The following is a 70,892-nucleotide window of genomic DNA, read 5'->3' on the forward strand; positions in this document are numbered from 1 at the left end:
ATTACCGCACTCATGGGAATAATTCCTATAGTCACGTAAGAATAAATTCTATTGAAACGGTTCTTACGTACATAAGAAGATAAATCCTTTACATCATAGAAACCGCTTCTACAATATACACTGAAAAAAAAGTATAAGTCCCACGCTTATAAATTTAAGTGACATCGCAATACTTGGTATTGCGAATATACTTATACCAAATATAAGTCTCAACGCAATATTTTTAAGCGTATGACTTAAACTCGTTTAAGTCATACGCTTAAACCGAGTTTAAGCGCCACCGCAAAACTCATATAAGCACTACACTCAAATCCTTACACTCATAAATTGACAGAATTAGAAATGAAAGGTTATGGAAATAAATATTGCTATATTTATTTAAAAATGAAATTTATTTAAAAATTAATAAATAATTAATAATAATTATAATTGTAATGTAAGTCACAGAGTATAAACCCTAGATGTGACAAGGTATATTAATACTCATAAAATTATTTTTTAAAATATTTAAAGATGAAATAATAATTTTAATAATGGTTAGATCGTACAATTATAAATGATTTATCAGAATCAGAATCAGAAAGGAATCCATAAATGATTATTTTGAATTCCAATTATGTAATTAATCTTTTGAATGCTCTTAAGAACGATGTATAGGTTAAAGAAGGTTAAAGGTATAATATAAACACGGGGAAAAAAGATGCGACATACGCGCTGAGTCTTACTTTTCTTACTATACTCTCTGGACTTGCTATAGTATCGTACGGAAAATATAAGCCACTCACTTAAACAGAGTATTGCGATAATACTTAAACTTTTTATATTATATCCGCAATACCGATTCATTAAAAAAGAGTATACCAATAGGACTTAAACTTTTTTTTCAGTGTATGTGAAATTTTATCATAATATTGGTAAACCTTACCATAGTTTATGGTAAATGTTACCATACACGATGGTAAACGTATCCATACATTATGGTAATAGTTATCATAATTTTATAGGAACGAAACCCATATAGATTAGGAATGGTTACCATAATTCGTAATGTCACTCCTGTATTCGATATTAAAAAAAATTTTTTACTAGTAACTATACGATATGGAAATCAATCTCATAATATGTTGTAATTATTACCGTAAATAACACCGTGTATAATATTTATTTTGCACTCATGAATATATCGATTAAAATTTTCTCTCCAGATAACGCAACATGTCGGCAATTATTTTTCGATAAAACTAATAATCTTGGTGGATACATTATAAAGAGTTCTTTTGTTAACGGTCCACCATATATTTCATATAAAATTATTAACGGATTAAAAACTTTCGAAGGCTATGATTATGAAGTAATTAAATTACTTACTAAGAACTTGAACGCAGTGTTAGTAATAAATGATGACATTCCCAAAGCTTTTGGTAATTTCGACAGCCTCGGGGATAAAAGTCTGTCATCGGAAATTGTATCTAAAAAAATAGATTTAGCAGCGGTATCATTTTTCTTAAGAAATACAATTATGAAAGTCGAGATGACTTATCCATCACTACAACCAGGGCTTTCTGTAATGACTCAATACCGCGAATCGAAACTGCTTGCCGGGCAATTTTTTTCGTTCCTTCCTCCATATCTTGCATTTCTATTTTTCGCCTCAAATATTTTGATATTCTTTATTCTACAGTACATATTCAAAGACCCATACTCAAAAAGTTTAATGGATATTGTACGTGTTTACTTAAATTTACCATTGCCCTCATTGGCAGTTACCAATCCTGGAAGAATTATATTTGGCACCACGGTTGTTACTTTCACGGTTTACAATATAGTTGTGCAGTCATACATGAATACAGCTCTGGTATCAAGAAATGCTATTAAAAACGTTGAAAATATAGAAGATTTAAATGAATCAAAGTACAATGTCTATGCTCTCGCGTATGCTGGAACTGCAATGAAACTTGCTGGTGTTAAAAATGTTAAATCGACACTGGAAATTTTGAATTGTTCTCAGATTGGTAAATATGACGCATTTGTTGAGACTGACATTGCTCTTCGAACGTTAATAACCGAAAAATGTCACATGCCGAGAAAACCTCTCATCTCAGGAATTTACGTTGTTTACTCGAGCCGACGTAATTGGCCGATATTTCCCAAAATAAATAAAAATTTGCAAATGATTTCTGAGAGTGGGTTGATCAAGAATGAAATTTCGAAAATTTTAATGAAGTATCGTCAACGAAAACGTGATAAACCTGATCATTATCAAGTAATATCAATGGATCACGTTAAATATGTATTTTATATTTATATAGTTTTAAATTTTATTTCATGTATTGTTTTATTTATAGAATTGTCATTCGCGCGAATCTTACGAACAATTGATCGAGTTTATAATCTTATTCATTAATATCATTTTATTGTATCTAATCATTATCAATTACTAACGGAAGATTTAAAATTACTAGAGTTAAAAATACTAAAATCTAAAATTATTACACTGTAAAAAATTACCGGGGTAAGTCCAAACGGTGTAGGTGTTGAAATTTTCGGTGTTAAATTTACCCCCGAAAGCGGTGTAAAAATAACGCCGCCGCCGGTGTAAATATTCTTCACCGGTGTTAAATGAAATTTTCCGGTGTTAAAATATTTCACTTTGGGAATGTGTGCACATATGTATGCGTTTGTGTGATTGTGTGTGCATGTGTGCGCTCGTGTGTGTGCATGTATGTGCGCTCGTGTGTGTGAGCTCATGTGTGTGCGTGAGTGATCTCATTTGTGTGAGCTCACGTGCGTGTGCGTGTGCGCACTCGTATGTAAATGCGTGAGCTGTGCGTGAACTCGCGCGTGTACACGTGTGAGCTCGTGTAGTGAGCTCGCAGGTGTGAGTTCATGCACGCGAGCTCGCATGTGTGAGCTCATGTGTGTAAGCTCACATGTGTGCGTATGCATGTGTGAGCTCACGTGTGTGTGTGTGTGTGCGCTTGCATGTTTGAGTGTGTGTGCGTGCAAGCGTGTGTGCGCTCGTGAGTTTGTGTGTGTGTGTGTGTCAAGATATTTTTTGCGTTTTGTAAGCTTTCCAACGTTAATTCTCTGAGCAGCGGACGCAGTTTACCCCGCTTCAACACCGGTGAATTACTCCTGCTACACCGGTGTAATTTTATTTTAACACCGGCCAGAGTTAAAATGAGTCTATTTTTAACACCGCTCTTTTTACAGTGTAGTCATAACCGAAATTATAAAATCTTAAATGAATGCAGTATACTCATGTTAAAATTTTTATTTGAATAAACCCAGACCTTTTTCTCGTCAGTAGAAGAGACCAGGGAACGTCGGATACCTTCAAAAATTTTTTTATCGGTTTTTAAAAACGGTCCGTCAAGCCCCGAAATTTTTTTTTTTCTTAAGTTACGACAAAACTATGATGGATTTGTTCGAGATAGATTAAAACACCTTGTGCCCAATAGCCACAAAAAATAATTAGCAGCTTGAGGGGTCGTCTTCCCCCGCACTCCCCTTTATGTTTCTATAAAAAAAAGTAGATATTGGAGTATTTATTTTCACTTAATCGGTGTACGTTTGCATTTATAAAATTAGTAGTGATTACCCTGTTTTCTTTTCGATTGCATGTCAAATAAGAAGCAACTAGTCATTACAATAAATGTAAGTTACGATAAGCTAATAATTGTAAAAAAATTATTTCCACCCTTTAGTCAGGGCTTTAATCAATATAAACGTGTCAACGTTATAACAAGAATTTTATCTGCTCGTAAAATGTTCCATCGTATTCTCTTTGTTTTATTATTTTTTACTCATTATCTCGATGCATTTCATATAAAAATACCTTCAGAAGAGATGAATAAACGAATTGATGTGATGGTAAGTAACATGTAATAGTTATTATAAAACGTCGTATTAATGTTTTTTAATTATAAATAAAATAATTTTTAGACCAATTTGATTAATAATTGTTCTCCTGATGTGAGGGCAAGTATTTTGATAACTGACCCGTCAAAAAATTCAATGTATAAAAATTTTTACAAAAGTATAACTGAATCAATGATTCTACTTGACAATTCTAAAAACTTTGGCATCCCGGTGAATCAAAAAACGCCGATATTTTGGGTTACTATGATCTTAACATCACCAATGAAAGTGAACGAAGTTCTAGTCAATGAAACATGGCGAGATTTCAATCAATTTTTCATAATCTCAGATGGCGGGAACATCAGCAATGGATGCGTCAATGCTCAGTCATTCTTAATGGAGGCTTGGAAAAATGATATACTCAATGTTATCTTTATTTGCTGGGACCATCAGTCACGAATACCTAAATTATATTCTTTCAATCCGTTCACTGATTTCGCTCCAAGGTCCTGGAATAAAGTTTCAATGATAACGGCATTCAACAATCATTCTTGGACCTTATTCAGCCAAATTTATAATTCTGGTAAGTAATTTTATAATACATGGAGAGAAATTTATGGCAACAGTTCCTAGTACGTTTATGAAATTTCGACATAGCATTATGGTAATAGTTACTATAAACAATTATGGGATATACGCTCATAATTTCCGGGAAAAGTTTCCATAACTATAGGAAACACTCCTATAAAAATGATAAAAGTTTTAGTATCGTATGGTAAATGAATTACAGTAATGATTACCGCACTCATAGGTATACTTCCTAGAGTCACGTGAAAATATATTCTATTACATCGGAACGGTTCTTCGGTGCGTTTGGGAATAAGCCTTATACATCATGGTAACCGTTACCATTATATATAGTAACGTTTCCCATGACTCTGGTAAACTTTACCATTTAATATGGTCATAGTTGCCACAGTGAGGAATTTATGAATGTTATGGTTATCATTACACGGAAAAATTGAAACCCGACGGGTTCGTGTGCAAGAAAAAATGAGGGCAAGCACACGACGCACCCGAACCAGTCGTGTCTAGCACCGTACTCAGTGTGGTGCAGCACCCGAATTGCAGCACCGTAATCAGTCGTGTGCAGAACAATACTGATTCGTGTGTGCACATGATCCAGCCGTGTCTAGCACCGTACTCAGTCTGGTGCTGCCGTTGTTGCCATTCGGGTGGCGCACCAGACTGAGTACGGTGCTAGGCACGACTGGTTCTGGTGCAACACCGTAACCACTCGTGTGCTACACTCGAACAGTTACTGTTCGAAATTATAGTAATCTACACAGTTACATGATTGACAGTATGATTTTTGCAATTTTCACCAGCAAAATTTAACACTGCCTTTTAGTAGCGTTCACGATTATTATATAAAAGAGGTTTTTATGATAGGAATTAGATGAAAAAAATTATTCACATATGAATAAATTTCAATGACAAACAATCTAAATTACAATTAGTTAGTTTAAGTCAATTTTTTTCATCTAATTCCTATCATAAAAACCTTTTTTATATAATAATCGTGAACGCTACTAAAAGGCAGTGTTAAATTTTGCTGGTGAAAATTGCAAAAATCATACTGTCAATCATGTAACTGTGTAGATTACTATAATTTCGAACAGTAACTGTTCGAGTGTAGCACACGAGTGGTTACGGTGCTAGACACGGCTGGTTCGGGTGCGCACCTGAACCAGTCGTGTGCGCACCAGAACCAGTCGTGTGCTTGCCCTCATTTTTTCTTGCACACGATTCAGTCGTGTGCTGCACACGAACCAGTCGGGTTTTAATTTTTCCGTGTACTATAAAATTATAATAATGGTAACCATAATATTGGGATATCTTTTACTATAAAATATGGGAATCATTATTATAATATATGGCATCATTAACCATAGTAATATAGTAGCGTTGACCTACCATAATAGTATGATATTGATTATACACGGAGAGAAAAATATCGCCAAAATGACTATCCAATGTATCCTCAAATGACGTATCGTCAGAATAACGATTCGTATACCTAATTTAGGAATACTCTCATATTAATTTAATAATCTATAGTATCTTTAAAATAAAGATACGTATTTGGGTTAGGTTAAGTATTCGTTTATTTAATTTAACAATACGATGAATAGCCTTTGTAACGATATGTAGTTTCGTTGATATAGGTATCTGTATCGCCAGCGTGAGGATCCGTATAGCTAAATTGGCTATACGTATCGTCGTTCTCAGTTGCCGGATGCCTAAATACAGAGTTTGCGCAATAGTCATGTCAGCGATTCATAAAATGCCTAAAATAAGGATAAGGATCGTCATTTTGACGATCCACTGTGAGGATACTCTGTATAGCTGAATTGGCTATACGGCGTATCGTTAAATAAGATGACTATACAGCGTATAGCCAGAATAGCGATACGTATACTTAATCTGGCGATATTTTTCTCTCCGTGTAACAGTAGTATGGAAATGATTACCATAACTTTACACGAACTATGCCGACATCGTATGGAAATAGTTACCATAATTTGTATAAGTGCCATCTTCCTATAAACGATTTCCAAAAAAACTAGTCACCACATATAATATGGAAACCATTTCCGTCATGCATGGTAATTGTTACCGTACATTTCTCTCCGTGTATAAAATTTATTTTACACTAATAAATATAACGATAGAAGTTTCTCCAGATGAAGCAACATGTCGGGATTTATTTTTTGATAAAACTAATAATCTTGGTGGATACATTATAAGAAGTTCTTTCGTTAACAAACCACCATATATTTCATATAAAATTATTAACGGATTAAGAACTTTGGAAGGTACCGAATATGAAATAATTAAATTACTTACCAAGAAACTGAACGCAGTGTTAATAATAAATGATGAAATTCCAAAATCTTTTGGTACTTTCGACAGCGTCGACGACAAAAGTCTGTCATCGGAAATTGCAACTAAAAAGATAGATTTATCAGCGATATCATTTTTCTTGAGAAGTACAATGAAAAAATCCGAGATGACTTATCCATCACTACAAGCAGGTCTTTCTGTAATGACTCAATACCGCGAATCGAAACAGCTTGCCGGGCAATTTTTTTCGTTCCTTCCTCCATATCTTGCATTTCTATTTTTCGCCACAAATATATTAATATTCGTTATTCTACAATACATATTCAAAGACCCATACTCAAAAAGTGTAATGGATATTGTACGTGTTTATTTAAATTTACCATTACCCTCATTGGCAGTTACCAATCCTGGGAAAATTATTTTCGGCACCACCCTCGTTACTTTCACGGTTTGCAATATAGTTGTGCAGTCATACATGAATACAGCTCTGGTATCAAAAAATACCTTTAGAAATGTTGAAAATATAGAAGATTTGAATGAATTGAAGTACAACGTCTATGCTCACCCGTTTGAAGGCAGGGCGATGAAACGTGCTGGTGTTAAGAATGTTAAATCGACACTAGAAATTTTGAATTGTTCTCAGCTTGGTATATATGACGCATTTGCTGAGACTGAAATAACTCTTCGAACGTTGATAACCGAAAAATGTCACATGCCGAAAAAACCACTCATCTCAGGACTTTACCTTGTTTTCTTAAGCCGTCGTAATTGGCCGATATTTCCAAAACTAAATAGAAATTCACAAGTATTTGCTGAAAGTGGGTTGATCAGGAATGAAATTTCGAAAGTTTTAATGAAGTATCGTCAACGAAAACGTGATGAACCCGATCAATATCAAGTACTAACGATGGATCACGTTAAATATGTATTTTATATTTATATAGTTTTGAATTTTATTTCATGTATTGTTTTTTTTTTAGAATTGTTATTCGCGCGACTCTTACGTACAATTGATCGTAATTGATTATAATCCTATTGATTAATATCATTTTATTGTATCTAATTATTATCAATTACTTAAGGAAGATCTAAACTTACGATTTTTTCGCTAGTAGCTAGCACGGTGTAGGTACTTTCAACTCGGCGTAAGTGTTATCTTCCACGTCGTTATAATATATATGTATATTTTAGTAATCAAAACGGTAGTAGAGTATTGCACGACTCATAATGCGAAGCATTAGAGAGTGCTTTACGATCGAAAATTTTTTTTCGCCTCCTTTTTTTCAACTTATATACAGATCTTATGATCGGACGATGTATGAGCTTTGAGTGAATAACACTGAATTATGTGGAAGATAAAACTCAGACCGAGTTAAAATTACCTACATCGTACTAGCTACTAGCGAAAAAATCACTTTCGGCTAGTAATTTTTAACCGCTGCCTGCTAACAAAAAAAAAATACGAGCGGCTAGCGGAAACATCGCTTACATCTAACGATTTTTTATCGCTAGCAGCTAGTGATTATTTTTTTTCGTGTAGAATCTAAAATTCTTAGTCATAACGGAAGTTATAAAATGATAAATGAACGCAGTGTACTCATGTTGATATTTTTATTTGAATAAACCTAGATCTTTTTCCCGTCCGTAGACAAGACCAGGGGATCCCTTAAAAAATTTATCATTTTTTAAAAACAGTTCGTCAAGCCCCAAAACATTTTTTTTTCTTAAGTCACGACAAAACTATAATGGATTTGCTCGAGATAGATCGAAACAACTTGTGCCTAATAGCCGGGAGAAATAATTAGCAACTTGAGGGGTCGTCTTCCCCCGCACTCCCTTGTATGTTTCTATAAAAAAAAGTAGATAGTGGAATATTTATTTTCACTTAATCTGCATACGTTTGCATTTGTAAAATTAGTAGTATTTACCCTTTTTTTTTATTGCATGTCAAATAAGGAGCAACTAGTCATTAAAATAAATGTAAGTTACGATAAGCTAATAATTGTAAAAAAATTATTTCTACCCTTTAGTCATGACTTTAGTCAATATAAACGTGTTAACGTTATGACAAGAATTTTATCTGCTCGTAAAATGTTCCATCGTATTCTTTTTGTTGTATTATGTTTTACTTATTATCTCGATGCATTTCATATAAAAATACCTTCAGAAGAGATGAATAAACGAATTGATTTGACGGTAAGTAACATGTAATAGTTATTATAAGATGTCGTAATAATGTTTTTTAATGATAAATAAAATAATTTTTAGACCAATTTCATCAATAATTGTTCTCCTGACGTAAAAGCAAGTATTTTGATAACTGACCCGTCAAGAAATTCAATGTATAAAAATTTTTACAAAAGTATAACTGAATCAATGATTCTACTTGACAATTCTGAAAACTTTGGCATCCCGGTGAATCAAAAAACGCCGATATTATGGGTTACTATGATTTTAACATCACCAATGAAAGTGCACGAAGTTCTAGTCAATGAAACATGGCGAGATTTCAATCAATTTTTCATAATATCAGATGGTGGTGACATCAGCAATGGATGCGTCAATGCTCAGTCATTCTTAATGGAGGCTTGGAAAAACGATATACTCAATGTTATCTTCATTTGCTGGGACCATCAGACACAAACACCTAAATTATATTCTTTCAATCCGTTCACTGATTTCGCTCCAAGGTCCTGGAATAAAGTTTCAATGATAATGGCATTCAACAATCATTCTTGGACCTTATTCAGCCAAATTTATAATTCTGGTAAGTAATTTTATAATACATGGAGAGAAATTTATGGCAACAGTTCCTAGTACGTTTATGAAATTTCGACATAGCATTATGGTAATAGTTACTATAAACAATTATGGGATATACGCTCATAATTTCCGGGAAAAGTTTCCATAACTATAGGAACCACTCCTATGAAAATTATAAAAGTTCCTATATCGTATAGTCATTAATTTACGATAATGATTACCGCACTCATGAGAATGATTCTTATTGTCACGTAAGAATAAATTCTATTACATCGAAACGGTTCTTCGGTGTGTTTGGGAATAAACCTCATACATCATGGTAACCGCTACCATTATATATAGTAACGTTTACCATGACTCTGGTCTGGTTTACCATTTGATATCGTAGTAATTACCACAGTGAGGAGTTAATGAATTTGATAGTTATCATTACTATGATATTGTGGTAATGGTTAGCATTATATTGGAGTAACTTTTACTATACAATATGGAAATTATTATTGTCATATATGGTATCATTGACCATAGTAATATGGTAGCGTTTACTATAATAGTATGATAGCGATTACAGCAGTAGTATGGAAACGATTACCATAACTTTACAGGAACTATGCCGACATCGTATGGAAATAGTTACCATAATTTGTATACATGCCATCTTCCTGTAAACTAGTCTCCATATGATATGGAAACCATTTCCGTAATGCATGGTAATTGTTATCGTAAATTTCTCTTCGTGTATAAATTTTATTTTACACGAATAAATATAACGAAAAAATTTTTTCTCCAGATAACGCGACATGTCGGGATTTATTTTTTGATAAAACTAATAATCTTGGTGGATATATTATAAAAAGTTCTTTTGTTACCAAACCACCATATATTTCATATAAAATTATTAACGGATTAAAAACTGTCGAAGGTACCGAATATGAAATAATTAAATTACTTATAAAGAAACTGAACGCAGTGTTAGTAATAAATGATGACATTCCCAAATCTTTTGGTAATTTCGACAGCGTCGACGACAAAAGTCTGTCATCGAAAATCGCAACTAAAAAGATAGATTTATCAGCGATATCATTTTTCTTGAGTAATACAATGAGAAAAGCCGAGATGACTTATCCGTCACTACAAGCAGGTCTTTCTGTAATGACTCAATACCGCGAATCGAAACTGCTTGCCGGGCAATTTTTTTCGTTTTTTCCTCCATATCTTGCATTACTATTTTTCGCCACAAATATATTTATATTCGTTATTCTACAGTACATATTCAAAGACCCATACTCAAAAAGTGTAATGGATATTGTACGTGTTTACTTGAATTTACCATCGCCCTCATTGGTAGCTACTAATCCTGGAAGAATTATTTTCGGCACCACCCTCGTTACTTTCGCGGTTTGCAATATAGTTGTGCAGTCATACATGAATACAGCTCTGGTATCAAAAAATACCTTTAGAAATGTGGAAAATATAGAAGATTTGAATGAATTGAAGTACACCGTCTATGCCGACCCGTTTGTAGTCAGGACGATGAAACGTGCTGGTGTTAAAAATGTTAAATCGACACTGGAAATTTTGAATTGTTCTCAGCTTGGTATATATGACGCAATTGCTGAGGCTGAAATAACTCTTCGAACGTTAGTAACCGAAAAATGTCACATGCCGAAAAAACCACTCATCTCAGGACTTTACCTTGTTTTCTTAAGCCGTCGTAATTGGCCGATATTTCCAAAACTAAATAGAAATTCACAAGTATTTGCTGAAAGTGGGTTGATCAGGAATGAAATTTCGAAAGTTTTAATGAAGTATCGTCAACGAAAACGTGATGAACCCAATCAATATCAAGTAATAACGATGGATCACGTTAAATATGTATTTTATATTTATATAATTTTGAATTTTATTTCATGTATTGTTTTTTTTTTAGAATTGTCATTCGCGCGACTTTTACGTACAATTGATCGGGTTTATAATCCTATCGATTAATATTATTTTATTGTATCTAATCATTATCAATTACTTACCCTAACGGACCCAAATTACGGTAAATTACGGTAAACCCATCGTAAATTACGGTAATCCACCGTAAAATACCGATTTACTGTAATTTACGGTGGATTTTCCGTAATTTACGGTGGATTTACCGTAAAATACGGAAATACGGTAATCCACCATAAATTACGGTAATTCGGTAATCCACCCGAATTTTTTTACGGTAGATTTATCGTATTGGACGGTAAATTTACGATATGCCCGCTGTCATTTACGGTAATCCACCGTAAAGTACCGATTTACCGTAATTTACGGTAAATCTACTCGAATTTTACGGTATTCTACGGTAGATTTACGGTAAAAATACCGTAAATTTACGGTAACTCTGGTCTGCTAGGGTAAGGAAGATCTAAACTTACGATTTTTTCGCTAGTAGCTAGCACGGTGTAGGTACTTTCAACTCGGCGTAAGTATTATCTTCCACGTCGTTATAACATATAAGTATATTTCAGTAATCAAAACGGTAGTAGAGTAATTTTCAACTTATATACAGATCTTATGATCGGACGATGTATGAGCTTTGAGTGAATAACACTGAACCATGTGGAAGATAAGACTCACACCGAGTTAAAATTACCTACACCGTACTAGCTATAGCTATAGTATACTAGCGAAAAAATCACTTTCGGCTAGCAATTTTTAATCGCTGCCTGCTAACAAAAAAAATCCGAGCGGCTAGCAGAAACATCGCTTACATCTAACGATTTTTTATCGCTAGCAGCTAGTGATTATTTTTTTTTCGTGTAGAATCTAAAATTCTTAGTCATAACGGAAATTATAAAATGATGAATGAACGCAGGGTACTCATGTTGATATTTTTATTTGAATAAACCAAGATCTTTTTCCCGTCGACACTGAGAAAAGAATTCATCAGATATTAATAAAATTTATCAATATTTGATAAACCGCTCACTTAGATTGTTCTCAAGTCGGTCATTATCAAATATTAATACAGTTTATTAAATATTAATAAACAGCTTATTAAATATTAGTAAACGTGTTTATTAAATAATAATAGACAGTTTATCAATTATTGATCGGTGGTTTATCAAACATTAATGAATACAGACTGATCTATAGTTTACGTTTCTACATATCTTATATACTAACGTGATATGTAAGCAGTTTGTTTAGTTAATATTGGCAGGGAGCGCGACGAAAACGACATCTGATGGCTACAAAAAATCATGCTCGAGAATCATAAAAGATATATAAAATCAGTGTAAAAAATAAAAATTCGTTATAAAATCAAAATATACAAATTTATAATGACATAAATAAAAAAGTGTAATTGTATTTTTGATAGAGAAAATTAAATTGAATATATTTCGATAAAAAAATTAAGTATAAAAAATTTTAATAAATAATAAACACTATTATTTTAGAATAGAATAAGGTTAACCGATAAAATCAAAACAAATAATATATGACAACTACAATGATAATGGTTTAAAAAATAGTAGAATAGTCAATTGAGTTTTTTAACAAAATTGAAGAAAATAATTTTATTTTTATTCATGATAATTTGCTTGTAAATCGTAACTAAAAAAACATTATGTTTTTTTAACCTTCCGTTACACGCGCTTTCTCTAGTGTCTCACTCATATTCACGCTAACTCTATTAGCTTAAGTAGTGTTGTACAGGGAATCACCGTATAGCGCGAGTAACGAAGGGTTTAAAAATAATTTTTAGGCAATGATAAAAATCATTATCCAAACCGGATTTGAATCAATAAATTATAAAATATTGTTTCAACCTCAAACGATGAGCAAAGGCAAACATTAACGACACAATAACTATTATGAACTATTGCATGCCTTAAGCGCGAGCGTAGGTATGCTCTACTCTCGCCTAAAAATAAAAAACTGGGTTCCGTCAGAGTTTTTTTTAAATAAATAATAATATAGTGGTTAAAGTAGGTCAGCCTTCATACCACAATTAAAGAAAACATCAATGGTCATTTTTCTAAACAATAAACAGCTGGTCCAACCCACAATTTAGATAAAAAATGAATTTTTTAGAAAAAAATCCTGTAAAATACATGTAACACTCTTCTTGTAATCACCATAACTTTCGAAAAACAAAACGAATTTTTTCAAATTTTATTTCAATATATCCGTAAATTCATTGTGACAAACTGATTAAAAATCCACAACTCTATCATTATTCGTTTAATTATAAAATAATAAAATGTGCACTGTCGAAGCTTAAAAATTTACATCTCAGGCTGCCATATATAAAAAAAATATATAAACAGAGTTAGTGAAGACCTGCTTCTTCTATCGGAGCGTGCTAGATGGCGTTAGCAAAGATTTCCATTCTATCCGCGAGAATTTTTTAATATTTTCTATAATAATTTTCTATTATAATAAATTAGTTTAATAGTTCCTAAAATGTAAGCAAAAAAAAAAAAAGAAAAAAATAGGAGTCTTTATGAAAAAATTAACAAATCGTAACGTAAACATTTAATCTAAATAATTCGTGTATGACACGACCGCTTAAGGCATGCTCATTTGGATTTTCCAAACTTTTTTTAAACTTAATTTTCACGTGTTTATATTCAAGGAGAGCATGATTTAACGAAATTGTATCCACAGCGAGCGCTGCGATCGTTTCAGTTGTCCCCACCATATACTAGGCTCCCTGCCAATAGGTTAGGTGGAATTTAGCAAGCCCCACTTTTTTAAACATTTTTCTATAACACTATTTTATTTTTTTTTTTATTATTTCAACAAGCATAAAAACAATTTGTTAGTTGTAACGCATGTATAAGGCAATATGTTAGGTCAGAGGGTACAACGCCACTACACTCATTAATACCATATACAAATCTCACATATCAATAGTTGATAAAAGTTTATTAAATATTAATAAACTTCTATTAAATATTGATCAGCGACAAATTAAATGTTAATATCAATTTATCAATATTTAGTCGATGGAGAGATCGATATTTGATATGTGTAGGATAGTATTTAATAAATACTGTCGAATATTTGATAAATTAATTTATCAAATATTAGTAAATTTTTCTCTCAGTGCATAGACAAGACCAGGGGATCCCTTAAAAAATTTATAATTTTTAAAAAACAGTTCGTCAAGCCCCGAAAACATTTTTTTTTTCTTAACTTATGACAAAACTATGATGGATTTGCTCGAGATAGATCAAAACAACTTGTGCCCAATAGCCGGGAGAAATAATTAGCAACTTGAGGGGTCGTCTTTCCCCGGACTCCCCGTTATGTTTCTATCAAAAAAATAGATAGTGGAATATTTATTTTCACTTAATCTGCATATGTTTGCATTTATGAAATCAGTATTGTTTACCCTGGTTTTTTTTTCGATCGCGTGTCAAATACGGAGCAACTAGTCATTAAAATAATTGTAAGTAACGATAAGCTAATAATTTAAAAAAAAGTATTTCCACCCTTTAGTCATGACTTTAGTCAATATAGACGTGTTAACGTTATGACAAGTATTTTATCTGCACGTAAAATGATTCATCATATTCTTTTTATTTTAATATTTATTATTCATTATCTCGATGCATATCATATAAAAATACCTTCAGATGAGATGAATAAACGAATTGATTTGATGGTAAGTTACATGTTATAGTTATTACAAAACGTCGTATTAATGTTTTTTAATTATAAATACAATAATTTTTAGACCGATTTGATTAATAATTGTTCTCCTGATGTGAAAGCAAGTATATTGATAACTGACTCGTCAAAAAATTCAGTGTATAATAATTTTTACAAAAGTATAACTGAATCAATGATTCTACTTGACAACTCTGAAAACTTTGGTATCCCGGTGAATCAAAAAACGCCGATATTATGGGTTACTATGATCTTAACATCACCAATGAAAGTGAAAGAAGTTCTAGTCAATGAAACATGGCGAGATTTCAATCAATTTTTCATAATCTCAGATGGTGGCGACATCAGCAATGGATGCGACAATGCTCAGTCATTCTTAATGGAGGCTTGGAAAAATGACATACTCAATGTTATCTTCATTTGCTGGGAACATCAGACACGAATACCTAAATTATATTCTTTCAATCCGTTCACTGATTTCGCACCGAGGTCCTGGAATAAAGTTACAATGATAACGGCATTCAACAATCATTCTTGGACCTTAATCAGCCAAATTTATAATTCTGGTAAGTAAATTAACAGTATACGGAGAGAAACTTATGGTAACCGTTCCTAGTACGTTTATAGAATTTCAACCCATAACGTTATAGTAATAATTACTCTAAACAATTATGGGATATACGCTCATAACTTGTGGAAAAAGTTTCCATAACTATAGGAAACACTTCTATAAAAATGATGAGCTCCTATATCGTACGGTATTCGAATTACAGTAATGACTACCGCACTCATAGGAATACTTCCTAGAGTCACGTAAAAATAAATTCTATCACATCGGAACGGTTATTCGGTGCGTATGAGGATAAACCTTATACATCATGGTAACCATTACCATTATACACGGTAAGAAATATTTTGCGGATATCACTATGCCAGTATGGGCATGAACGCCATACTGTATGCTATCGAAGATTTTAGTAGGTTATAAAATTGTATGCATAGATGATTCAACCATTGCGGGAATAGTAACATTGACAATAGTTGTTGCGGACGTCGCAATGTCAGTATGGCCGTCAGGCCCATACTGCGTTGCCGTATCCACATTGCTTCTGGCTGATAAACCTAGTCTAACAACATCTATATAGTTTTGGCGGTAATACGATAGTATGCATTGATTGACACGCCAGAAATTATGGCGGGAAAAACTAATAGCATTGCGCCCTCGGCATTATAGTATGGGTCTCAGGACCATGCTGTTTCGCTGTGTCTGCTATGCATACGTGTGAGCAGTACAATAGCTCCAGCACTATACAGTTTAGTAAATAACGCCATACTTCTGGGACTCGTTACAATACTGTCTTGAAATATTTCACATACTATTTTGATATCTGTCTTGAGACCATACCAGCATGGTGTTGACTGCCATGCATTTCTTACCGTGAATATAGTAATGTTTACCATGATCCTGGTAAGCTTTATCATTTAATATGGTAACAATTACCACAGTGAGGGATTCCTGAATGTTATGGATATCATTACTAGAATATTATGGGAATGGTTGCCCATAGTAATATGGTAGCGTTTACCATAATAGTATGATATTGATTACAACAGTAGTATGGAAACGATTACCATAAATTGACAGAAGCTATGTCGACATCGTATGCATGGACATAGTTACCATAATTTGTTTAAGTGGCATCTTCCTATAAACGATTTCCAAAAAAAAACTAGTCACCATATGATATGGAAACCATTTCCGTAATGTATGGTAATTGTTACCGTGAATTTCCTTCTGTAAATAATATTTATTTTGCACTAATAAATATATCGATGAAAATTTTCTCTCCAGTTGAAGCAACATGTCAAGATTTATTTTTTGATAAAACTAATAATCTTGGTGGATACATTATAAAAAGTTCCTTTGTTAACAAACCATCATCTATTTCATATAAAATTATTAATGGATTGAAAACTTTCCAAGGCTATGATTATGAAATGATTCGAATACTTACTAAGAAATTGAACGCAGTGTTAGTAATTAATGATGAACTTCCTAAATATTTTGGTACTTTCAACAGCGTCGATAACGAAAGTCTAACATCGGAAATAATTACTAAAAAAATAGATTTATCAGCGATGCCATTGTTCTTGATAAGTACAAAGAAAAAAGGCGAGATGACTTATCCATCACAACAATCAGGTCTTTCTGTAATGACTCAATACCGTGAATCGAAACTGCTTGCCGGGAAATTATTTTCGTTTTTTCCTCCATATCTTGCATTTCTATTTTTCGCCACAAATATATTAATATTCGTTATTCTACAGTACATATTCAAAGACCCATACTCAAAAAGTGTAATGGATATTGTACGTGTTTACTTGAATTTACCATCGCCCTCATTGGCAGCTACTAATCCTGGAAGAATTATTTTTGGCACCACCCTCGTTACTTTCGCGGTTTGCAATATAGTTGTGCAGTCATTCATGAATACAGCTCTGGTATCAAAGAATACCTTTAGAAATGTTGAAAATCTCGAAGATTTGATAGAATTGAAGTACAATGTTTATTCTCTCGGGCATGATGTAAATGCAATGAAATTTGTTGGTGTTAAAAATGTTAAATCGACACTAGAAATATTGAATTGTTCTCAGCTCGGTAAAGATGACGCATTTGTTGAGATTGAAATAACTCTCCGAACGTTAGTAACCGAAAAATGTCACATGCCGAAAAAACCACTCGTCTCAGGAATTTACCTTGGTTATCCTACTCGACGTAATTGGCCGATATTTCCAAAGCTAAATAGAAATTTGCAAAAGTTTGCTGAAAGTGGGCTGGTCAGGAATGAGATTTCGAAAACTCTGATGAAATATCGTCAACGAAAACATGATGAACCTGATCAATATCAAGTAATATCGATGGATCACGTTAAATATGTATTTCATATCTATATTGTTTTGAATTTCATTTCATTTATTGTTTTGCTTATTGAATTGTCATTCGCGCAACTCTTACGTACAATTGATCAGGTTTATAATCTTATTAATTAACATCATTTTATTGTATCTAAGTACCCGGGTAAAAATAAAACGATCTACAGCAGACTTCTCAAAGATCTACCACATATCTTTCGCTCACAGATCCATGACAGATCTTTAGTAAGTCTACCTGGGGAGACAATATTTTCCAATATTGAAGAATACATCAGAGACTTTTGGGAGATCTTTTGCAGATCCGTGAACAACCGATGCGTGGAAGATCTTTAGTAAGTTAGCTGTAGATTGTTCTGTTAAAGCTCGATATTTTTAGAGTTTGATCTAATACCTGTTGCAGTTTTCAAATTTTTGAAAACTTATGGAATAGAACAACTAAATCACACAATGATAACTATATATAATGCAAAATCACCTGTTTCGGACACTACGCCTCAAGTGGACGCTTGATATTTCCTTATGAAACATCGAAACAAGAGTATCAAATTTTTTTTGCGCTTAATCGATGTATTTTCGCAAGGATCGGACGAAAATTTTGAAAATTAATTTTTATAATGAAAAAAAAAAATGTTTTGATTTCTATATATTTACTCGAAAATGTATATATATATATATATATATATATATATATCCATTTTTATGCGATATTGCCGCAAAAGCGCTGAGGGTGCTTTATGATCGCTCTAAATTTTTTGACTCATTCACTCACATTTTCTTTTTCTGTTCTACCCAAAAAATTGACATTTTATAGAAATTAAAAAAAAAAAATATTGCTGCTGGTAAAAAAATTTATAAAAAATCGCCTGGTGTGCAGAAAAATAATTCGATCGATTGGAAATTTTAACCACATATTTAGGACAAAAATGCAAATCTTCATAGATCTTGATGAACTCTTTATCTTTAAAATTTTATTTCTTATAACCAAAAATGTGTTTTGACATTAAAAACCGATATCTTCTGATCTAATTTAGCTATCAGCCTTTGTTATAATTCCAAAAATACAGGAAAAAGCTTACACTAAATTGTACATCTCCGAAAAATTTTTTAATTAATATAGAACAAGAGCTAACGAGTTTTAGTGAGTTAAATTTTTTCTCTTGCGCGCTCCGCTAGATGAAGATCAGAGACAGTGGCTAGTGCTGGGTAAGCTAGGATCTTCACTCTTCTTATACCTTTAAACTTGCCCGTATATTTATCGGCGTATTAATAATTTAACGGATAAGTATTTTTTTTCATAAATTTTTAATCTAACTGTTTCAGTTTGAACAAAAAACAAAATTCATATATTAATGAAATTACATAAATATATAAAATAATTATGGATATCTTCAAACAATTTCCTTTTAAAGTTAATTAAATACTTTTTTATCATTAATGGATTAAAAACATAAATATAAAGGTAATCAAGAAAAATAATCAATTAAATAAGATGAGTATTTAAAAAAATCACATGTCGAACGTGTTTTTAATTTACGTTAATGGCGTCTTTCTTCTTTATCACGGTAGTGGTTGGGGAATTTCCTACTTTTTGAGTCATGCTGAGAATAATGCGATCTACTCCGAGATCTTTGACGCGACTGGTGTCGATTATTAATCGAAAGGCTATCACAAGAAGAACTTCTTGAATGATATTTTAACTGATTGTAATCATAAATACGTTCGTGTGAATTCTGACGCAAGTGAGCGGATGAAAATGGAGAAGTACTACGCTTAAATTTGCTAGAAGTTACAGTGTTAATTATTGGCGAATTTTTATCGGAAACAGAACTTGAAACACTAATTTGTTTTGAAGCAGGGCCTGGTGAGAAGTTACGTAATGATGGGCTTCTTGATCGACTATAAAAACGTTTACGGGTTTTGCTTGCCAAGTTGTGAGTAGTTTCAGTGTCAAGAATATCGATTTCTTCGTCATTAACTTGATTTCCACAGAAGTCATTTGCACGCGTAGTTTTACTTTTTGTATCACTTGTTTTCATCTTATTATCGTTTACTAAAGTATGACTCATTGGCTTTAAGATATTATTACGTCGTCTTATTGAAGTGAACATTTGTGTAACAGCCCGTTCAAATTTTTCGGGTTTAACTTTTGGCTTAGCATGTAATCGAACGAAGTCTAAAAGAATACTTATTTTACTTAACGAAAAAAAATGTGGTAACGTAAAATATAGGAGATAAAAAGAATGAATTTTGTTCAAAATGATTTGAGATGATCACAATATATATTTATACACAGTTAGACATTTAGTGTATTTGTGTTAAAAAAAAATTCAGTTCAATATTTTGGGATGATTTTTAACACACAAATCTGTTAATTCAAAACGAGCCATATATAATATTTTGCTTTAACAAATTTTTCATGTTAAATGATCGGAAAGTCAGGAAAGTAACATTTTTTTATGTCATTCAAGACTAATAATAGTGACGTTATTGTCAACTAGAAAACTTGAATTTTTTGTTCTCATTTTACACAAAGATAAATTTTTTTTTTTTAAATAAAATATAACTAAAAATTGGCTGAATTGACAAAATTTGTATTAAAAGTTATTCGACATGCTTGAGTTTGTAGCATTATGTTTTTTTGTAATGATAATAAAATTATTAGATATCTGGCAACGTTTTGTATTTTAAATTAGATATCAATAAAAAGAAATATTTAAAATGACAAATTCTTGAAATATTTATGATTTTTTTGATAAATTTTTCTAATCAGTATTTAACTTGTTCAAAAGTTAAACGAAATTATCAAATGTGTCCATGCTTATCACTAACACAATGTGTAAAATTAATACAAAAATTTGTGCAGGCCGGTTTGGACATAAGATTTGTATTGGATTTAACACAAAACTCATAACTGTGTATATATTGAATTGTGCCAAATATAGACGATTTTTTTTTCGTCCCCATGCGAAAATCATGTTGCCTGTAACAGAAAAATGGGTAGTCAACCAACATATCTCTCTTATTCAATTACACAGCTAGCGCGTGCCTAAATAACGTTTTTTATTTAAAGAACAGAGATGAATATTTTTTTTCAATTTTTGAACTTTATAAGTCATCAAAAGATTAATGCGTTAGCATAAATACACTTAAATTGTCTACGAAATCCAATTCATATTGAAAAAAGTCTTTCATGGTTTTTTTTAACTTCCCGCTGAGAAAATCGACGATTTTCAAAAAATTCGGGAAGTTATTTGAGATATTTAAGAAATATAAAAAAAAAAAAAAATTTTTTTTCGTTTTTTTTGGATATTGTGAAAACTATTGGATCGATCAATTCCAAAATCTAATCAGCTCTAGAACTCGATAAAAGCTTTCGATTGCCACCAAGAACGTCTCAATCAGATAATCCGTTCAAAAGATATCGTCAACGAAAGAATGAAAAAAAATCGTTTTTTTTTCGTATTTCGTGAATATTTCTGAACCTATCGAATCGATCAATTAAAAAATCTAATCAGCTCTAGAACAATAAAATACGTCAATTGCCACCTCAACCATCAAAATCGGTTAATTCGTTCGCGAGATATCGTGGGAGAAAGAAATGCTAAAAAATGTTTTTTTCGAAAACAATGGCATACAAAAGTATTTTCGAGCTCGATGAGTTCGAAAATGTATTCACAATAATTTTTTCGAGGTTCTCGAGCTCGAAAACAGCAGGAAGTTTTGGGGCTGGCCCGCAGGGTCAACTGACAGACCGATTTGTTTTACTGTTCCACCAATACTAGACTTACCCCGCTTTGCCCCCCCCCCTCCCTCCCTGCCCCTATATAATTAAACATCCACATATGTTAGACTGATATGATAATTAATTACGAAAGAATTGAGATCTTTCAGAAAATTAATTTTTAATACTTGCAATCAGCGAGCTATGAACCATAAAAATATTAAAATCACAACATGTTTTTATTAGATATTGAATGATCTACAAAAAAGTTTCTAAAATATTTTGGAGAAAGTCTGGTAGTTTTGATGGAAAAGTGAAATAACTTAAAATTTACGACGAATTAAATTTTAAGGTTAAATTGTTTTCAAGCAAAAATGATTTGGTTATGCTAATTCATTGATCCGTTATCGTGTTGTAAAATTCGAAGGTTTAAAAAAAATTTTAATCATGTTATTTGAATAGTAAATTTTATTCAGGTAAGTACGCGCTGTGTACTTGATAGCAGATTACTTGGAGGCAAATTTTTTTATTTTGTTTCAAGGAGCATAATTTTCGATTAGAAGCCAAAAATGAAAAATCTATTTTATGTATATATATATATATATATATATACATGAGTAGGAATCAGAAAAAATATTAAGCAACTAATGGTACCGAAAATGGTCTGATACACATCTAATGGTAATGGCTGCCATCCATTGCCACCAGTGCGGCTCATAGTTCTTAAACGATCTTCTCCAATAATCGATTTAAATAACCGTCGTGCCATTTCAGAAGGATCTTGATTAAATTTGTTTTTTATAAATCTCAAACTCATTTCGTCAATGTAAACATCTGAATTCTGCAATAGCTCTACCTGATAAAGAAAAATAATTTTCATAATTTATATATATATATATATATATATATATATATATATATATATATATATATATATATATATATATATATATATATATATATATATATGTATTTAAACAACTAAATTATTGATTAAATAGCAAAAAAAAAAAAAAATAACACAGAACAAACTTTTTTTGGAGACGGAATATTCCATAAATATTTCGAATCTGGTATACTAATAGGATTTACGACGATAGTTTCACCAAAATCTCTGATAGACGACTTTTGATAGCTCGTATCGGCTATTATTTTGTCGTCCAGTGAAGCGGGAATTTCCAATTTTTTCGTCAAGTGGTCGTCATTTCGGGAAGAAGGAAATTTTTCAAGACTCGAAGGAGAGTATACGTTTGGCTGTGGACACGATGACTTACTGGTTTGTAGATTGAGTTTATAGCTCTTTGCATGAGAAAGCTTCATTCTATGACGAGAAGAAAATTCAAAAGTTTTTTGACTGGGAAAATTTTCGTTTTTTGAAAATAAAGATTTGTTAGGTGAACGTGTAGATTTCAAAAGCTCTTCATCAGAAAGTTGGGTGTATTTCTCAACTGAAAGATCATCGATTTTTTCGGAGGATGATGAAGTGGATAATTGTTTTATAAATTTGGAATGAGGCTGCTGAGCGGGTATAATCGACTGAAGTAACTGCGATGATGACTTCGATTGGTTGTCTTGTCTCGTGTCAAAGTTACTCATCTTTTCACGGAAAAGAGTGAGTAATTCTTGACTTAATTCAAGTCCTCGTGCAAAATCTTAAAATCAAATATAATTTAACATTTAAGTCCAATTAGTCTTAATAGTAATTTTCATTATCTCACATGGAAATAGTTATCATAGTTAAATTAGACAAGCTACACAGAAAAAAAAGGATTTCTTTGCATGAAAAATTTTTATTCGTCCCAAGAAAATTTTAACTTGCCCTAAGAAATTTTTTGCATTATGAATTGAAAACTAAAATTTTCTTCAGGCGAGAAAAATTTTTCTTGAGCCAAAAAAATTTTTTTGGGCGAGAAAAATTTCCCGCACTAATAAATTTTTTTTCTAGTTATCAGAAAAGTGTTGTTTTCATTTCATAATGAATAGATCTGTGACTACAACAGGAATAACCTGTGACTGCGACAAAATTATTCCTGTGAATGCAACAGAAATAACCTATTGCTGCAACAAGACTGATATTATAAATACTACGGGGCTTTCCTGCTGCAGCTACAGGGCAAGTCCTGTGGCTGTAACAGAACTACGTCCTGTAGCTGTTACAGGGCCATGTCCTGTTAGAGCAACAATTCTTTTTTTCCCATGTATAAATATTGTCAAAATTATACCTTTTGATGATGATTTACATAAAGGACACACTGATGAAAAATTGTCATTCTTTTGACTGCTTTCAATAACAGCCTTAACAGTGTGTATTTTAGAGCCATTCTGATGATTGATAACTTCTTTATTTTTTATTGGTGAGTAACCACGATCCGACAAATAATCATCAGAATCGGACTTGTCTGTGTTCTTCATATCAATTTCAGCAGTGATGTTTTCAAGGACATTTGGTGTTTGAGCCACCAAAGTATCTTGGTTACTTTTCATAACATTAAGAGCTTTCTTCCTGCTCCTTAGTTCAGAAGCAACTGTATTTTTCTCATGCGTATTTTTATTCTTATCGGCATCAGGTAATTGAACGTTGCCTTCAACATCAACGATAAGGGACTCCAGCCATAATTTATCCTCTAATTATTATAAATCGAGGTATAATAAACTCAAAAATATAAGGGAAAGTAAATTAAGGAAAAAATAATTTTTAAATAGTTAAATACAGAATTATATTCGATATATATAGATTTAGCAGTAAAACATTACTATATATTCCGGAAAATAACAATACAAAACAAAAAATTAAAATTATAGATAAATAATTTAATTTCCAACATTATTCAGTTAAAAAAAAAATTATTAGATAAATAAAAATAATTAGTAATTAATTTACCGCTCGTTCGTAAAATCTGTAGTGAATAAAATTTATTTTTCCATTTGGCTGAAGCGTCACCAGATTTACTTATTTTAATGCTGTCATATTTTATAATGTCACGTTCACGTGATTTCGACCATAAGATCAGGGCCCAGAGTGACATTTTTTTAGAAATAATTGATGAAACTAATGAGAAAAGTCGTTAAAATTATTTTGTAAGATTTATTTGAAAATAAATCTTCTGCATAGGTAAACAACGTAACCATAGTATTGCTATAAATAGTGCTGTGGCAACCGTAACTATGATACTTAAAAATAAACAAATAATTCAAAATAAAGCGCACAAAAACGAAAGAATTAACTGACTAAATAAATACAAACCACTGATTGAAACTCAAAAATGCCAAAACGCGTAAAATTGTTTGAAGATTATTCTAGATCTTATAAATACAAAATTTTGAAGTTTATGAGAGAACCGCAGGTTGATAAAAATTCAACCGATAACAGTATACCAACAGAATACGACTCTGATGGAAGCCAAGATGATGAAATCGATCAAAGAACTACAGGTATACTAGAGTTAAAAAAAATTTAAGAGCTAATTTTGATATGACAAATTAAATTTTAAGATGCCAATGATTTATCTTCCTCGGAAAGTACCTCAATTAGATCTGACTCGACAAAATCACGAGCTAGCTATGATGAACCAGAAATTAGAGGTAAAAATCACGATTTACGTGTCTAATAATACGGACAAAACGTCACATAAAAGTCGGACGTTTGATTTTTTATCTATTTCAAATTATTTTTAAGGACAGTACCAATATGTTTAGACTTCAGAGTCCATGGAATTATTTGGTAGCCCCCAACCCTTGGTAAATAATTTTTGAATTAGCGACAGCAGTCAAAGCTCTGATTTTTTGGATATTTCAAATTATTTTTAAGGACAGTACCAATATGTTTAGACTTCAGAGTCCATGGAATTATTTAGTAGCCCCCAACCCTTGGTAAATAATTTTTGAATTAGCGACAGCAGTCAAAGCTCTGATTTTTTGGATATTTTAAATTATTTACTAAGGGTTGGGGGCTACCAAATAATTCCATGGAGTCTGAAGTCTAAACATATTGGTAATGTCTTAAAAAATAATTTGAAATATCCAAAAAATCAGGGCTCTGACTGCTGTTGCATTGGACAGTACCAATATGTTTGGACTTCAGACTCCATGGAATTATTTGGTAGCCCCCAACCCTTGGTAAATAATTTTTGAATTAGCGACAGCAGTCAAAGCTCTGATTTTTTGGATATTTCAAATTATTTTTAAGGACAGTACCAATATGTTTAGACTTCAGAGTCCATGGAATTATTTAGTAGCCCCCAACCCTTGGTAAATAATTTTTGAATTAGCGACAGCAGTCAAAGCTCTGATTTTTTGGATATTTTAAATTATTTACTAAGGGTTGGGGGCTACCAAATAATTCCATGGAGTCTGAAGTCTAAACATATTGGTAATGTCTTAAAAAATAATTTGAAATATCCAAAAAATCAGGGCTCTGACTGCTGTTGCATTGGACAGTACCAATATGTTTAGACTTCAGAGTCCATGGAATTATTTAGTAGCCCCCAACCCTTGGTAAATAATTTTTGAATTAGCGACAGCAGTCAAAGCTCTGATTTTTTGGATATTTTAAATTATTTACCAAGGGTTGGGGGCTACTAAATAATTCCATGGACTCTGAAGTCTAAACATATTGGTACTGTCCTTAAAAATAATTTGAAATATCCAAAAAATCAGAGCTTTGACTGCTGTCGCTAATTCAAAAATTATTTACCAAGGGTTGGGGGCTACCAAATAATTCCATGGAGTCTGAAGTCTAAACATATTGGTACTGTCTTAAAAAATAATTTGAAATATCCAAAAAATCAGGGCTCTGACTGCTGTTGCATTGGGCAGTACCAATATGTTTAGACTTCAGAGTCCATGGAATTATTTGTTAGCCCCCAACCCTTGGTAAATAATTTTTAAATTATCAACAGCAGTCAAAGTTCTGATTTTGTGGATATTTCAAATTATTTTTAAGGACAGTACCAATATGTTTAGACTTCAGAGTCCATGGAATTATTTGACAGCCCCCAACCCTCGGTAAATAATTTGAAATATCCAAAAAATCAGAGCTCTGACTGCTGTTGCTAATTTAAAAATTATTTACCAAGGGTTGGGGGCTAACAAATAATTTCATGGACTCTGAAGTCTAAACATATTGGTACTGTCCAATGCAACAGCAGTCAGAGCTCTGATTTTTTGGGTATTTCAAATTATTTTTAAGGACAGTACTAATATTTTTATCTCCAATAGACTCTTTAATTTATTCACAGTCTTAAAACTTTGTTCAAATAGTATGTTTCCCACCTCGGGCAGTTAATATGAAAACCTCAGATTACATGTAATCTTTGGCCGACGCCAATGATTACACGTGATCTTGGACATTTCTTTCTTCACTGCCCTAGGGGTTAAAAAATTCATAAATTATTTTTTAATTTCTTTTTTTTTGCTTTTTTTTTAATCTAAAAACTAGCCTAGTATTTCTATCTCGATACTTAGACCTTCTAAAAATGCTATTTTGTTAAAAAATAAGATAATACTATCTTCTGTGTTTTCGATAATCAATTAGTTTCATATTTAATTTTAAATTATAATTTTGTCAGGCCTACATTAAATTTTCTATTCTAATTCCGAATATTTTTCTCCCTCCTTTTCTTTTTAGTTTTCGCTAGAAAAATAAAATTTTATTTTTCCTTTAGATTTCAATTCTCATGGATTATTTCACGATAGTTTTGTGGCACAAGACATACTTGAGTTATCACCTGGACAAACTCTTCCAACTCTTCAAGATAATACCTCTAGTTCTGGAGCCGATCAGGATGATTTGAGTTCTATTCAGTCTGCCGACACTTCCTCTAACCTTGAATCTTCAGAAAATTCTGATAGTGAAGAAGAGGCGTCTTCAACTTCTGAGCAAAGTTTTTTCGATGATGACATTTCCAATGAACCTCTTTATCCAGGAGCTCCTCTTTCTCTTCATGAAAGTTTACTTTCAGTTCTTTTATTGACTATAAGACACAAAATCTCTGATTCACTCTTGTCTGATATATTATTGCTCATTAGTACTCACTGCATCGAGCCACATCATTGTTTAACTACTAAGTATAAATTTAAAAAATATTTTGACCGTTTGAAAATTAATTATGACCGCCATTATTATTGTCCTTCCTGTTATCATACGCTACCTTCGAAAAATTCCAGTTGTGTTAATTGTCATCCTGTAACTGATAAAAATTCAAGTGTTCCTTACTTCATAACATTGTCTATCCTTGCTCAGCTATCAGCAATGTTTTTACGTTCCGGATTTTATAATTTATTAAATTATCGTTTCACTAGAAACAAGACCAATAACGAAAATAAAGAGGATATTTATGATGGTGATGTCTACAAATCATTCATGGGGGTAGGTCATTTTCTGTCTAAGTGCACGAATATTTCTTTTACCTGGAATACAGATGGTGTTTCTCCATTTAAATCTTCGAAGTTTAACGTATGGCCTTTTTTCTTAAGAATTAATGAATTGCCATTCCTCGAGCGAATAAAACCTGAAAATACCATATTAGCTGGCTTGTGGTTTGGTTTTGAAAAGCCAGACCCTAATAAATTTATGGCTGCATTCTATGATGAGCTCAAAGTTTTTTACAACGGCTTATATTTCAATGTTCCAAATTTTAATATTCCTATTTTCGTGCGAGGTTTTATCATGAATGGAACTCTTGATTTGCCCGCAAAGGCACTGTTTTTAAATATGAGTCCTCATATGGCACGGTATGGATGTCAAAAATGTAAAATTGCAAGTGAAAAAATCGACCATGTACAGTGTTATCGTTTTACTAATAATTTAAAGCTACGAACCACAGAAGAAACAATCGAACAGGCAGAAGATGCTGTAAAATTGAAAAAAAAAGACGTTCAAGGGGTAAAAGGACCTACTTTTTTATCAAAAATTTGTTACGATTTTATAAGAACTACTGCAGTTGATTCTATGCACTGTGTTGACTTGGGCGTTACAAAAAAACTAATTTCACTGTTGTTTGATAAAAAATTCGCCACTCATAAAGCTTCATTGTACCAGTACGTTGACTTAATCAATGCAAGGATTCGTTCTATTCGTCCTCCGTGCAATATACTCAGACAGCCGAGATTGATATCTGACATGAAATATTGGAAAGCACATGAATTCCGTACCTTCTTACTTTATTATTCTCTACCTCTTCTTCATGACTTGATGGATAAAAATTATTTCGATCATCTTAAATTTTTGGTTTTAGGTGTTACTTTATTGCACCAAGAAAGTGTTTCTGATCATATGATAACACTAGCATCTCGACTATTTACAGAGTTTGTGGGACGATATGAAGATTTATATGGTTTAAACCACATGACTTGTAATCTACATCACCTGCTTCATTTACCCGATGTTGTTAAAGATCTGGGACCATTATGGGTGACTTCATGTTATCCATTTGAAAATTTAAATGGATTACTGAAAAGATTAATTCATGGAACTCGTTACGTCCAGCTTCAAATTTCTTCAGCCATAACTATTTTTATTAATCTCACTCGAGAAAAATTTAATACGTTCCTCTATAATTCTAAAATAGCTTTATTCTGTGAACGATTAGAAAAAAGTGGTAAAAATAGACGCAAGCTGAGGAAAATTTATGACAATACATCTATCCTTGGAAACTGCAAAAGAGTCGAAAGTTTGCCAGATGATTTAGTTATCTGTTTTTCGAATCATCATACCTTGGGTGATGTGAAAAAAATCTACGAGTTTCAACGATTATTTAAAAATCGATTTGTTTATGAATCGCAATTATACAAACGTAAGAGAAAAATAAACTCCACGTTTGTAAAATATTTTGACATCGAAGATCAAAACTATTTTTTTGGAGTAATTACAAAATTTATTCAGTTATGTTTTTGTAACTGTCACAACAATTGTGAAAATTGCATCTCAAATTCGGAATTTTATGCTATTATTAATAAATTAACGACAATAACACCGTTTGAAACATTGTCCAATGTGAAGATAGACTCTATACATTTATGTAAAATAACTGATGAAGAAAATTTATTTGCAGTTAAAATTGATAATTTAAAAAATGTTTGTTACACTGTTGAAAAATTCAATGACAATAACTATTTATTCGTTATTGATTCAGTTTACTGCATTGATTCTCAATAAATATTGTTCTTTATCAGCTTGAAATTTAATTTTTTGAATTTTTTTTCTTATACTATAATCATTACAGTTCCAAAATTCGAAGCGAAAGATAAGTAGAACTACACTTTCATTTATAATTTTCTTTTTGTATGAAATTTCAAAAATTGAAACGAAAAATATCTTTGAATTTTTTTTTTATTTTATTTTAATTTTTGAAAATTTACTTAAACACAAAAAAATAAAAATTTCATACCTGGTTAACTCTTTGAGCCAACCTCAAAACTTCGTGCTATTATTGAGCTTATAAAGCTCTCCAACTATTATTTCCAAAAGAAAAAAAAAATTTTGATTTCTTAGAATTTTTGATCTCAAATTATTCCTAAACTAATTGAAATTAACTATGATCTTAGAAAAGTAATTTTAATGCTGAATGATTTAGAAACAAAAAATTTATTTATTCCGCAAATTTTTGAGGTATGTAAAAAAAACCCGAAAATTAAATTTTTTTTTTTTTGTAATTTCATTTTCTGCTTTTTCGAAACTACTTTACTGATCGACTTCAAGCTTTCATCAGATACATATTTTGTTCAGATATAAATTTTATTTCCACACACATGACTCGATGCCCAGCCAGAAATAGTGTGATAGCTTCCGAGGATCTCAAAACGTAAAAATTTGATGAAAACCCGATTCCCGAAAATCTGAACGAAGCTAATAACTTACCATATTTTTGAAAATTAGTCATTTTCATAGTGACAAGTTAAAAAATGAAGTTATAATTCAACTTATTATTAGCCAAATAATAGATTTTTGTAAAAAAAAAAAAAAACGTATAAATTTGAATACAGTGAAATAAAAATTTCAGGTAATATAAGGTTTCAGTTAGAGGATCCAAGATGGAGTACCTCATGTATATTCCCATACAAATTTGTATACTGCGACAGACATTAGTTCAAATTCGAAAAATATCGTGCTTTAACAGAACAATCTACAGCAAACTTAATAAAGATTTATCGCGCATTGGTTGTTCGCGGATCTGCAAGAGATCTTCCGAAAGTCTCTGTTGTGTTCTTCAACATTGGAAAATATTGTCTCCCCAGGTAGACTCACCGTAGGTCTATCGTAGATCTGTGAGCGAAAGACATGCAGTAGATCTTTGAGAAGTCTGCTGTAGATTGTTTTATTTTTACCCGGGTATATTTTCAATTACTAACGGAAGATATAAAATTATTAGAATTAAAAGTACTGGAATCTAAAATTATTAATCATAATGGAAATTATGAAATCTTAAATAAATACAGTACACTCATGTTGAAATTTTTGTTTGAATAAGCTCAGACCTTCTTTTCGTCAGTAGAAGAGACCGGGGAACGTCGAATCCCTCCAAAAATTTTCTTCATCTTTGAAAGAAACGGTCCGTCAAGGCCCAAAAAATTTGTTTTCTCTAAAATTACGACAAAACTATAATGGATTTGATCAAGATAGATCAAAATAACTTGTACCCGGTGTTCAATAGCTATAAAAAATAACTAGCAGCTTGAGGGATCGTCTTCCCCCGGACTCCCCTTTATGTTTTTATAAAAAAAGCAGATAGTGAAATATTTATTTTTACTTAATCAGTATACGTTTGCATTTATAAAATCAGTAATATTTACCCTGTTTTTTTTTCGATTGCATGTAAAATAAGAAGCAACTAGTCATTAAAATAAATGTAAGTTACGATACGCTAATAATTGTAAAAAAAAATTATTTCCACGCTTTAGTCATGACTTTAGTCAATATAAACGTGTCAACGTTATAACAAGAATTTTATCTGCTCGTAAAATGTTCCATCATATTCTCTTTGTTTTATTATTTTTTACTCATTATCTCGATGCATTTCATATAAAAATACCTTCAGAAGAGATGAATAAACGAATTGATTTGATGGTAAGTAATATGTAATAGTTATTATAAAAAGGTCGTATTTATGTTTTTTAATTATAAATAAAATAATTTTTAGACCAATCTTATTGATATTTGTTCTCCTGATGTGAAAGCAAGTATTTTGATAACTGACCCATCAAGAAATTCAATGTACAATAATTTGTACAAAAGTATGACTGAATCAATGATTCTTTTTGACAATTCTGAAAGCTTTAGCATCCCGGTGAATCAAAAAACGCCGATATTTTGGGTTACTATGATCTTAACATCACCAATGAAAGTGAACGAAGTTCTAGTCAATGAAACATGGCGAGATTTCAATCAATTTTTCATAATCTCAGATGGCGGGAACATCAGCAATGGATGCGTTAATGCTCAGTCATTCTTAATGGAGGCTTGGAAAAATGATATACTCAATGTTATCTTCATCTGCTCGGATAATCAGACTCAAATACCTAAAGTATATTCTTTTAATCCGTTCACTGATTTCGCTCCGAGGTCCTGGAATAAAGTTTCAATGATAACGGCATTCAACAATCATTCTTGGACCTTATTCAGCCAAATTTATAATTCTGGTAAGTAATTTAATAGTACACGGCGAGAAATGATGGTAACCGTTCCTAGTACGTTTATGAAATTTCAACCCATAACATTATGGTAATAATTACCTCAAATTATTATGGGATATTAGCTCATAATTTGTGGGAAAAGTTTTCATATCTATAGGAAACACTCCTATGAAATTTATAACAGTTCCAATATCGTACACGGAAAAAAAAAAAATAGGTGCTGCAACAGGACAAAATCCTGCAGCGCCTTTTTTTTCCGTGTATGGTAATTAAATTACGGTAATGATTACCTCACTCATGGTAATGGTTACCATAATATTGTGGTGACTTTGACTATAAAATACGGATATCATTATTAAAATATATGGCATCATTAACCATAGTAATATAGTAGCGTTTACCTCTAGTAGTATGATAGCGATTACAACAGTAGTATAGAAACGATTACCATAACTTTACACACGGAAAAAACAGTTCTGTAAAAGTTACAGAAAAAAATCTGTAAAATTTACTGATGACATTATTTGTAAAATTTACAGATAAAATATGTTATTTTGACAAAGTCATAAATGTTATTTTTATAAATAACATAATGTAATATTAACAGATAATATTCTGCAAAAATTACATATTTTTTCTGTAGATTATACAATATTACTTTATGTAATATTTACTTATAGTTTATGTAAAATCTACACGAGTACACTGTAAAAAATCCGGAGTGAATCTGGAGTGAATTCGGATTTAATTTCAATCCGAATTCACTCCGCATTCACTCCGCCACTCGGAGTTCCGGAGTTTTGTGGGCGAGTGTGTGTTTGCGTGCGTGTGTGCAAATGTGTGTGTGTGTACGAATGTGTGCGTGTGTGTAAATTGTGTGCGTGTGTGCAAATGTGTGCGTGTGTGCAAATGTGTGCGTGTGTGCGAATTTCACACATTTGCACACACACACACGCACACACATTTGCACACACATGCACACACATTTGCTCACACGCACACATTTGCACACACGCACACACGCAAACAAGCACCTGCACACAAAACTCTGGATTTTTTACAGTGTATTTGCATAACTTGCTTTGTATTTTTTACATAAATACTTCTGTGAATTCCACAACTTCACTATGTAACTTTTACAGCCTCAAAATGTAAAAATTACAGATTTAGGTTCACAGAACTCACAATGTAAAAATTACATTTTTGGTTCTGTAAAAATTACATAATTCAATTGACAGATAAACATCTGTAAATTTTACAGACTTTTCTGTCATTTTTACAGAACTGTTTTTTCCGTGCAGGAACAATTCCGACATCGTATGGAAATAGTAATCATAATTTGTATACTGTCTTGAAATGAATCAGTAAAAAGTTCTGCAAATCAGTGAATATTCACTGCGAATCAGTCCTACACTGTAAAAAATCACTGGGGTAAGTCCAAACGGTGTAGGTGTTAAAATTATCGGTGTTAAATTTACCCCCGAAAGCGGTGTGAAAATAACGCCGCCACCAGTGTAAATATTCTAGACCGGTGTTAGAATAACGCCGCCGCCGGTGTAGACATTCTTTACCAGTGTTAAAATATTTTATTTTGTGAATATTTTTACTTACTCGATCACTATACTTGTTAATAAATGATATTCTTTATTAATTTTCATAAAGTACTGACATTTTTTGTGTTTTATAATCTTTAAAGTTAATAATCCAAGCGGACGCAGTTTACCCTGCTTTTACACCGGTATTACTCCGCTTTTACACCGGTTACCCCGCTTTTACACCGATGTTACTCCGTTTTTACACCGGTTACCCCGCCTTTACACCGATTTTACTCCGCTTTTACCCCGGTTACCCCGCTTTAACACCGGTATTTTTAACACCAGTGTAATTTTATTTGATCACCGGGCGGAGTTAAAATGAGTCCATTTTTAACACCGCTCTTTTTACAGTGTAAGTATAACACTGGTTGAAGTACTTTTTACTGATTCATTTTAAGAGAGTAAATGCCGTCTTCCCACCAACAATATCCAAAAAAACAAGTCACCATCACCATATGATATGGAAACCATTTCCGTAATGTGTTGTAATTGTTACCGTAAATTCCCTTCCGTGTATAATGTTTATTTCGCACTGATAAATATAATGATAAAAATTTTTTTTCCAGATGAAGCAACATGTCGGAATTTCTTTTTCGATAAAACTAATAATCTTGGTGGATACATTGTAAAAAGTTCTTTCGTTAACAAACCACCATCGGTTTCATATAAAATTATTAACGGATTAAAAACTTTCGAAGGGTCAGATTATGAAATAATTAAATTACTAACTAAGAAGTTGAACACAGTGTTAATAATAAATGATGAAATTGCCGAATCGGTTGGTCATTTCAAAAACCTCTCTGACAAAAGTCTAATATCGGAAATTGCAACTAAAAAAATAGATTTATCGGTGGTACCATTTTTCTTGAGAAGTGTAAAGAAAAAAGCCGAAATGACTTATCCATCACTACAATCAGAGCTTTCTGTAATGACTCAATACCGTGAATCGAAATTCGTTGACGGGAAATTATTTTTGTTTTTTCCTCCATATCTTGCATTGCTATTTTTCGCCACAAATATATTAATATTCGTTATTCTACAATACATATTCAAAGATCCATACTCAAAAAGTGTAATAGATATTGTACGTGTTTATTTAAATTTACCATTACCCTCATTGGTAGTTACCAATCCTGGAAGAATTATTTTCGGCACTACCCTCGTTACTTTCACGGTTTGCAATATAATTGTGCAGTCATACATGAATACAGCTCTGGTATCAAAAAATACCTTTAGAAATGTTGAAAATATAGAAGATTTGAATGAATTAAAATACAACGTCCATGCTCTCGAATTTGCTGTCAGGGCAATGAATCGTGCTGGTGTTAAAAATGTTACATTGTCAAATGAAATTTTTAACTGTTCTCAGCTTGGTATATATGACGCATTTGTTGATACTGAAAAAACTCTTCGAACGTTAATATCAAAAAAATGTCACATGCCGAAAAAACCGCTCATCCCAGGACTTTACCGGGTCTTCTTAAGCCGTCGTAATTGGCCTTTATTTCCAAAAGTAAATAAAAATTTACAAATTTTTTTTGAAAAAGGATTGATCACGAATGAAATTTCGAAAATTTTAATGAAGTATCGTCAACGAAAACGTGATGAACCTGATCAATATCAAGTTATGTCGATGGACCACGTGAAATATGTATTTTATATTTATATTGTTTTCAATTCCATTTCATTTATTGTTTTATTGATAGAATTGTCATTCGCGCGAATCTTACGAACAATTGCTCGAGTTTATAATCCTATTAATTAATATCATTATATTGAATTCAATTATTATTAGTCACTAGTGCCAGGATTTTTCCGTTAAATTAAAAATAATTAATAATTAGTGGTGGAAAATTTTTTATATTATGGGGAAAATATTGGACTTATAAAAAAAGTTTTCAAACAAAAGTTGTAGGAAATTTAATTTTATAAAAAAAATGTTTCTTATAAGTTTTTATTAGAACTACTAAGAGAGCCGTGATTTCAAAATTAAGATTTTCATAATCCCCCAAATTTTGAATCATTCATTATGAATCTTAATTTTTGAATTACGGTGAAAAATTTGGTCGAACAAGAAAATTATAAGAGACATTTTTTTTAGAAAATTAAATTTTCTACAACTTTTGTTCAGAGACTTTTTTACTGAGACCGATATTTTCTCCTTAATATCAAAAATTTGAAGTTTTCATTTAAAAAATAAGGCAAAAATCTTGTCCCTATTAATCACTAATGGAAGATTAAAATATACTAGAATTAAAAATACTATAATCTAAAATTATTTGTCATAACGGAAATTATAAAATGTTGAATAAATTCAATGTACTCATCCTAAAATTTGTATTTGAATGAACCGAGACCTTTTTCTCGCCAGTAGAAGAGACCGGGGAACGTTGGATCCCTCCGAAAATTTTCTTCATTTTGTAAAAGAACGGTCCGTCAAGCCCGGACAAAATTTTTTTTTTCTTAATAAATTACGACAAAACTATGATGGATTTTTTCGAGATAGATTAAAACACCTTGTGCCCAATAGCCACAAAAAATAATTAGCAGCTTGAGGGGTCGTCTTCCTCCGCACTCCCCTTCATGTTTCTATAAAAAAAAGTAGATAGTAGAGAATTTATTTTCACTTAATCGGTATACGTATGCATTTATAAAATTAGTAGTATTTCCCCTTTTTTTTTTTATTGCATGTCAAATAAGGAGCAACTAGTCATTAAAATAATTGTAAGTAACGATAAGCTAATAATTGTAAAAAAATTATTTCCACCCTTTAGTCATGACATTAGTCAATATAAACGTGTTAACTTTATAACAAGAATTATATCTGCCTGTAAAATGTTCCATCATATTATTTTTATTTTATTATTTATTACTAATTATCTCGATGCATTTCATATAAAAATACCTTCAGAAGAGATGAATAAACGAATTGATTTGATGGTAAGTAATATGTAATAGTTATTATAAAACGTCGTATTTATGTTTTTTAATTATAAATAAAATAATTTTTAGACCAATTTTATTAATAATTGTTCTCCTGATGTAAAAGCAAGTATTTTGATAACTGACTCGTCAAGAAATTCAATGTATAATAATTTTTACAAAAGTATGACTGAATCAATGATTCTACTTGACAATTCTGAAAGCTTTGGCATCCCGGTGAATCAAAAAACGCCGATATTTTGGGTTACTATGATCTTAACATCACGAATGAAAGTGAAAGAAGTTCTAGTCAATGAAACATGGAGGAATTTCAATCAATCGTTCATAATCTCAGATGGTGGCGACATTAGCAATGGATGCGACAATGCTCAGTCATTCTTAATGGAGGCTTGGAAAAATGATATACTCAATGTTATCTTCATTTGCTGGGATAATCAGACACAAATACCTAAATTATATTCTTTCAATCCGTTCAATGATTTCGCACCAAGGTCCTGGAATAAAGTTTCAATGATAACGGCATTCAACAATCATTCTTGGACCTTATTCAGCCAAATTTATAATTCTGGTAAGTAATTTAATAGTACACGGCGAGAAATTATGGTAACCATTCCTAGTACGTTTATGAAATTTCAACCCATAACATTATGGTAATAATTACCTCAAATTATTATGGGATATAAGCTCATAGTTTGTGGGAAAAGTTTCCATAGCTATAGGAGCCACTCCTTTAAAAATGATGAGTTCCTATATCGTACGGTAATCAAAATACAGTAATGATTACCGCACTCATAGGAATACTTCTTAGAGTCACGTAAGAATAAATTCTATTACATAGGAACGGTTCTTTGCCGTGTTTGGGAATAAACCTTATACATCATGGTAATCGTTACCGTGATATATAGCAACGTTTACCATGACCCTGGTGAACTTTACCATTTAATATGGTAATAATTACCACAGTGAGGAGTTTATGAATGCTGTGGTTATCATTATTGTAATGTTATGGTAATGGTTACCATAATATTGTGGTAACTTTTACCATACAATTTGGGAATGATTATTATAATATATGGTATCATTGACCATGGTAATATGGTAGCGTTTACTAAGTAGTATGATATTGATGACAACAGTAGTATGGAAACGATTACCATAACTTGACAGAAACTATTTCGACATCGTATGCATGGACATAGTTACCATAATTTGTTTAAGTGGCATCTTCCTATAAACGATTTCCAAAAAAAAGTAGTCACCATATGATATGGAAACCATTTCCGTAATGTATGGTAATTGTTATCGTAAATATTTCTCCGTGTATAACATTCATTTTGCACTAATCAATATATCGATAAAAATTTTTGTCTTCAGATAAAGCAACATGTCGGAATTTATTTTTTGATACAACTAATAATCTTGGTGGATACATTATAAAAAGTTCTTTCGTTAACAAACCACCATCTATTTCATATAAAATTATTAACGGATTAAAATTTTTCGAAGGCTATAATTATGAAATAGTTAAATTACTAATTAAGAAGTTGAACGCAGTGTTAGTTATTAATGATGAAATTGCCGAATCTTTTGGTGATTTCAAAAACCTTTCTGACAAAAGTCTAACATCGGAAATTGCAACTAACAAAATAGATTTATCAGCGGTACCATTTTTCTTGAGAAGTGTAAAGAAAAAAGCCGAGATGACTTATCCATCACAACAAACAGGTCTTTCTGTAATGACTCAATACCGCGAATCGAAACTGCTTGCCGGGCAATTATTTTCGTTCCTTCCTCCATATCTTGCATTACTATTTTTCGCCACAAATATATTAATATTCGTTATTCTACAATACATATTCAAAGATCCATACTCAAAAAGTGTAATAGATATTGTACGTGTTTATTTAAATTTACCATTACCCTCATTGGCAGTTACCAATCCTGGAAAAATTATTTTCGGCACTACCCTCGTTACTTTCACGGTTTGCAATATAGTTGTGCAGTCATACATGAATACAGCTCTGGTATCGAAAAATACCTTTAGAAATGTTGAAAATATAGAAGATTTGAATGAATTAAAGTACAACGTCTATGCTCCCGAATTTGCTGGCAGGGCAATGAAACGTGTTGGTGTTAAAAATGTTACATTGTCAATTAAAATTATTAATTGTTCTCAGCTTGGTATATATGACGCATTTGTTGAGAATGAAATAACTCTTCGAACGTTAATAACCGAAAAATGTCACATGCCGAGAAGACCGCTAATCCCAGGACTTTACCGTGTTTTCTTAAGCTGACGTAATTGGCCAATATTTCCCAAAATAAATAAAAATTTACAAACTTTTTTTGAAAAAGGGTTGATCACGAACGAATTTTCGAAAATTTTAATGAAGTATCGTCAACGAAAACGTGATGAACCTGATCAATATCAAGTAATATCAATGGATCACGTTGAATATGTATTTTATATTTATATTGTTTTGAATTTCATTTCATTTATTGTTTTATTGATGGAATTATCATTTGCGCGACTCTTACGAACAATTGCTCGAGTTTATAATCCTATTAAGTAATATCATTTTATTGTATCTATTAATTAGTATACTCATGTTAAAATTTCTATATGAATAAACGCAGACCTTTTTCTGGTCAGTAGAAGAGACTGGGGATCGTTGGATCTCTCCGAAAATTTTCTTCATTTTAAAAAAAAAACGGTCTGTCGAGCCCCGACAAAATTTTTTTTTCTTAATAAATTACGACAAAACTATGATGGATTTTTTCGAGATAAATTAAAACAACTTCCACCCAATAGTCACAAAAAGTAATTAGCAGCTTGAGGAGTCTTCTTCCCCCGGACTCCCCTTTATGTTTCTATAAAAAAAGTAGATAGTGGAATATTTACTTTCACTTAATCGGTATACGTTTGCATTTATAAAATTAGTAGTGTTCACCCTGTTTTTTTTTCGATTGCATGTCAAATAAGAAGCAACTAGTCATTAAAATAAATGTAAGTTACGATAAGCTAATAATTGTAAAAAAATTATTTCCACCCTTTAGTCATGACTTTAGTCAATATAAACGTGTTAACTTTATAACAAGAATTATATCTGCCTGTAAAATGTTCCATCATATTATTTTCATTTTATTATTTATTACTCATTATCTTGATGCATTTCATATAAAAATACCTTCAGATGAGATGAATAAACGAATTGATTTGATGGTAAGTAATATGTAGTAATTATTATAAAACATCGTATTAATGTTTTTTAATTATAAATAAAATATTTTTTAGACCAATCTGATCCATAATTGTTCTCCTGATGTGAAAGCAAGTATTTTGATAACTGACTCGTCAAAAAATTCAATGTATAATAACTTCGACAAAAGTATAACTGAATCAATGATTCTACTTGACAACTCTGAAAACTTTGGCATCCCGGTGAATCAAAAAACGCCGATATCATGGGTTACTATGATCTTAACATCACCAATGAAAGTGAAAGAAGTTCTAGTCAATGAAACATGGCGAGATTTCAATCAATTTTTCATAATCTCAGATGGCGGGAACATCAGCAATGGATGCGTCAATGCTCAGTCATTCTTAATGGAGGCTTGGAAAAATGATATACTCAATGTTATCTTCATTTGCTGGGATAATCAGACCCAAATACCTAAATTATATTCTTTTAATCCGTTCACTGATTTCGCTCCGAAGTCCTGGAATAAAGTTTCAATGATAACGGCATTCAACAATCATTCTTGGACCTTATTCAGCCAAATTTATAATTCTGGTAAGTAATTTTATAATACATGGAGAGAAATTTATGGTAACTGTTCCTAGTACGTTTATGATATTTCAAGTCATAATGTTATGGTAATAATTACTTTATATCATGAAATTTACGCTCTTAATTTGTGGGACAAGTTTTCATACTTATGGGACTAATTCTTACAAAAATGATGAAAGTTACCATTAGTACGGTTATTAAATTACGCTATTAATTACCATACTTATAGGAATAATCTCAATTTCAGGTAGGAATAAGTCCTGTATTCACATTAGAACAGTTCCTAGGTGCACATTCGAAAACACCTTCTACATCATAGTAATCGCTCCTATAGAATGTGTCAACTATTTTAATAGTGTTATGATAAACGTTACTATAGATTATGGTAATGATAACCGTAATATATGGCAATGGTTGCCGTACTATATGGTAATGGTTACTATATTGAACGGAATATAGTATAGTGCCGGATAGCTCAACTGGTAGAGCACTCGGCGCGGTACCGAAATGGTCTGGGTTCGATTCCCAGTTCGGGCTATCTATATTTTTCTCAATTTATCTATAAATTGTCTTATTGAGAATGTTTGCATGTTTCAGGTTTCCACTATATTTAAATGCTAATGAATGCCATAATATATGGCAAAGTTTACTATGTATTACGGCTATGGTTACCATATATTATAGTAATAGTCACCATAACATATGGTAATGATTACCACATAATATGGAAATGTTTACCACAGTAGTATATGGAAATGATTACAATAATTTTATAAGGAAGAATACCATATACATATTAATGGTTACCACAATTTTAAGGATGATATTCCTGTAGTATATATTTCAAAAAAAACCTGTTACTATATGATATGGGAACCATATTCTTATAATATATTGGAATTGTTACCGTAAGTTTCCTTCCGTGTATACTATTGATTTTTCACTCATAAATATACCGATAAAAATTTTCTCATTAGATAAAGCAACATGTCGGCAATTATTTTTCGATAAAACTAATGATCTTGGTGGATATATTATCAAAAGTTCTTTCGTTAACAAACCATCATCTATTTCCTATAAAATTATTAATGGATTGAAAACTTTCGAAGGCTATGATTATGAAATAATTCGAATACTTACTAAGAAATTGAACGCGGTGTTAGTAATTAATGATGAACTTCCTAAATATTTTGGTACTTTCGACATCGTCGATAACGAAAGTCTAACATCGGATATTATTACTAAAAAAATAGATTTAGCAGCGATACCATTGTTCTTGATAAGTGCAAAGAAAAAAGGCGAGATGACTTATCCATCACAACAAACAGGTCTTTCTGTAATGACTCAATACCGCGAATCGAAACTGCTTGCCGGGCAATTATTTTCGTTCCTTCCTCCATATCTTGCATTACTATTTTTCGCCACAAATATATTTATATTCGCTATTCTACAGTACATATTCAAAGACCCATACTCAAAAAGTGTAATGGATATTGTACGTGTTTATTTAAATTTACCATTACCCTCATTGGCAGTTACCAATCCTGGGAAAATTATTTTCGGCACCACCCTCGTTACTTTCACGGTTTGCAATATAGTTGTGCAGTCATACATGAATACAGCTCTGGTATCAAAAAATACCTTTAAAAATGTTGAAAATCTCGAAGATTTGAATGAATTTAAGTACAACGTTTATTCTCTCGGGCATGGTGTAACTATAATGAAACTTGCTGGTGTTAAAAGTGTTAAATCGACACTGGGACTTTTGAATTGTTCTCAGCTTGGTAAATATGAAGCATTTGTTGAGACTGAAATAACTGTCCGAACGTTAACAACCGAAAAATGTCACATCTCGAAAAAACCACTCGTCTCAGGAATTTACCTTGGTTATCCTACCCGACGTAATTGGCCGATATTTCCCAAAATAAATAGAAATTTGCAAATGATTTCTGAGAGTGGGTTGATTAAGAATGAAATTTCAAAAACTCTAATGAAATATCGTCAACGAAAACATGAAGATCCTGATCAATATCAAGTAATATCGATGGATCACGTTAAATATGTATTTTATATCTACATCGTTTTGAATTTTATTTCATTTGTTGTTTTACTTTTAGAATTTTCATTCGCGGCTCTTACGAAAAATTAATTGAGTTTTTTATCTTAATCATTAATATCATTTTATTTTGTTCAATTAGTATCAATTATTCACCCTACCTAAAAGTTCCCATAGAATCTACTCAAATGGGTAAAAAACCGCGTCGAATTCCACGGGCTTGTGTGGTTTTCCATGCGATTTTGGACCCGTTTAAGTGGATTCTATGGGAACTTTTGGATAAGGAAAGGCAGATTTCATAATATTAGAAAAGTTTTTACAGATCTAAGTACGCATGCCCCCACTCGTGTTTACATTTTTATCTGATTAGACTTAGACCTCTTTGCAATATATTTTTTTTATGTAAAAAGCAACCATATAAAAATCTTATAGTAATCTTTCCCAAGTCTTTGCTACAGACGCTGTTATTAACCCTGGTGGAAATTTTTCGGAATTGTTTGGTCGTACAAGAAAATTATGACATTTTTTTTAGAAAATTAAATTTTCTACAACTTTTGTTCAAAGGCTTTTTTACTCAGACCGATATTTTCTCCTTAATATCAAAAATTTGAACTATTCATTTAAAAAATGAGGCAAAAATCTTGTCTCTATTAATCACTAATGGAAGATTAAAATATACTGGAATGAAAAGTACTAGAATCTAAAATTATTTGTCATAACGGAAATTATAAAATGTTGAATGAATGCAATGTACTCATGTTAAAATTTTTATTTGAATAAACCCAGACCCTTTTCTCGCCAGTAGAAGAGACCGGGGAACGTTGGATCCCTCCGAAAATGTTCTTCATTTTTTAAAAGAACGGTCCGTCAAGCCCGGACAAAATTTTTTTTTTCTTAATAAATTACGACAAAACTATGATGTTTTCTTTCGAGATAGATTAAAACAACTTGTGCCCAATAGCCACAACAAATAATTAGCAGCTTGAGGGGTCGTCTTCCCCCGAACTCCCCTTTATGTTTCTATAAAAAAAAGCAGATAGTAGAGAATATATTTTCACTTAATCGGTATACGTTTGCATTTATAAAATTAGTAGTGTTTACCCTGTTTTCTTTTCGATTGCATGTTAAATAAGAAGCAACTAGTCATTACAATAAATGTAAGTTACGATAAGCTAATAATTGTAAAAAAATTATTTCCACCCTTTAGTCATGGCTTTAATCAATATAAACGTGTCAACGTTATAACAAGAATTTTATCTGCTCGTAAAATGTTCCATCGTATTCTCTTTGTTTTATTATTAATTACTCATTATCTCGATGCATTTCATATAAAAATACCTTCACAAGAGATAAATAAATTTATAAAAATAAATTTTTTTTTCTTAGTTCATAAATTTTTGAAATAAAGTAAAACTATAGAATTGTTTTTTTTTTTTATTAAATAACAATTAGTAATTAAGGTAATCGAGAGTGAACGATTTATTACACTTTAAAAATTTTTTTTCGAGTAATAGAAAACCAAAAATAGTTGTCAAGAGAAAGAAATACATTCTTAATGATGAAAACAATTTAAAAACGAAAAAAAAATTTGTTTTTTCAGAATTTTGGCAAAATGTCCACAATTTTGTTCGAAATAGGACAAAAGTAAAGTGATCTTATGGTTGAAAGCCACAAAAAATAATAATTGGCTTAGGGGGGCTGCTCTGCCCCACCCTCCCCTATATATTTCAAAAAAACCTGTTACTATATGATATGGGAACCATATTCTTATAATATATTGTAATTGTTACCGTAAATTTTTCTCCGTGTATAATATTCATTCTGCACTAATAAATATATCGATGAAAATTTTCTCTCCAGATGAAGCAACATGTCGGGATTTATTTTTTGATAAAACTAATAATCTTGGTGGATACATTATAAAAAGTTCTTTCGTTAACAAACCACAATCTATTTCATATAAAATTATTAACGGATTAAAAACTTTCGAAGGCTATAATTATGAAATAATTAAATTACTTACCAAGAAATTGAACGCAGTGTTAGTAATTAATGATAAACTTCCTAAATATTTTGGTAATTTTGACACCGTCACTAACGAAAGTCTAACATCGGAAATTATTACTAAAAAAATAGATTTATCAGCGATACCACTTTTCTTGACAAGTACAATGAAAAAAGCCGAGATGGCTTATCCGTCACTACAATCAGGTCTTTCTGTAATGACTCAATACCGTGAATCGAAATTCGTTGACGGGAAATTATTTTTGTTCCTTCCTCCATATCTTGCATTACTATTTTTCGCCACAAATATATTTATATTCGTTATTCTACAATACATATTCAAAGACCCATACTCAAAAAGTGTAATGGATATTGTACGTGTTTATTTAAATTTACCATTACCCTCATTGGCAGCTACCAATCCTGGGAAAATTATTTTCGGCACCACCCTCGTTACTTTTACGGTTTGCAATATAGTTGTGCAGTCATACATGAATACAGCTCTGGTATCAAAAAATACCTTTAGAAATGTTGAAAATATAGAAGATGTGAATGAATTAAAGTACAATGTTCATACTCTCGGGTATGGTGTAACTGCAATGAAAGTTGCTGGTGTTAAAAATGTTAAATCGACACTGGAAATTTTGAATTGTTCTCAGCTTGGTAAATATGACGCATTTGTTGAGACTGAAATAACTCTCCGAACGTTGATAACCGAAAAATGTCACATGCCGAAAAAACCACTCATCTCAGGACTGTACCTTGGTTACTCAAGCCGTCGTAATTGGCCTTTATTTCCAAAAGTAAATAAAAATTTGCAAATTTTTTTTGAAAAGGGGTTGATCACGAATGAAATTTCAAAAACTCTAATGAAATATCGTCAACGAAAACACGAAGAACCTGATCAATATCAAGTAATATCGATGGATCACGTTAAATATGTATTTTATATCTACATCGTTTTGAATTTTATTTCATTTGTTGTTTTATTTTTAGAATTTTTATTCGCGGCTCTTACGAAAAATTAATTGAGTTTTTTATCTTAATCATTAATATCATTTTATTTTGTTTAATTATTATCAATTATTAACCCTACCCAAAAGTTCCCATAGAATCTGCTCAAATGGGTCAAAAACCGCGCGCGTAGAATTCCATGGGCTTGCGTTGTTTTCCATGCGATTTTTGACCTGTTCGAGTGGATTCTATGGGAACTTTTGGATAAGGAAAGGCAGACTTCAAAATACTAGAAAAGTTTTTACAGATTTAAGTACGCATGCACCTCACTCGTGTTTGAATTTTTATCTGAGCAGACTTAGACCTCTTTGCAATATATTTCTATGTAAAAAAGCACCCATATAAAAATCTTATAGTAGTCTCTCCGTGTCTTTGCTACAGGCATTGTTACAAACCCTGGTGGAAATTTTTCGGAATTTTCTCTGAAAAACTTAGTTCTAAAGTTCAAAGACTTTTTCAAAGTTCTAAAGACTTTTTTTAGAGAAAATTTCGAAAAATTTCCACCAGGGAAGTTTAAAATTGCCAGTCTTGTACAAGACTTGAAAAAAAGCTTTACAGTTACAATCAATTGACTTGCTATCTACCTTATTTTAATATGAAGAAAGATAAATAAGAGTGCAAACGTTCCAGAAATTACCCGCTAAAATATTTTTTCTATTATTAAATTCAAAGTTTTTCTGTAAGATGGCAGTAGTTTGTTATGATCTCGTCATAACTTCATCGGTCATAAAACCGTTTTGTGAGGTAAAAAGTGGGTACTATTACTCGTCATGTGACGACGTGACCAATATACATTTAAATTCTTATTTCTCTCTTGATATTAAAGTAAATTATATTTAAATAAATATATATTATTAAAATGTATTTAACAGAAAAATACAAATCTTATAGTAAAAAATAAATTAATAAATGAAATGATTAGCTTTGTAATAAAATACATCTAAGTTATTATTTTTAAATAATAAAATAGTAATTACGAAAATTATTGTTGATTTTTATTGAACCTTCGTGTTGTATGATATGAAATTTATCGTAACGAGTAATTTATGACTAACGTTCTTTGTTTTATAATAATTATTGTAGTATTGTTACATGTTTTTGCCTAATTTTTCAAGGATTGAAACAAATTTTTCAAGAAATTGAACCAATGGGCAGAAATCATCTGCTAAATACTTCCGAAAATCAAAAATAGAAAATTACAAGACGTCGGCTAACTTCAGTATCATATTTTTAATCAATCAAAAAGAAAATCTAGTGATGTCACAGGCCGTCAGAAAACGGTATTTATGACGGTCATATTACATAAATTGAAAATACCTGTAACTGCACATCTCTATCTTACTATATATTTAGTGTTAGTGCCTGCATTTTCAAGATGGCGAGAGAATAAAATAACTGATAGCTTTATTATTAAATATAAAAATTAATTGGATAAAATTCAATTTATTTAAACACACCACCAATTTATTAAAGAAATTTTATTATATTATTTTCAATAAAATTATTTTTTTATACTATACTATGGCTCAACATACTATTCCTTTAGATATACTTGACGATTTAAGCAGGTTAGTTTTATTGTTATTTATACTAATTATTAATTATCATTACTGTATTTTTTAAAATTACTCATTGTCAATTGAAATTATTTATAACTTTTTTAAATTGTATTTTTTTTATCTGCATGGTCATTTTTTTCATGTTAAAATTACAAAAAAATATCCTACATGTACCTGAAAATCGGAACGTTTTTCGCGGAACGAAAATTAAAAAAATTAATGTAATTTGACTGCTCAAGGATTAGTTTGGGTCGGCCTGCTATTTTCGGCTGAAATTTTAGCGCGTATACGAAACTTCAAAAATCTAGATCCAGTAGTTTTTTTACTTTTCATTTTGTTTTTTTATTTTCGTTCCGATCTTCAGGTACACAAAATATTTAATGAGTGTGAATGTAGCAGACATCAGACAAATTTAAAATAATTAATTAACAGAGTAAATAATTAATAAAATTAAATTTAAATAAAATACGCGTTTAAAAAATTAAAAACTTAACAAGTGCATTTTTTATAAATAGTATTTTTTAAATTATTTACTCTGTTTATTTATAATTTTAAATTTGTCTGATGTCTGCTACATTCACACTCGTAATATTTATTATAATTGTGTTCTCATTTAAAATTTTTAAATAATAATAATATGTAATTATGAATTCTAGCCGATTTATAATAAATGTACCAGAAGACGAACGTAAAGATTTAGTACGTATATGTTTTCAAATAGAATTAGCCCATTGGTTTTATCTGGACTTTTACTGTGCTGACGAAACGAGTAAACTTAAATCATGTAATATGAAAGAATTTTCAATGCACATATTCCGTCATATACCATTTTTACGATCTCATTTACCTCATTTGGATACAATATTAGAACAATGGCGCGAATATAAACAAAGTGTGCCAACCTTTGGTGCTATTGTATTAAATGAAGATATGTCTAAAGTGCTGCTGGTACAAAATTATTGGTCGAAAAATAGTTGGGGTTTCCCAAAGGGTAAAGTCAATGAAGATGAAGATCCCTCGCATTGCGCTGTACGTGAAGTACTAGAAGAAACGGGATTCGATATTTCTAGCTTGATTGATAAAAATGATTTTATTGAATCGGTCATAAATGACCGAGTTGTCAGATTGTATATGATTTCTGGTGTTCAGAAAGACACTAAATTCCAGCCATTGACGAGAAAAGAAATAAAAAATGTTGAATGGTTCTCGTTGAATGATTTACCTAATAATACTAAAGATATGACACCAAAAGTTAAAATGGGCGTTGGGCCCAATGCCTTTTTTATGGTTGTGCCATTTGTCAGGTAATTATTATATTTTGTATTCTCTAGTAGCATTGTCTTAAGTGTTACGACGAATGTCCTTCAGCAAATTTCTTATGGTAGATTTAAACAAGACTTGAAGAAGATGTATTTCATAAGTATACTTGCAAAAGATTTCATCAAATCTTGCTTGAGATTCTTCTTAAAGACTTACGGAAATCTGTAGAAACAGTCTGCAGCAATTCTTAACCAATATGTCTACTGTATATCAATGTTAAGTCAGAGTTGCTGCAGTGTTGCTTAAGATATCGGGTTTCTTTTTCTCCGAATGACTCCAAGCTCAACACGCAATACCTATAGCTGACCCAGTAGTCCTCATTTAAATTTAAAGTGCAAGAAATTAATAATATTAGTCGATAAAATTGTATCGAATATTTAGTGAGCGCCACTGAATTTACTATGCTAATGCTGAATTGACGGATCACGAAGTAACGACGTAAGGGTGGCCATGTCCAGGTATCTTAAGCAATTCTGCAGCAAGTCTGAGCTCATGCATCCTAAGAAAGTATCTTGTCTTGAGCAAGTGTTACTACAAATTATAATACTTAAGTTAGCCGACGTCCCCTGATTAAAAGGAGCGATTTAAAACGATGGACAATGTTGAATGCCCATAAGAAGAGGGATTCAAAAGTATTCAAGGTATTCAAAAGCATTAAAAAGTATTTAAAATTTTTTATTTCGAATCGTTTTGAATCGCTTTTTTTAATCAGGGCCTAGTAAGCTTTGGATTTTTTTAAAAACAGTAAATTATAAAAAAAAAAATATTTAAAAAAATTGCACTCATAGATATTTTAATTTCCTACATGTGCATATTTTTTGATTTTTTTTTCTTTGTAATTAATTAGTAGAAAAAAAAATTCAAAAATTATTAATTGTCTGCTAACTTCAGGATCATCTACAGATTTACTCAACGTATCTTACGGAAGTATCTTACCTCAGACTTGTCCAAGACTGATGATGCAGACTTGCTGAAGACTGAAGATACTGATTTACGTAAGATTTCCTTAAGAATGCTACTAGGGTTTAAATATTAGGTTAAGATAATTGTTGAAGATCAGAGAAATTGTCTAAAAAAAGTTGGTTCGAAATACAATATTTAAGAAATTAAAACTTGTTTGATAGACGGTTTCTTTGAAAGCACTTTTTTTATTTAATTTTCTATAAAATTGCATCGTTAATTTCTATTACATAAAATTTAAATTATTAATTATTGTAATGTTTCATTTTACAGACGAATGAAACGTTGGGTTTTTGAAAAACAACAACGGGAAAAACAATTGTCGAAACGTAACAGGCATAAATCACTTGGTGATGTTGAAACTATTAAAAATAAACGTCAACAATCATTACAGGTAATTTATATTAATTATATTGTGTTACGAGTCCAATAGCTTATATTTTCTAGTGGATGAACAATAATTATTTATTTGGATAATTAAAAAAAAAAATTCAATATTTTATGTACCTGAAAATCGAAACGTTTTTCGCGGAACAAAAATAAAAAAAAATCAATGAAAAGTAAAAAATCTACTGGATCTGAATTTCAGAAATGTTTCGCACTTCACTCGAAAATTGCAGACCACCCCCAAATATCCCTTAAGTCACCTTTGGACTCAAATTATTTTAATTTTCGATGCGTAAAAAACGTTCCGATCTTCAGGTACATAATATTTCACAATTATATGAGTAACATTTTTTGATACAATTTAAAAATTTCCTCGGATTTTTAAATTTTTATATTCAATCATTTTTTATTTTTTATTTTTACTTCTGATAATTGATATTTTCTTTCTATATTTTCAAAAAATATTCAAATGAATTTTGACGAATTTTTTTTTAACGAAAATCTAAAATTTAAAAAATATTCATTTTAGAGACAGCTATTAATTTTCTTTTTCTTTTTTCCAGACAAATACAATTGAATCAAAAAATCAACGTCAGTCAAATACTTCCCCAGCACGCAATCGTCGGCAAGCTAATTCCAAAAGTACAATAAAAAATAATCCAACCGATAATATCAATAGTAATAGCAGTAATAATAATAATAACAGTAGTAGTAAAAATTTAACAAAACAAGCAATAAAACGTAATTTATTCGGTGATAATGATACTAATAAGTCAATTAAAAAATCACCTAGTGCATTAGCTAAACAATTAAGAGACAGTCCTCGTGAATTTCATTATTACAAGCAAATAAATACTATTGAAAAACAATCTGATAGTGACGGTAATTATTATCATTATTTTTTCATTAATTAATTGATTAACAAATTGACTATAATTAATAAAAATATTTGTTTTTAGGCAACGAGATAACTAACGAAAATATCGAGTCATATTTCGCACAATTGAAAATAAATTCCGATGATAATGTGTTTGAGAGTGACGATTACTGTAAATTCAATTACAAATCATGTGCATGGGCACAATTCAAATTTGATAAGCAGGCGATATTAAATTGTATTGCTAATCGAGTATAAATTTATTAAATTAAATTGAATTTTTTTTTTTACATTATTTTTAAATAACTTTTCAAATTAACAAAGAAATGAAAATATTTTTATTAAGTAAGTATATTATTTTAGTAAATACATGTGATATTTATTGAGTAAATTACCCGTAATTCGATATCTTTATTATTTTGTGTAATAACTTTATGATCTCAGAGCTGGTAGTTTATTATAATTGTATAATAATATTTTGTCTTTGTTATTTCAGTTCATAAATTATCGTTTTATGTAAAAAAAAACAAAAAAAAAATTGTATTTTGTTTAATTAATATAAAATATTTTTTAATTTTAATCAGTCATTTATTTTGTTAATAATTTAATTATTAATTTGATTTTTTTCAAAGTGGAAACAAAAAATTTTTTTAATTTCAAATAGTTCATGAAAAAATCTGTGATTTAATCTCTGGAAATTTCTCAGATTTCTACTCTCCTACGGCTGCCCAATTTCAAATTCAGTAGTTGACAAAAATAAAATTTATCGAAAAAACGATCAAAGATATTTTAGTTGCTCTACTGGTTTTGTATTTTTTTTCTGTCACACTCGAGTCGACGAACAAAACTGCCGTTGTTGCAGTTGTACAGTAATTAGAAGTTTTGTCAAATTTTTTTTCGCAATTGAATGGGAACTTTCAATAACTTGCACCGACGATCATCAGATTAAAAAGTAATTACTCAAGCCTTAATATACAAGTTTCTTTTTTATAAAATGTATATTGAGTTGTGTGAAAAATTCCTTACCATTAGAACAAAATATTGACTTAGAAATTTTTAAGTTCCTGAATTTCGAAATTAATCAAGCGCCTGATTTTAAAGAATTAAAACAAGTGACAAAAATTGGTATTCATAATGATTAATATAAAAAAAAAATTTTTTCAAAAATCGAAAAAAATTATAGCCATGAATGTCCCACGACCAGACTAGGCGTAAAAGCTATGTAAAAGATTGTAGTTTGTTATAAAAAATTTTCAAATGAATCAAAATGTGCATCAGCTTAAAAAAAAAAGATGTCAAGTTTAAAACTTGAAAATCACATAGAAAAATGCTTTTAAAAACTTGTAAGTAATTTTTTAAGTTATGCAAAAAACCAAAAAGATCAATTTTTGAACGGGTAATAGAAAATATCTCAAAATTTACCAGGAAGAGTTTTTTGATGGGTACTAAAAAATATAAAAAAATTAAAATCAAAAATTAAAATTTTCCGAACAGTCCGATTTCATATGGAATGCGCCATATATTATATAGATCAATAAATTACTCACAATTTTGATTAAATCTCAAATTTAAAAATCAGCCCGCGAATATTTAAATATTTGAAATGAATAAATAATTATTTTACTTATCTTATTTAATTTAAATTATTCAGATAATGATATATATATATATATATATATATATATATATATATATATATATATATATATATATATATATATATATATATATATATATATATATATATATATATATATATATATATATAAATTTAGAATATAACATAACCTAAAATTTTGTTCTTGTCATTGTCTATTTTTATTTCCGAAGAGTTGTTAAAAAAACAAATTCTCATTGAATATTAACATATTTATTTTTTTTAGTAGCTCATTAAAATGTCTGGATCTAATAAAACATTTTGTGATGATATGCGTAAAGCAACTAAAGAAATTCATGCAATAAGTGATGCATTAGTTAATGCTAAATTGGCATTAGGTAACTAATAATAAATAGATTTATATCAATTAGTAATTAATTAATGTAAAAAATTGAATTCATTTGTTCAGGATTACACAATAATAAAATATGGGCTGATGGACTACTGATATTCTATGAAATATTCAAATTTTTAGAAGAATCAATTGACAAAAAAATTCACAGTAAAATTGAATGTTTTCAATTTTTATATGATTTAAAACGATCCCAAGCTATTCAAGACGATTTGAATTATTATTTAAATAAAGACTGGCTAAAAAGTTATAGCCCAAGGTAAATAATTACTAATGTTTCATGTAAAAAAAAATTTGTTGATATTAATTTTATTTGTGAAATTAATTAGTTGATTTTTTAAAAATTAATTACAGACCCGCAGTAATTAAATACATAGATCATTTAAAAAAATTACAAAATGATAATCCTATACTAATAATTGCATACATCTATCATCTGTACATGGGTTTATTGAGCGGTGGAATAATACTTCGTAAAAAACGACAACTAGTGAAAAAATTGATGATATTTAATACTGGCGACGACAAATTAGAAGGCAACCGTGTGACAGATTTTGGGGAATTAAGTATTTATGAATTAAAAAAAAAATTACGGAAAACGATGAACGAAATTGCTGATGATCTAGATGACGATACCAAACAAAGTCTTATTGACGAAAGTAAACAAGTATTTATTTTAAACAATCAAGTCATACAAAGTGTACAAGGTGTCAATGCTGTAATATTTAACAAATTTATTCCTATTATTATTTTTATTATTGCGCTTGTTATATTGTTATATATTTTTAGAAATAAAATTTAATTTTTTACCCATTCCTTCTCTATAATATTTTTCTTAAATTTAAAAATATTACATTCAAATATTTCCCGCGTAAAAAATTTTTAATGGGCCTTATTACCCCAAAATGTCTATATTGCCCCTTAGTGAAGTCTAAAATAAAATAATTTAGTTCTTCACCCCGCTTCTTAATTTTTTTTTAATTTCATAATATTGCATTCAAATATTTCCCGCGTAAAAATTTTTAATAGGCCATGTTACCCCACACTGTCCATATTGCCCCTCAGTAAAGTCTAAAATAAAATATTTTGGTTCCTCACCCCGCTCCTTAATTATTTTTTTTCAAATTTCACAAAACTACTTTAAAATATTTCCCGCGTAAAAATTTTTAATAGGCCACGTTACCCCACACTGTCCATATTGCCCCTTAGTAAAGTCTAAAGTAAAATATTTTGGTTCCTCACCCCGCTCCTTAATTTTTTTTTTTCAAATTTCACAAAACTGCTTTCAAATATTTCCCGCGTAAAAAAAATTTCATTCAATTTATGACTATAGTTTATAAATTGAAGTTAAAATATAATTTCTAGGTTATAATTTTCTGTATAAGCGAAAGTTCTAGTGTTTTGTGCGGGTCACACGTGTTGCAAATTCCTCCGAGTAAATAGATAAAAAAAAAATAATAATCAAATTAAAAATAATAACAATATGTCGGTTGAACAATTAAAAGTTAAATATGCTCCGGTTAAAAACTGTTTTGTTTATTTACCAACTTCATGGACGAAAAAATTAACAAAGGTCAGTGTAATTAAAGTAACAAATAATGACGAAACGGAAAAAAAAAATTATTATTTCTCTCACGGAAATTCACAATTTAATTATAACGATAAATTATTTTGTATTAATGCGACATTCGCGCAATTGTTGAATATTAAAGAGGGAAATAATTTAACTGTGAATTTAATAAATGAAGTACCGATACTTACTTCTATAAACGTACTTCCGAAAAATAAAGATGATTTTGAAATAGTGTCGCTGCGCGCCAATAAAATTCAAGAATTGATATTGCAACAAATAAATATCGTAGCTATTAATCAGCCATTTGTTATTTGGCTTTCGAAAAATTTAAATGTTACATTAATTGTTGACAGTACGACACCTCATTATCATTACGGTAAATTGCAACAATTTACTGAAGTCCATGTTTCAAATTATGTAAACAAACCTCAATCTATAAGTAAATCTTCAGTGTATGGAGCAGCCGATAATTTATCAAGTGTCGGCAACAAGTCGACCGAGTTTGAAAATTTTTTCGAAAATTATAAAACAAAAAACATGTCGGCATTGTTCCGAGTTTGCTTGTTGGAAAATAACAATTTTCTTCTGAACAATGATCATGATATATATTGTGATTTCATTGTTTTCATCAGTTTGTCACAATCGATAAAGTGGTTTTCGATTGGTCAAGAAAAATATTTTTTTTGTACTTTTGAAAATATTTTCAACGAAACAAAAGAAAATTTGTATGCAAACAATGATCTATATGATGACAATGTTAAAAAATTGGTTGTTAAAATGATAATTATTGATTACCTTGACGAAAATGAAAAATTGTTTGAAACAATCGATCGTGATATTGTATTTGTTACAAACAATGTAGCGGAACAATTGAAAGTACAAACGGGTAGCAAAGTTATTTTGAATAGATTTTTTATCGAACAACGCGAACAATGTGAAACGATTGAACTGATACCGGTAAAGAATGAGACAAACAATGTAATTAATAAAGAAAGTTTTTTAGATTACGTCGAACAATTTGAACAAAGTGTTTTAATAAATAGTCGTTCTAAAGTAACGATACAAAATTTGTCTTTTTATGTTAAATTAACGCCATCTTGTCTTTGTGTTTTGTTGAACAAAGAAACAATTAAGAATATTAATATTATTGTTAAAGACCCAATTGACGAAGAATCTAAAAAAAATGATAGTGAAATTAAGCCTTTAAAAAATTTAATAAAATTAAGAACAATGGAAACAATAATTACTGAATGCAAAACAATTTGTTCGATAATACTGAAGTCTTACTCTAGTAAAAAATTTAAATATGACGGACAAAATATACTAATTTATGGTGATACCGGAACGGGTAAAACAACATTGTGTGAAACAATGCTCGAACAATTGTCGAAATCACCTTATTATTATTACTGCAAAACAATCGATTGTAAGAAATTAAAAAGCAAAAAAGTTGAAGTTGTTAATAAATTGTTGATACAAACAATGAACGATTGTTTGTATTACCAACCGGCCATATTGTTTCTTGATAATATAGATTGTATTACAAACAATCGAATTCCGGGTAATGAAGAAAACTCACCGGATTCGATAAATGCCACAAGAATTGCTGATGCATTGGTTAACATTGTATCAAATTATCAAACAATGCATTGTATTAGTTTGGTTGCAACTTGTTTGAACATCGAGCGTCTCGGTACTCAGTTGAAAACAAAACGTGGATTGAAATTGTTTACAAGAGTACTTAAAACAGGTGACGTATCTAAAGATGAGCGTTGTAAAATAATGAAAGCTCAAACAATTGAAAAACGATTGTTTCTGAGTCCTGAGATAGTCTGGGATTGTTTAGGCGACAAGACTGATAGCTTTGTTTTACAAGATTTGGTTGATTTTGTGGAAAAGGCATGTTATAATGCTTGGAAACGTAAAATAAATAGCAGTGGTAACAGTAATGATGAAATTGTTTTGACAAATGATGATTTGTTTAATACATTAGAAGGCTTTAATTCAATTGCTTCGCATGCGTTACCATTGTTTAGTGGTAGTGGTCATTGTTGGTCAGACATAGGCGGACTTAACAATATTAAAGATTGTTTAGTTGAAATACTGCAGTGGCCGTTGATTTATACAGAGTTGTATGAAAATGCCCCAATAAAACAGCAAAGTGGAGTTTTATTGTACGGAATGCCAGGAACGGGTAAAACAATGCTTGCTGGTGCTATTGCTAAAGAATGTGGACTTAATTTTATAAACATTAAGGTGATATTTTATTTATTTTATATTTTATATAAAGGTCGTGTTTATAAAAATCTGTTAAAAATATATAGTCATATGTGATCATATATGATATTAAGCATGGCCATGGATGATCAGGTATAATCATGGATGGTCAGGCATAGTGCACGGATCAGATATGGTCGCATGTGATCAGACATGGTTATATATGATCAGGTATAATTATGAATGGTCAGACATAGTCCACGATGATCAGATATGGTCGTAGATGATCAGGTATATCCATATATGGTCAGACATGTTCATAGATTATCAGGCATGGTCATACATGATCATAATGTAAAGTAATTATATTTTTTAAACTTCAAAAAGTGAAGTTATGATTTTTTCACGGGGCAAACTATGACTTTTTTATTAAGTTTGGAAGCTTCGAATTATAGATTATTTTAACAGATTTTTATAAGCATTTATCGAACCTTAAGTAAATTTTTCTAATTTTTTAGGGCCCTGAATTATTGTCAAAATATATTGGAGCAAGTGAAGAAGCTGTTAGAGAAATTTTTCAAAAGTATATCATTATTTAATTTTAATAATTCTATTTGAGCCAAGCACTTACGTAAAAATAACCTCATTGAATATTTTTCAAAAATGAGATTGTTAATATTAAAGAAAAATAAACTTTTGTTAAGTTTGTAGATAAAACAAAATTTTTAATTTATTTTTAGAGCACAGCGCGCCAAACCATGCGTTCTATTTTTCGATGAATTCGATAGTTTAGCACCCAGGTAAAGTAAATGAAATTGGTTTATTTCGATTAGGAGAGTAAAAGTTAAAAATTTTTTCTATCAAAATAAATAATTTTCATTTAGACGAGGCCACGATTCGACCGGTGTAACAGACCGTGTTGTAAATCAATTATTAACACAATTCGATGGTGTAGAAGGAAGAGAAGGGGTCGCAATTGTCGCTGCATCTTCACGACCGGATTTGTTAGATCCTGCTTTATTACGTCCTGGTCGATTAGACAAAGCACTATTGTGTCCATTACCACAACAAGTAATTAAACTTTCTGTTCTGTTTCCAAAACACTCTAAAAATTTTATTTTTTGTTAATTAAAAAATTATATTCTGCAGGATGATCGTGAAGAAATATTAAAAGTTTTGTGTACTAAACATAATTTAAATCCAGATGATTTTGATTTAAAATTATTGGCTAAAATGTCTATTAATTTTACCGGAGCTGATTTAAATGCTGTTTTTATCCAAGCACGAATGAATGCAATTGACAATAATTATTTTAAAATTAGTAAAGTAAGTACAAGTTACAACCTCTCACTATTACGAATTTCCTTATTTTTACAACTTTTGCTTAACCCTAAACCCAAAAAAAAAGCTTCCGAACTACCTAAGACTCTTACTTTACATTTGTTTCATTGTTTGTGTATGTATGTATATTTGTCGTATCATATCAAGTAGTTGAACATGTTGCTAAGATATTGAGGGGCAATACAGTCATTCCAAAATTGTAGCAAATACATTTTTTTATTTGAAATTCATTATAAACAATGAGAATGACAAAAGTTTTTTTACAAAATACAACAATTATATAGTCTAGTTGGTTTTGAAACAAAGAGTAATTTACAGGTAACTTCCGCATAAAATAGTCTGATTTGATTTTTTTTTTTTTAAAACACTTCAAAAAATATTTATAAGAAAGTTTAAAAAAAATTAGGCGCAGATTGTCTATAGTTTATAATATTCAACGTAACCTGAATTTCATCTAACGAACGAACGTTAAAAAAATAACTTCTTTTTTTTTTAATTTTCAATTTTCTTAGCGGGAAGTTAAAAATGGCAGGCTGGTTACGTTTTTCAAAATAGACATGTTTAAATTTATAATAAATTATAAATTACTTTGGTAAGTGATATTTTAATACATTTAGATTCACAAATAATTATTTATCAATCATTTTTATACTTGAAATTTTTTTCTTTAAAAATTATAAAAACGCATTAATCAATCAAAGTGAGCGACTAATGCTACTGATCGGGTTTCGGGCCTGTTATTTTATTTAGATAATAATTAAATGAATAGTAATTCTTTACATGTAAATTCATTTACTCTGGATACACTCTGGTTCCATTCTATTCTACAAAGTCACAAAATATTATTTCGATGCAAGATCGATCATTAATGACTTGACAACTTGAATAAATTGCAGTAACGCTGTATGAATTTCGTACAATTTACGGTGTTTTAGAAGAAAGATACAAAGCAATCGAGTTGAAAAAAAATTATATTCTTACGACTAAATGTAAGTTTACTCAAATTAAAAAAAAAATAGAATATCATCATTTTTTACATCAAATTTAAGTATTGTAGAAACAAAATTTACCTGAAGATCGGAACGTTTTTCGCGCAGTGAAAAAAAAAAAATTAGCAAGTAAAAAATCTACTGGATGACTAGATTTCTGAAATGCTTCGCAGATAGGTGCTGGTATGTTTCGAAAATCTTAGGCCAACCCCAATTTCGGGAGCTATCTCTTAAGTAGTCGATTTACTAAAATTTTATTTATTTTTGTTCCGCGAAAAACGTTCAGATCTTCAGGTACATGAAACAAAAGCAAAAGTAGGCGGAATAAATTCTCTAGTATGTTGACTCAATTACATATATTTTTTAACTGAATGCGTAAAAGTCGTCGTAAATGCAAATGATATGTTCACAAGTACGCCATGTATTTGAGTAGATAATTCCCTCCAAATAGTTTTACCGTTCTTAAAGTCGTCGCGTATTTGGCTCAACTCAAACCAAGTTGACCCAAAGTTTTATTTTTATCAGTGCATGAATGTCGAAAATTAAAAAATGAAGGATCAGTTTTTCAAGCCAGATTTAAATTAATATTGCTAGTATATTTATACATTAACAATATACAGATATACCAGCAATAATAATTTAAACCCGGATTAAAAATGAACCCGGTTTGAAAAACTGGCCCTAATAGTAACTAATAATTGTTTTATCTGCGTTGACAGACACATCGATCCTTCACACTGATATACCTTTCCTAGCTCCCGGTCAACCGAGACTAATACTTTTATTGCCCCTCGAACTGTTACGACGGTCCCAAATCTTTTTTATGTTTTGTAATTCTATTAAAAAATTAAATTAAAATAAAAGTCACATATATTAGAAAAAATACATAAATAATTTTCACGTATAAGAAAATGAGTGAGAGAGAAAGTTATCTTATACAGTTACTTAGTGTTTAGATAAGTAGGTATGTAATATAACTAGGGGATACGTTAGCAACTTCATTAGTGCATGCCAAGCAACCACTCTCAGTTATGCCTCATCCCATAATATATATACGCCTGGATGATTGTCGAGGGTCTTATTCCTTATCTAATAGGTTATATAATAATGTCAGATTAAATACCATAATAATTATCTTGTCTTAAATAGTTGAATAAAAAAAAAAAAAGAAAAAATAATAATCAATAAATTCTTGGTTTAATAATTTTTTAAATTATTTTTTTATAGAATAAGAATGAAAATAATATTAAAATATCGCAAGAGTGTCTTATAAAATCCCTCGACTCTACTCAGCCTTCTTTAACGGAAAAAGAAATTATCAAGTTTAATTTTATGTAAGTAAATAAGTTTTAAGATAATTAACTTGGGATTTATTTTTAGCACTCGTTTTATTAATTTTTTTTTATTTTAGATACAAAAAATTTTCAAATGGCGGTAATTTTAGCGAAGAATTATTAAAAAACCAAAAACTAACACTAGCTTAATAAACAAAATTTAAATATTAATTTGGGTGTAATAAAATTCATTATTTACCTCAATTTTTTGAAAATGAAAAAAAAAAATACTTTTTGTTTTTCCGCTATGGAAACTTAAAAATTTATGTACCTGAAGATCGAAACGTTTTTCACGAAATGACAATGAAAAGTAAAAAATTCACTGGATCTAGATTTTTTAAACCTTTCACATATGCAGGTATACCTATTCAAAAATTCTTATAGAATCCACTCAAATGCGACAAAAACCGCATAGAAACCAATACAGTCTATAGGATTCTATGCGGTTTTTATCGTAATTGAGTGGATTCTATGGGAATTTTTGGATAGGGATGTCAGTGGAAAATTGCAGGCCGACCCTAAGTACCCCTTAAGCAGTCAAATAACAGCAATTTTTCATTTTCGTTGCGCGAAAAACGTTCCGATCTTTAGGTTCATAAAATTTTTTAAATTAGAAAAGTTATTAATTTCGGTCTGTTATTCAGAATTTTTTCTTTCAAAAAAATATTGACATTTTGATGCTCCAGGAATCGTTCATATGTAAATTCATGGGTAATTTTTGTCGTACGATATTTTTGAAACAAATAAACCAAGTTGAACCTGCGTTGCGTCAATCACCCAAGTAGCAGAGAGACAACTTTAAGATGCCTTTTAAAAGGACGACAAATTTTTTTTTATCTCAAACCTAAGTTTTTTTTTATATAAATAAGACATACAGATGTTGGTCCTAGGAGTCATAGGAAATTTGTCTTCTTTTTTCCGTCCTAAAAAAATAATTTCACACAGTTGAAAAATTTGTGAAATTTAACACAAATCACATGTCCTAAACGGTCCACTCAATTTTTTGTGTTAATTTAACACATTATACTCGTGTCTATTAATAATACAGGCTCAAAACTTGTTGAGATCAGTAACACATTCAACTTTGGTTAAATTTACACTTGACGGTGTCAAATAATTGACACAAAATATTCAACCATTGAATTTTTATACACAAGAACACAAAATTTTAAACTGTGCAATTGAAAAATCGCTTAAATGACTTATTTGACCATTATATGTAATTTAATTTATGTTGTCACTTGTGTCAAGCAGATATTTTTTCGGTAATATAAATGTTTGATCGCTTTGTCAACATTTTAGTGCCTCATCGATAAGTCGAGAAATGGCCTCAAAATTTATATTTTATAGATGTCACAGAGCCAAGTGTGCTACTTGGGCAGAAGAGCTCGATAAGGGATACCACTAGTGTGACCGTCTGGAAAAAAGGTAATTTAAAAAAAACACTACTGTATATAATTTTTTAACAGGGGTTATCAGGTATTTTCGGCTGAGATTTTTTCGGAAACAAAATCTCTAAATAAAAACTACAGACTGCACATTGATGCACTACTGTCTAATCTAGCGAAATGATTAGACAGTAGCCCTGATTAAATAAAATGATTAAAAATGATTTAAAATGATTTGTTTTTTAATCATTTTAAATACTTTTTAATCCTTCAAATCATTTCTAATCCTGTCTCTTATGGACATTTAACGTGTGAAATCATTTTTAATCATTTTGTTTAATCAGGGAGTCTGATAATTCGTGAACCGCTAAACCAATTTGTTTGAAAAATAAATGAGATCTCTAAAAAGTTCTTTCACCTGCCAGAGAACACGTGACAATTACTTTCTTTTATTATATTTATTTTTTTTATCGGGTCAATGAAATAAAATTTTCAGCTCGAAAATCTGGCCACTGGGCAGCCGACAAGATTTTTCACTAAAATAACTTAGATGACTTATCCTAGATTTCTCATAAGGGCCAAGTTGACCAGCCTAAAAATAAATTAATAACAAAAATGGTACCGTCACTTATTATCCGAAGACGAAATATCCGCGACAAAATATCTTATAATATAAATACTTTTCATATAAATAGTACGGTACCCTTTTATCAAAAATTTTTAATATATTTGCACATAAAATTTAAGTGTGTGATATTGAAAATAGATCAACACATCCCTGGTGGAAATTTTTCGGACTTTTCTCTGAAAAACTCTGAAGAAGTCTTTTGAACTTTGAAAAAGTCTTTTCAACTGAGTTTTTTAGAGAAAATTCTGAAAAATTTCCACCAGGGATATGCTTGAAATCGTACTGTGCCTTTTTTTCAGATTTTGGGTGGGTATTATTTTGGTAATAGGTCAACACATATGCTTGGAATGGTACAGTATCCGTTTATCGAAAACCATTAATTATTTTTTCACTTAAAATATATTTTTCTGAACAAGATTTATCGACAGGATATTTTGTCACGAATTTTAGTCTCTTGAATATTTAGTCCGGGGATATTTTGTCTATCGAATAATTTGTATTCGGATATTTTATCGCGGATATTTTGTCGGGGATATTTTATCCACGAACTACAAGTCGTGCTACCAAAAAAATGATTAAATTTCTTATCAAAAGCAAGTAGAAAAGTTTAACTATTAATAATAATAATAAACATTTTTCATAGACGAGTAAACAGCAGTGGTTAGATGGAGTATATATGAAGTGTTGATGTCAAGAAGTTAACCATACCACGGAATCTTGATTTTAAGTTTCACAACTAACAAGTGTTATATTTCATCCCGTTAATGTCTTACTAGATAAACTATATAATATTAGATGCGCTCGCGTAATGATTTAATTTAACTTTGGCCCAAGCCACTTCCGTCATTGCTTTCGCTCGCGGGTTTATGAGTTATTAATACGGATCCTTGATGTTATATTAAACAAGATAATAACATTTAATTATATATACATATACATATACATATATATTCATACTTTACTAAAAAAAACTTATTTACGATAAATAGTAAACTGATTAATTCTTTATTTTCTAATCACCATAATTAATTAATTAGGCTGGTAGATTAAATAAATTATAAATGCAAGTAAAATTACTTGAATTAATATATTGTTTGCGGAAATACGTATAATAATGGGTGGTAGTTTGTTATTTATTTATTTAACGATGAATAGACGCGAGAAAAGTAAAATAGGGTGAGACTATAGAAATATAGCTTGCCTGGGGTATACAAACAGCAATATCGGCGATAGCGAATTGTTAGATGACCCCTAAGCGTTATTTTTTTTTTACTATCAACAATTCATTGTGTCTATTCTTATATTGTTACTGTTACTATTGTTATTATTATTTTATTTTTTTGCTGATCGTGCGTTGCTGGATTTAAGTCCAAGTTAAATCCGATTTTTAATCGAGACTTTGAAATTTTTGATTCAAGTTTATTTTTTATATTGCAAAAAAAACCGGTGTACGTTCATACTATCCCGGTGTTACATTTAAGCCCGAAAATGGTGTTAAAATAACACCGGTAGCGGTGTTAAAATTTTTCCTGGTGTTAAAAAAAGTAGTTTTATTTTTGAAGTATCAAAAGTCAAATTGCATTTCAAATAGAAAAAATTTCTTTTATTGTTTCAAAAATTGATAATACGACAGATTTACCAATTTATGGAGAATTCAAAGAATATTTTTCTGAAATGGCATGTTTATGTTATAGTATAAAATATGGGAAACAGATTTTTATAATTCAAGTCTATTTCCCATACAAAGTCGCCGAGCTTCAAAATATTCCCATGGATCGGTCGAGGCTTGTTTAATAATGATCGGCCAATAAATGGCTGGCTATATTGGCTAATGCTCGGTGAATTATTGGCAGCCGACTTTTTGTTTATAAAGAAGGCCAAATTTCGGCCCATGCTTCAGTATCGGCAGCCATTTACAGCCCAACAATGGGCCGATTCTTTTTTTTTGTATATACCCATGGGTTGCAAACAAAATTAGGAAGAAAAATAAAAATAAATTGTCAATGATTAATTTCTCATCTTTAAATCAGTTGTTACCTCAAGAAAAATACACAGAAAAAAAGAATTTCTTGGCGCAAGAAATATTTTTCATTAAGAAATGAAAACAAGAATTTTCGTAGGACTAGAAAAATTTTTTTGGCGCAAGAAATTTTTTTTTGCATTGAGAAAATTTTTTTTCGTTCCAAGAAAATTTTTGTCTTCACTTCTTAATGCAAAAAATTTTCTTGAGACGAGTAAAAATTACTCGTTTCAAAAAATCCTTTTTTTCTGTGTATCAGAGTTACAATATAAATAATGCAATATTGTTTCTAAATATTTCATTTGATGTCATCATAAACCTCGCACTATTTGGGGTGACTAACTCTCCCACGTTTTTCCTACAGTCTGAAGATCAACGTAAAAAAAAATTCCCCATTAAAAAATGGTGTTTCATTTTACCCCCTCTTCTTTATATATTGCCTGTTGTTTATTATTATTGATTGTTTTTTTTTTATTTTTAACTTTTTTTTTGTATCCCCGGTTTCAATCTTCTATTCTATAACTGACAATTTCAAGAAAATGCGATCACGGAGACGCGAAGCGTCGGAGCATAAAACAGAAGCATATTGGCGTTAAATACGAGTAATATCCATTGCTCATACACTATTTATTCAAAAATAATTGCTTTTACTAAAAGAAAAAAAAAACTTCATTTATTTAGGGAATAAAAAAATTTACTTACTTGCAATAATATAGACATTGATTTTATAAAATTGTTTTAAAATTTTCTTTTATACACTGTCTGTATATGTATATATAAATAAAGTATACAACGGTATTTAATAAAATACATAATACGTTACTATATGTATTGTATATATTTAGTACATAAGTAAGAGAAATTTTTACGAGGACATTTATTACGATTTAATGTAATAAAAGTCAAATAAAACCTACAGCCGATACTGTAGTTTCTTATTTTATATATATTTTTTATTTTCCATATCCCCTAAAATTACAAAAAAATAAAATTCCATTATTTTAAGGCATTATCAATTCATTACTTTCGAAAATGAGTAATAAAAAAAATTATAAACCTACTTTTTTATAATTTTATATATTTCTTTAAAAAAAATGTATATATATTAGAAAAAAGTAATAATAAAATTTATACAGATGTATGGATGTATATCATAAATATAAATAAAAATGGAAAGCTAGGCCATTAAGAAAGTTGAAAAGTATGACGCATATGGCTGTTCCGAACTGATATCTAAGACACTCAATTCTGTTATTTTACAGTTCGGTATAGATGGGATTTTATACTACATAGTTTACTTATTTATACTTATATTACTTTCGTTCCTTTATCATAAACAATGATCATTATTACTTAGTGTATAAATATTTGAAAGAATAAATTTTAAGGTTAAACCAAAATACGGAAAAATAATGAACTATTTAGGACCGCGCGTGGAAAATATTTTACTAGTAACTTTTATATAAAAATGTTAGTTATAGTTATTGTATTTATAAACGTTTTCCGGGTGAATTTTCTTATAGGGCCCTATAATTTTCTTCATGCCACCCCCTCTCATTAATCTTTTAGAATCCAACAAAGAGTTCCTATGGCACCCCATGGATTCCTATGATGAATTCAGCCTAATTCTCATAGATTCTTATGAGATCCCAAAAATTTCCATCTAAATCTCTGTCTAGAGTTATTAACAATAAAATTTTTTTCCATGGATTCCTATATACATCAATGATAACTTCCAATAATTCGTCTGTGATCTGGAGTTTACCTCAATCAATACACGGAAAGAAATTTTCTTTAAAAATTACCGTTAAATTCACTGTAATCGTGGGACATAATGCGGCGCTTTTATTTACTACCGTTTTTGAAATAAAAATTACGAAAAAATTTATTTATTTTGTGGTAGACTTCATAAAATTTACCGAATAAAATTTACAGTAGACTACGGTAAAATTTTTTGAAAAAAATTTAAAAATTATCTCACTTACTGACAAATGATTAGGTCGTGCCATTTGTCCCACGATTACAGTAAATTTAACGGTAATCTTTAAAGAAAATTTCTTTCCGTGTAGAATCTACAACTCCTAAATTTATTTGTTGGATGTAGAGACAATCTTTTGAAATTTTTGAATTTAATTTTTGACACTTTTTACAATCACAAGGACGCCGAGACAATGTATCAGTATTTTGATGACTTTTACCAGGGCGATAAACAATCTCAAAATCATATTGAAATAGAACCTCCAACCAACGAGCCATTTGACTTTCAGGGTTTTTAACAGATAACAACCATTTTAATGCTGCATTATCTGTTCTAATGATGAATTTTCCCCCTGTTAAATAATGAAGAAAATGTTCAATTGATTTTACAACAGCTAATAATTCTTTCCTACACTGAAAAAAATAATCGCTAGCTGCTAGCGATTTTTTTCTTTAGCAGGTAGCGATTAAAAATCGCTTGCTGGAAGCGATTTTTTCGCTAGCTGGAAGCGATTATTTTTTTCAGTGTAGTTACACAATAATTTCTTTCTGATTTATTTACTATCTTATTGTAATAAGCTACTACTTTTAACTTCTTGCTCATTACCATCGGGAGTCTTAATTCGATGAACTCGAGATAAAACTGCACCTAATTGGAATTCCACTTCTGACACCAAATTGTAGTAACTGGTAACTTATTAATTAATATCACTTATACTACAATGATATGACACACTTAAAATAGAAATAACAACACCACAATTAGCAGCAGTAAAAGAAACGGCAAGAGAGATATAGTTTATTGATATACAGATGTATGCTGTTATGCTGTCAATATATGACTGACCGACTCTAGTCGTGTTTCTATAAAATAAGAGAAGAAGGCATTTGTTCTCTAGTTATTCAAATATTTTAAAGATCAGTTTCACATTCGTTACAATATATAGAACCTCCTAATAAGCCATTGCCCGAATCAGTGAAAATTTCACCAATTAATTTTCAGCTGTACATGAATCCATCTTTTCTTTTATGACTATAAATAAACATTAAAATAATTTCTAGTCAACTATACAGCTAAAATATGTAATTACAATAATTATTAATTTAAAAAAAATAAACTGATTTAATAATCAATCGTTTAAGCCCTACTCCTAAAAATAGTGATTTTGATTACCATTTGGTAAACAAATATATAAGAATATAAAACATAAAATAAAATGTGGTTTTCATGTACAGATAGAAGCTGTTATTGTGGTCGTTGATGCAGATCATTTGATTCTGTTCATTGAATTCTAAGGTCGACGTTGGATGGTTTCGTATTTCCTTCTCACTCTCTTTATTACTAAATCACATCCTACCGTCTTCTTCTTTCTCTCCTCCGCTACATTATATACATCCATCTATATATATATACAGAGAGAGTAAGACGAGAGTTATATTACGGCAACAAGCATTACGTAGGGTTGCCATCAGGGGGATAGGGTAAATTTAACCCCCTGAGGCCTGTGTACCTAATGGAAACAAGAAATTGCTGCAAACACTATTATTTACAGTTCGTCGCCTCGTAAATATCATGGCGTCCATCGTTTACTATAAACTCCTGTCTAAACTCTCTAAAGAGTAAAGAGATTGTCAATTCAAAAGCCATTTGCCACCTAGTTTACTTATTCTTATTTTATTATTTAAATAATTACAACAGGAAAAATAATACGTAAGTTATTATTTTTTATAAAAAAAATATATATATTTTTCCAACATTATTTTTTTTAAGTTTATCTAAAGTGTCTTTTTACACTTTATCCCGATAAATGAAAAGAAAGCATTGACAAGTGTTTAGATTGGATTATTGTTGGATTAATTCTTAAATAAATAAAATGTGAATTAAAACTTTAGCTTTAGATTGTTATTATTTATTCGACTATTGTTTTTTTTTTATTTTTTTTTTTTTTGTGACCTTAGGTCAATTTTTTTGTTACTGCGCACTAAAAAAGAAAATTTGTTATCTTAACAGGGGTTATCAGATATTTTCGGCAGGATTTTTTTCGGAAACAAAATCTCTCAATACAAAACACGGACCGCACTTTGATGCATAACTGTCTACTCTAGCGAAGTGCGCTTTAATTGTTTCATAATATTCATTTGTTTAAGAGAAAAACTCGGCAAAAGTTTCCATTTACTGTACAAGTGCAACAAAGATCGTACCATTTGTGGACTTGAGTGTAATAGAGAGAAAAGTGCGAACCCCTGTTAACAAAAGTCAGGAGTACGCAGTTATTTGTTAAGATAACAAATCCATCTTGGTCAACGCAACGAAGTAACATTTGTTATGGTAAGTAAAGTGCAGTTGCCGTTATAACAAATGACATGCGTTGAGCTAAATATTAAATTAGATTTTATAAAGATTTCTTGACTCGAGAAAATTTTACTTCACCTAAGATATTATCGCTTCTCGATATATTCTCTTGAGTCAAGAAAATCACTTCGTCAAGGCGCCAGCCTTTAATTATACTTAGACATATTGGTATATGTCTATCTTTTCAACATAAATAGCGTTTAATATTTTAGCCATAATATACAAAATTTATGTCCAAAATCCAAAACTCGTGATGAATTCTTAATGATATTGTTCACCTAATTAAAGCACTAAATTCTATGCGTATTCAAAAAATTTTTCCTCAACACATATCATTTGTTATAACAGCAACTTCACTTTACTTACCACAACAAATGTCACTTCGTTGCGTTAACCAAGAAAGTTTTGATATCATAACAAATAGCTGCGTAATCCTGACTTTTGTTATTATAGAAAATTTTTTTTTTCAGTGCGTGTTTAAAATAATTGATGATGTTCTAAATATCATGTTTAATATTCTGAAATACTCGAGTGCGATAAAAAATAATTTTTGATCTGGAAATTTCCACGACAAAGTCACGGATCCGATTTCCCCCTTTTTCTGGAGACATGTCTCTAATTATTATTCGAAATACTTTAATTATTATAGAAAATTAGCATTTGAAGGACAAAATACCGTATAATGAATTCTAAAGTGATTTTTTTTTCTTTTTAATTTTTTGGGGGTCTGTCGTGCCCCAGGTATCTCATATTACTTTGAAATTAGATAAATATATAAACTCATAAAAATATTTTTATATTTTGAGTAAACGAATTAGTTTTTGGCAAATTTTTGAGGGAGTCCATCAAGCTCCGGGGGGTTCATTGTGCCCCGATCTTCCATATATATACACGGGAAAAAAAGATTTCTTGGTGCAAAAAATTTTTACTTGCCCTAAAAAATTTTTTGCTTTATGAATTGAAACCGAAAATTTTCTTGAGCCAAGAAAAATTTTATAGAGCGAGAGCAAAATTTCTTCCGTAAAGAAATTCTTTCTAGTCTTAAGTCCTACTTGTATATAGTGGAAACCTAAACATGGAAACCTTCTTAACAAGACAATTTATAGATAAATTGAGAAAAATATAGTTCGCCCGAACTGGGAATCGAACCCAGACCAATTCGGTAACGCGCCGAGAGCTCTATCAGTTGAGCTATCCGGCACTATACCATATTCCGTTCAATTTGATCGATACCTTTAGAGCCACACAAGTCGTAAGAAAATGTTTGTTTCCATTTCATAATGCAAAATTTTTCTTACAAGGGGTTGTATATAGTGTTTGAAAGATCGCTTCGAAATTTGAATCGTATAATTCGAAAATTTAAAAATTGTGAACCTTAATAATGATTGGATTCAGAAAAAATTTATATTTCATAATTATTATTAATATTATTTATATAGTCTCTGATTTGTTTCAATCAGTTCCTATTTTTCCGTAATTAATAAAACAAAAAAAAATTTTTTTACTGCCCATCTTACCTCTTCTATTAAAAATTGTGAATGTCTAATGAATGATAAAATATTCAGTGTTCGTGAAATAAAAAAAAAAAAAAAAAGAAAAATTCAACTTTGTTATTAAGCTGAAAGGGATTAGTTAGCGTAAATACCAACAGTTGCCGCATTTTTATCTCTGATTACTGTTTCTTGAGAAAGTTAATTTTATTACCAACAAGTCAACTTATGTTGTATATATAAAAACTTTTATAAGTTTCATTTAACGTATATAAATGTAAACATATATTTTATATACATTTGTTTCCTTATACTTATTTTATATTTTTATGCAACTACAAGAAGCTCTGAATCTAGAAGATGATGAATGAGATGGAGTATGAGAAGATGAAGAAGTAGATATTTAAGATGCTTTCTGACACAACGAGCTTACAATTTATCATAACAATATTCTCATGATTTTCTTCGTACACTCATTGCTGAATGTCTACTAATTTTTGTTTACATTTAGATTCACTATTTGTATATATTTTTAAAAATACATAACATTTATTGTTCATCGTAAGCTTATTAATAAATCATATCTTAAAA

At 30.4% G+C, this 70,892-nt stretch overlaps 5 protein-coding genes across 6 annotated transcripts; 4 read left to right on the forward strand and 1 right to left on the reverse strand.

The window, feature by feature from the left end:
* Positions 1 to 19,421: 19,421 nt before the first annotated feature.
* LOC130673323 (uncharacterized) lies at positions 19,422 to 24,873 on the reverse strand. Its single transcript, XM_057478296.1, has 5 exons — positions 24,729 to 24,873; positions 24,070 to 24,471; positions 22,880 to 23,499; positions 22,502 to 22,703; positions 19,422 to 20,299 (listed from the first exon to the last, which is right to left on the reverse strand). The coding sequence occupies exons 1-5, from the start codon at positions 24,871 to 24,873 to the stop codon at positions 19,662 to 19,664; spliced, it is 2,007 nt and encodes a 668-aa protein (XP_057334279.1). The 3' UTR covers positions 19,422 to 19,661.
* A 224-nt stretch (positions 24,874 to 25,097) lies between these two features.
* LOC130673325 (uncharacterized) lies at positions 25,098 to 30,002 on the forward strand. The gene is made up of 3 exons (XM_057478297.1): positions 25,098 to 25,279; positions 25,340 to 25,429; positions 27,511 to 30,002. The coding sequence occupies exons 1-3, from the start codon at positions 25,111 to 25,113 to the stop codon at positions 30,000 to 30,002; spliced, it is 2,751 nt and encodes a 916-aa protein (XP_057334280.1). The 5' UTR covers positions 25,098 to 25,110.
* Positions 30,003 to 47,232: 17,230 nt separating this feature from the next.
* LOC130673419 (m7GpppN-mRNA hydrolase) lies at positions 47,233 to 51,445 on the forward strand. Its single transcript, XM_057478410.1, has 5 exons — positions 47,233 to 47,447; positions 48,095 to 48,742; positions 49,992 to 50,112; positions 50,669 to 50,987; positions 51,065 to 51,445. Exons 1-5 carry the CDS (start codon positions 47,401 to 47,403, stop codon positions 51,238 to 51,240), a joined length of 1,311 nt encoding a protein of 436 aa, XP_057334393.1. The 5' UTR covers positions 47,233 to 47,400; the 3' UTR covers positions 51,241 to 51,445.
* A 1,321-nt stretch (positions 51,446 to 52,766) lies between these two features.
* Positions 52,767 to 53,805, forward strand: LOC130673202 (uncharacterized). 2 transcript variants are annotated; one of them, XM_057478154.1, is made up of 3 exons: positions 52,767 to 52,977; positions 53,049 to 53,250; positions 53,346 to 53,805. In XM_057478154.1, exons 1-3 carry the CDS (start codon positions 52,878 to 52,880, stop codon positions 53,791 to 53,793), a joined length of 750 nt encoding a protein of 249 aa, XP_057334137.1. In that variant the 5' UTR covers positions 52,767 to 52,877; the 3' UTR covers positions 53,794 to 53,805. The 2 variants fall into 2 exon arrangements, with proteins under 2 accessions (XP_057334137.1, XP_057334138.1); XM_057478155.1 differs by having other exon boundaries at positions 53,321 to 53,457.
* A 550-nt stretch (positions 53,806 to 54,355) lies between these two features.
* Positions 54,356 to 60,660, forward strand: LOC130673201 (peroxisomal ATPase PEX1). Its single transcript, XM_057478153.1, has 7 exons — positions 54,356 to 56,820; positions 57,300 to 57,364; positions 57,522 to 57,581; positions 57,666 to 57,852; positions 57,931 to 58,107; positions 60,339 to 60,445; positions 60,523 to 60,660. Exons 1-7 carry the CDS (start codon positions 54,475 to 54,477, stop codon positions 60,593 to 60,595), a joined length of 3,015 nt encoding a protein of 1,004 aa, XP_057334136.1. The 5' UTR covers positions 54,356 to 54,474; the 3' UTR covers positions 60,596 to 60,660.
* Positions 60,661 to 70,892: the final 10,232 nt, after the last annotated feature.

This window comes from Microplitis mediator, chromosome 8, assembly GCF_029852145.1.
Source record: "Microplitis mediator isolate UGA2020A chromosome 8, iyMicMedi2.1, whole genome shotgun sequence".
In the NCBI taxonomy this organism is placed as follows: domain Eukaryota; kingdom Metazoa; phylum Arthropoda; class Insecta; order Hymenoptera; family Braconidae; genus Microplitis; species Microplitis mediator.

Bases quoted from the DNA above. Each gene is read 5' to 3' on its own strand.
- LOC130673323 (XM_057478296.1), bottom strand. From the start codon at position 24,873: ATGTCACTCTGGGCCCTGATCTTATGGTCGAAATCACGTGAACGTGAC. The intron at 22,704-22,879 runs GTTTGTTCTGTG...TTTCTTTATCAG, and splicing joins ATATTCCGTCTCCAAAAAAA to GTAGAGCTATTGCAGAATTC. The intron at 20,300-22,501 runs GTACCATTAGTT...GTATTCTTTTAG, and splicing joins TGTGTATCAGACCATTTTCG to ACTTCGTTCGATTACATGCT.
- LOC130673201 (XM_057478153.1), top strand. From the start codon at position 54,475: ATGTCGGTTGAACAATTAAAAGTTAAATATGCTCCGGTTAAAAACTGT. The intron at 57,582-57,665 runs GTAAAGTAAATG...ATTTTCATTTAG, and splicing joins TTCGATAGTTTAGCACCCAG to ACGAGGCCACGATTCGACCG. The intron at 57,853-57,930 runs GTAATTAAACTT...TATATTCTGCAG, and splicing joins TGTGTCCATTACCACAACAA to GATGATCGTGAAGAAATATT.
- LOC130673325 (XM_057478297.1), top strand. From the start codon at position 25,111: ATGCCAAAACGCGTAAAATTGTTTGAAGATTATTCTAGATCTTATAAA. The intron at 25,280-25,339 runs GTATACTAGAGT...TTAAATTTTAAG, and splicing joins AATCGATCAAAGAACTACAG to ATGCCAATGATTTATCTTCC. The intron at 25,430-27,510 runs GTAAAAATCACG...TTTTTCCTTTAG, and splicing joins TGATGAACCAGAAATTAGAG to ATTTCAATTCTCATGGATTA.
- LOC130673202 (XM_057478154.1), top strand. From the start codon at position 52,878: ATGTCTGGATCTAATAAAACATTTTGTGATGATATGCGTAAAGCAACT. The intron at 52,978-53,048 runs GTAACTAATAAT...TCATTTGTTCAG, and splicing joins TAATGCTAAATTGGCATTAG to GATTACACAATAATAAAATA. The intron at 53,251-53,345 runs GTAAATAATTAC...AATTAATTACAG, and splicing joins CTAAAAAGTTATAGCCCAAG to ACCCGCAGTAATTAAATACA.
- LOC130673419 (XM_057478410.1), top strand. From the start codon at position 47,401: ATGGCTCAACATACTATTCCTTTAGATATACTTGACGATTTAAGCAG. The intron at 50,113-50,668 runs GTAATTTATATT...TCTTTTTTCCAG, and splicing joins AACGTCAACAATCATTACAG to ACAAATACAATTGAATCAAA. The intron at 50,988-51,064 runs GTAATTATTATC...ATTTGTTTTTAG, and splicing joins AAAACAATCTGATAGTGACG to GCAACGAGATAACTAACGAA.